Source organism: Ambystoma mexicanum, chromosome 10 (assembly GCF_040938575.1).
Source record: "Ambystoma mexicanum isolate Mex_15411 chromosome 10, UKY_AmexF1_1, whole genome shotgun sequence".
Lineage (NCBI taxonomy): Eukaryota > Metazoa > Chordata > Amphibia > Caudata > Ambystomatidae > Ambystoma > Ambystoma mexicanum.
This window is the reverse complement of record NC_090932.1, coordinates 515,831,109-515,903,197: the sequence shown is the minus strand read 5'-3', so window position 1 is coordinate 515,903,197 and position 72,089 is coordinate 515,831,109.

Sequence of the window (72,089 nt, the reverse complement as noted above, 5' to 3'; positions counted from 1 at the left end):
GTTGTAGTTCGCTCTGATTCTAGCCATAAAGTGTTCCCCAAATCCCATACATTGTAGTGTCTTAAATAACATGGACCATTCAACTCGGTCGAATGCTTTTTCGGCATCAAGTGCCAAGAGAATTGCTGGGGTTTGCTTTACTCCTATCTTTTCCACTAGGTGGATGATCCTTCTAAGGTTGTCATGTGTTTGTCTTCCTGGGATGAAGCCTGATTGATCTAAATGAATTAACTTTGGGAGAAGCGGGGATAGCCTAGCTGCTAATATCTTCGTATATATTTTGGCATCAATATTAATCAGTGAGATTGGTCTATATGAAGCTGGGCAGGATGGGTCCTTCCCTGGTTTGTGAAAAACCAGGACCTTTGCTTCGTTCATTGTGGGGGTCACATTGTCGCTTTCTTTGAAGGAGTTTAAGAGTCTGGTTAGGACCGGGGTTAGCTGATCCGCGTATTTTTTATAAAATGGGGCAGTGAAGCCGTCCGGGCCTGGGGCCTTATTCTTTGGGAATTCATTTATTGCTTTTCTAACCTCATCTTCCCTTATGGGATCTTCTAAGGCTTGCCTGTCTGCCGTTGTGATTTGCTGGAATGTGAGGGAAGCCAGATATGTGTCTTGTGCGTCTGGTTCCGGGTGGTCCGTGTTATACAGTTTCTGGTAGTATTCTCTGAAGACTTCCCCTATGTCTTGTGTACGTGTCAGGTGTTCCCCTTTTGTGTCTGTAATGTTTTTAATTGTTATGTCTTTCTGTTTGGCGCGGAGTTGTCTCGCTAGTAGTCTATCTGCTTTATTTGCTTTTATGTAATATCTTTGTCTTAGGTAGAGGAGGCTCTTTTCCGCTCCCTTTGTGCGTAGCATCTCTAGTTGGCCCTGAGTGTGTCTGAGAGTCCTCCTATGTTCCCTTGTGGGTTGTGTCAGTATTTTCCCTTGCAGCTCCGAGATTGATCTTTCCAATTATTTTTCCCACAAATACCTCTGTTTTTCCCTCGTTATTTTCAGTGCCATTAGTTTTCCTCGGATCACTGCTTTAAACGCCTCCCAGACTGTGGAGATTGATACTTCCCCTGTGTCATTTTCGGTGAAGTATTCTTCTATCTTTCCCCTTATGGTCTCCCCCATTATCTTGTCCTGGATTATGTCTTCCGGCAATCTCCACCTCCACAAGCCTCTAGTTTTCCCCTGTAGCTTCAAGTCGAGCCACAAGGGTGCGTGATCTGAGAGTGCAATTGTCCCCTTTTCTACCTCCTGGATTTTGCCCATGAGGCTAACTGAAGCCCACAGGTAGTCAATTCGTGACATAGAGCTGTGCACATGCGAGAAGTATGTGAACCCACTTTGGTCCCCCCTGAGTTCCCTCCATACATCGCCCAGGGCCAACTGGTCCATTTGTTGCTTGAGCCGTTTTGAAGGTGCCCCATGGCTATATGTCCCTCCGGCACTTCTGTCCCTCTGTGGGTCCCAAGCTATATTCAGATCTCCTCCCAAGATCACCTCCCCCCTTGCGAAGGATTCTAGTTTGTCCAGGGTATCCCTTAAAAAGCCGTCCTGTCCCACATTGGGCGCATATACTGACGCAAGGGTGATCCTCTGTCCCTCCAGCACCGCATTGACAAAAGCATACCTTCCCTCCTTATCTGTGATGGAGTCCTCTACAATGGCGTCCCTTCCGATCTTTACTGCAATGAGGACCCCCGCCCTTTTTTCCGTGGCATTCGCCTGGGCCCATATTGTATATCCCCTTACCCTTGCCTTTAGTTTATCTTTTTTCCTGATATGCGTTTCTTGGAGGAGGAGGAGGTCCACCCCTTCCCTTTTCAGTAATTTCTCCAGTTTCACCCTTTTTGTTGGATGGTTCATCCCCCTTATGTTATAGGTCACTATGCGTATCTTTCCCATTTAATAAGGCACAAGTTCAAAGTACGTGCGATCCCTTCCTTCGGTGCTGCCCTCTGTCTGTGGTCCCGGTCCCTCCTTACCAACCCTCTGAACTCCCCCCCGCCCCCCAACTGGTAACCATAACAAAACCAAACTTGTAGCCCCCGAGTAGGGCGAGGGTTCCTACTGATGCCTGGGCGTTGCGCCCGAAGCTCCCTGCCCTCCTTCCTCTCGGGGGAGATGTGCATGTGGGATCCTAAACCCCACATTACTGTCTTATCTTACCCGATTCCAAGCCGGATGATCCATCCTGGACCGCCTGTTCCGGTTCTAGCGCGGCTGTTTTTGTTCTCTCCCGCCCCCTCACCGGAGTCAGCACGATGTCGCACGGTTGACCTCATCTCTCTCTGAGACTTATCCTCCTTTCATATTTGCTTCCTACGGCCTTCTCTTCCTGGGGCCGGCCTTTTTTACTTGATCTTTTCCCATCCTTTCGGACTTCTCCTTTGTTCTCCGCTGGCTGCTGTTTGATCCCCTTCCTCCGTATCACCCTGAAGGCCCATTATGCTGAGGCCCTCTTCCCAAGTGGTTGCTCTCCTCTGTTTCCCTTCCCATGTAAACGTCAGCCCGAAAGGGAATGTCCATTTGTATCGGATTTCTTTCGCCTGTAGGGCCTTGACTAGTGGGGCCATCGCTCTTCTCTTTTGCAGTGTAGTTAGTGCCAGATCTTGGTACAATTGAATTTCCTGACCATTCATTCTTATGTGGACCATTTCTCTGGCTTTCCTCAGGATTTGTTCTTTTTGCGGGTAGGAAGAAAGCGCCACCAGAACGTCCCTTGGCCTCTCCCCGGGTGCTCCCGATCTTTTAGGGCCGACCCTGTGGACTCTGTCGACTCCAATTGTATCCGGCTCTGCTGCACCCAGGATGTCTCTAAACACCTCCTTAATTGCCGACATCAAATCTCTGTCCAGTACTGTTTCCGCCATATTTTTGATGCAAATGTTGGATCGTCTGGAACGATTCTCCAAATCCTCACACTGTATCTCGAGGTTATGGGCGAGTCTCACCAGATGTTCCTGGGTTTCGCTAGCCTGCTGCGTTTCTTCATCAATCACTTGGAGTGTTCTTTCCAATGTGTCGGTTCTCTCCTCCAGTTTCGCCACATCGACCCGTAGGTCTTGGACCGCCTGTTTCATGTCTTTTTTCATCGTCGTGAACTCTTCCTGCACTGTGGACATGAATTTTTCCTGGAGTTCGTGGAACCATGTTTGCATATCCTCCTTAGAGGGTGAATGATGGGGGTTCGCCTGTGCCATTCCTTCAACCTGTTGGTTGTCCTGTGGCTTCCCTTTGGCTTGTTGCGCAGCGTCCGTGGACCACAGTTGAAGGATGTTTGCTTCTTGCCTCGTGGGTTGTGGGATCTGTTGGGCTACGGTGTGTTTGTTTTTTGCTCTTGACATGGTGTGGTTGTGTCCTGGAGTTCACAGGGGCCGCTGTGTTGCCCTCTTGAGTTTTGTGCTTGGCCCCCCTTGCGCTCTCGTCTCTCTGTATTTGTGTCCGTTGCCCTTCTTATTGTGCACCGTTGGGCGTCTTGTTGCCGCCTTCAAGGACGTATCCCTTGCTCCACCACCTTTGGCTCGGCCCTCCTTTCATTTGGGAGCGCTTCTTTCTGGCGGCATATGGGGGGGCGCCGGGGGTGCTCCCCTACTTGTTTAGGATTTGGGTTCCGTCTTTTCGCCGCCGCACCCCGCGACGCTCTCCCCGTCGTTGGGTGGTGCCTCAACCGCCTCTGGGTCTCCACTGCAGGGGGCCGGTACGGCGGCCCTCAATGTAGGCGGGGCTGGGGGCCGGGATGACCCCGGTCGCTGCTGTAGGCGAGCCGGTCCCCCCTGGGGGTTCGCGTGTCTCTTGGCTCCCTTGGGGGGGGTCGCTCCACCTCTCCGTCGCCGGGGCCTACGCCTCGGCCGCAGTTCTCGCTCCCGCTCCGCACCGGGGCGCCTCTGCGTCCGAGGCGGGAAACGCTCGATGGGGGAGGGGCGGTCGCCGCGGAGCGGCGTACCCTGTTTTCCCAGCGCTCCACCGCGGTGCACCCGGTGCCTCTGGTCTGCGGGTAACTCCGGGGGGGGATATCTGCTCTCTGGCGCTCCGGATTGGCTTCGATATGTGCTATTTTTCGGCGGCCCGGGACGAGCGCGGCTTAGTCGCGACCCGTCTCCACGGCGGCCATCTTGGAATCACCCAAGTCATTTTTAATCGCAATAATAATATTATGTAAAGTTGAACTTACATAATTTCGGGAAATTCCATTGTCACGTTCTGAAAATGAACAACCGTTCTGAACAATGGTAAACTAACTTTTGGAATGTCCACTCTCAATATACTAACTGTTATCTTTTTTTGTGGCTATTTGACTTGTGTCCTTCGAACAGTTGCTGACTTGCACTCAAGGCCAAATAACAAAAGCTGCTTGTTTTCAGTGATTGAAGACAGTGACGGGTAGGTTTCGATTTTGTAAAAGAAAGCAGTAAAATAGTACAAGACGATGATGTGTGTGAGTAGTTCAGAAAAACAAGGACAGTTACAAACATCCATGTAAAATATGTTACGCGACGGGAATGTCTGAACATTCCTGAAAGGTATGTGTTGCGGCTACGCCTGTGGATATATCATCCCTGGAAGAAAAATCAATAGAAACCCCGACTCGCCCTCCTCCGGCACTGTTTAATGCCACAAAGTGCAGAAGGTGTTGGTCAGTGTGACTGTATTTATTCCACTGTTCAACCATGGCAGCATCCCACAAGAATTCCTGGTGCATTCCGTAGTGGTGTAGTAGTAGGCTTAGCATATTATTGTACTTTTCACAATGTAACTTGAGAGAGACCTGACCTCCGCTACTTGGATAAATGAGCCCACCTGACTCACTAAAATCTACAGATGGCTGAGCAACAAACTGTCATGCACGCACTCACACAGGCCCACTCAAGTACTCTTTCCAGCTCTCTTGATAAAAACAAATACCTTCACCCAGGTCCTGTTCCCTCAGTTCACAAGAAGCAGAGGGACAAACGGAGGATTCCTTGCTGGAAAACACATAGCCTGTATAGAAGGTGGCAATTCCCATGGCGTACATACTCGTGCTAAACAAAAGCATTGCCTTGGTAACGCGACAGGGGAAACAATCCCTAACCTCATCGCTGCGATCACATGACACGACGCTTCCATCATCATCATGCCCACAACCATGTTCAATGGCACTGGATTTGCACGCATCAAAGGAAGGCACCCGTCACGCTGCGCACGCTGCGGGCTCACTTGACACAGAAACCCTCACTTCTGTATAAATCAGATGTGAGTCCGCCGAACCGTGCTTCTCAGCTGTGTTTCTACGGTGTTTGGCCTCTCGCACTCCTATGGTTCTACTGGCAATTACGACTACAGGATTACGATTTCTGGACTCCTTTCTGCTGCATCTTTTGTACCACGTATCTTTGCCCATACCTGGATGATTAGAACTCAGACTTAATTACGGACTGATTTGGATTTCCCTTGTTGACAACATTAGGTTGCTCGGATTGTGCTCACAAAACATTCATCAGGTTTCAGACCCCCATGCTGAACTTTGCTCGGACGTCACCAGGTGCTTCCAGTGAGTTTGTCCCAATAGCTTGGCTCACTGAGGGAACAGGTATCCACTAACATTCCTCCAAAATTCCTCCCAGCCCTGTCCATCTCCTGGCCCTGGTAGGTGTTTAAGTCTTTTTGTTTCACATACAGCCCCAACTCTGTTCTGTATTTACCTAACCTGCCACATTCCTTTACAGCAGCCACCCGGAGGATCTGGCGTTCCTGTTCCTATCACCTGTGGCCCCAATCGTCAAACAGCGAGCAATTTGATATTTTGCTGCTGATGGCTTGGGGACAGAGGTATTCATACTCCTCGCGATCCAGGATTCTTGACAGACTGAGAAGCCTACATATCTCTCGGGGAATGGATCCCTCCTCAGGGGACCCGGTGGCTGCACTAGTCGAAGCCATAACTGTCTTATGATCCGACATGGCTTCCGCCACAGCAGCAATCCACCAGCGTCTTGACGCTATACAAAGTGAATGCCATGCATTGCCCGCAGACCCTGAATTCGGGGATGCTGCACCATCACCTAGCGCTCCCCAGGTTGCCCCCAATGTCACGACACAAGTCATTGTGCCCACTCCGTTTCCCTTGGCTGCACCTGAAAAATACCAGGGGGACCCCAGGAAGTTTTGCACCTTCCTTAATCAGTGCAAACTGCACTTCCTGTGTAAACCGCAGGCTTTGCCTGATTCAACCACCAAGGCGGCCTTCATGCTGTCCCATTTGGGGGGAATTGCTGCCACCTGGCCTAATCCCTTATTAGAGAGCGATAGCCCTGCCCTATACGACTTTGGTTTATTGGTTACAGAAATGACAAAGGTGTTCGATATTCGACATAAAGCCCAATCCCGGGATCTAGAATTGTTGAACCTCTCTCAGGGCAAGTCCTCCCTCATAGAGTACATCACCTGCTACAACCAACTGGCTGTGGAAACAGCCTGGCCTGAAAACAAAAAGGTGGTTGTTTTCTATAAATGTCTAAGCGACGCCATGAAAGACGCCTTAGCAGTGGTGCCATCACTGCCAGCCCAATACCACAAATTGGTCGATTTAGTCCTACAGGTGGACGCAAGATGAGCCGAGAGGAGATCAGAGGCAGGATTTTATTCTAGCCGTTCTGGCCAAGTAGAAACCCAGGGTGAGCCCATGCAGATAGGGGGAGTCCAGAGCCCCATCACTCACACATAAAGGGAACGTAGAAGGGCGGCTAATGCCTGTTTCTATTGTGGCCTTAATGGTCATTATGTTAAGGAGTGTCCCCGTCATCCTAAGCTCAAGAGCCTGTGTTTTTAGAAGGCTCTATAGTCACTGGGGGCACGGACGGGCCATGAATCGACCCCCTCTCTGACCGCACCTGCTACTAGGGGAATGAAACCCATAACAGTACAGGCCTTGTTGTTTTTCTCTCACGACACAAAGAACATGGTCCATTTAGTCATAGATTCTGGTGCTACCAGGAACTACACAGACATTTCATTAGCCACCACTTTGAATCTACCCTTGCAATCCAAGACTCGACCCGAACCATTACAGGCTGTGGACGGCACATCCCTCGTTTCGGGGCCCATTAAACAACAAACCGTTCCTCTAACCCTGGTAATACAGAATACCCATAAGGAAACAATTACTTTTGACCTGATCACGACACCACAGTTTGGTCTGATCCTCGGGATCCCGTGGCTGCGCCTTCATAATCCCGTTGTTGATTGGGCCTCTGGTTGTTTACACTTTGAATCGACATTGTGTCACTACCTGTCTTGCCCATTCTGACATTCATGAGTCCCCTTCCCAATTGTTGGGCGCTGTCGCCCAACTATCATTAAACAAATCCCTTCCGATGGATCTCGATTCACCACCACATGTAGTGGGTACCATAGTATCTGGCATACCGTCAGAATACCAGGAGTTTCACAATGTTTTTGATAAGAGTTGTGCAGAACATCTCCCACCACATAGACCATATGATTGTCCCATAGACCTCATACCAGGCACCAGCGTACCTTTGGGAAGAATATATTATTTGTCTCCAGCAGAAGACCAAACACTCAAAGACTACATACAAACAGCCTTGAGTTTGGGTCATATCCGGCATTCTACATCACCAGCCACTAGCCCCATTTTCTTTGTACCAAAAAAAGAAGGGGATCTACGCCCCTGCATCGACTATAGACGCCTGAATGCCATAACTATCACAAACCTTTTTCCCATTCCCCTTATCCGCCCTTTGTTAGACCGGTTGACACACGCCTCTGTTTGCACCAAATTAGATCTGAGGGGCACGTATAACGTAGTCAGGGTCCGTAGCGGTGATGAATGGAAAACAGCATTCTGCATGTGGTACGGCTTATATGAGTACTTAGTCATGCCATTCAGCCTGTGCAATGCACTGGCAACATTCCAACGATTCATGAATGACATTTTTAATGATGTACTGGACACATTTATGATTGTCTACCTCGACGATAAATTAATCTTTTCGCTGACTATACAAGAACATGTGGGTCATGTGCGGGAGGTGCTTTCTAGATTACGTACTAACACACTTTTCGCTAAACCTGAAAAGTGTTTGTTTCACGTGAACCATGTAGATTTCTTGGGGTTTCAAATAACACCTGGAGGCCTGTCCATGAACGCGTCTAAAGTCCGGTCTGTGTTGGACTGGCCTAATCCTACGTCCATAAAACACTCCAGTCGTTCCTCGGTTTTTCCAACTTTTATAGACGCTTCATTTCTGGGTTTTCTTCCATCACGACTCCTCTCACGGCTCTCACCAGTCCTCCAGTGCCGTTTCTATGGACAACACTACATGAGGAAGCTTTTTACAAATAGAAAGCCGCCTTCACTGCTGTGCCGGTTTTGCAAACCCCAAATCCAGAACTTCCATTCATAGTGGAGGCAGATGCCTCCTCTTATGCCATGGGCGCCGTCCTGTCCCAAGCCTGTCCTACCACTGGTCTCCTACACCCCATGGCCTTTCATTCGTGCAAGTTCACAACAACCGAACTACACTACACTGTCACCAAAAAAGAATTGCTGGTAATAAAGGAAGCATTCCGAGTATGGAGACACTACCTCCTAGGGGCAAAACATCAGACCATAGTATATTCCGATCATAGAAACCTGCAGGATTTAGCTTCATTGAAGTGCACTAACAGCAGACAGGTTCAATGGCACCTTTTATTTCCGCTTATGATTTTTGTATCAAGCACAGGCCTGGGAGTACACATGGAAAGGCAGACGCCCTGTCCCGATCTCCTGGGGGCAATTCACTTCCACTATACCCTGAAACGGTATTAGAAAAGAAACTAGTATGTTTGTGCACCCCTTCCCCTGATCTCTTGGACTCTGTTTCACATTGGGCCTCTCTACATCCGGAGCAGATGTCAGACTGGGATTTGGTCCTGTGGGACGACTTGCCCTATTTCCCAGACAGGTTGTTTTTTGCCAACTCCGGATACCCGAAACATAGCTCTGGAATGGTCTCATGATGCCCCAATTAACGGTCACCCGGGCCAAAGACGCACATTAAAATTGCTCCAGCGTTGGCGTTGGTGGTCCACAATGAGGAGAGATGTCAATGCCTATGTTAACACCTGCTCCATTTGTGCGCAATGCAAAAATTGGAAGGGACGTCCACTCGGGTTGCTGCAGCCCTTACCCGTGCCACCTAGACCATGGCACAGTTCGATAAGTTCAATAAGATGCACCAAGATCTGAAACCTTGAAACATCACAGAGAGCATTTGAGGTAAGAAAATAACAAAGTAAGTCAAGAGAATAGTGCCCTGGTTCAGGAAGTGCGTCAATTAAGGATGGACGTGAATAAAACGTGAATAAAAGTGAGTCATGTTCTCAGGAACTGACTGACAGTAGGTTACAGAATGCACATTTAATGGAACGTGTGAGGCAAGCAGAGATTGACCGAGAGAAGGCAACACAGGCCATAATTGCGCACAGGGAGGAGATTAGTCTCCTGAAAAAGAAACACTCTGAATATGTGCAGACGATGCAAGCCTCACAGAAGGAAAATGAGTCCCATCGTGAAGAGAACAAGGGACTAACAGACTGATTAATGGTACAAAAATAAAGCGATAGAAGCCACTCAAGCACTGGTGCCAGAATTGAAAGCTCAGGTCTCTGAATACCACCAGGAGATAGGGACTGAGAAAAACAAATGTCAAATGAGAAAATATGCCAAATATAAACAGGCTTTGAGGCACCCCAACCAGTTAGGATATGGAAAAGCACTCTCTGATTATGGTGTGATAATCTCATTACCAGGGACTTCAAGCCAACTCACCACCTCATATGTACAGAGTGCAGCTGACTTCATGCATACCAATTCTCATGAACAGGAAAACTTTAGGTAGCTGGACTCAACCAAGCCTAGTCCAACTGATCTAGAAGGCCAGTCCTTATCTGACATCGATGAGGATTCAGGGTCACCAAGTAGAAGGGAAGGTGGCCAGACCTGTGGTCTCTGGGAATTTAAAAATACCCTGGCATGTACTTCGGACCAGGAGGCCTCCTATGATGAAAAGATCAGGGAGTTGGGCTGTCAGAAAATGAAGTTACAAAGGGACCACCTGGTCTGCTTTACAGAAAGAGAAGAACGAGAGTTTAGGCCTCAAAAGAGCATTTAAAAACCTCCACACATTCAGGGAGATGGGGGAATTCCCCACCATCCATGGGAGGTGGGTTGAGGAGGATGAGCACTCTCCAGTGCGAAAAGGGGAGTGCAAGGGAAATGACCCTGAGAGACACAACACCACAGGGGAGAAGAGTCCATACCCGGTCATTCTGGGAGGTATTCCCGGTCTCATAGAGGCAGGGAGAGCATAGAGGACAGGGAATGGACCACCAAAAGTAGCAGCTCTGAGTCAGAGGATGAGTAGACTCAGGTGTGGCAGAAAAGGAAGTCTGTCAAACAGAAGAAAGGTCTGGTGAAAGACCCAATTTGGCAGATAAAGGCGAGAAAAAGCTTCATGACTCCCTACAATAAGAATACAAAATACTTAGTATGGGAGCATCTAGAGCTTTATGACCAAATTATGACATCATTTGGTATTAGAAATGATGGGAATTTTATGGAATTTGCTAAGTGGACATTCTCCACTGAATACTCCAGCTTCTTTGCAGGGGTTGAGGACCAAGATCACCAAAAATGGTCCACCTATAAGGCAGCCATTCTGAAACACTTCTCGATTCATAGGAACCCGCAGGAGGCCTGCAAGACGGCATACATCTTGCTGTGTGGTGAAGACCAGGTGCCTACAGTGTTTGTGCAGGAGTTGAAACAAGCATTTGCACAGACTTCTAAGTGGATGAACATCAATAGTCGGGAGTTCATTAAGACATGTTTTCTCGCTATTCCAACATACATAATCAACCAATTAGTAAGGGATTTACGTGATGTCAGGACCCTGGATTGGGTGATCGAACAAGCCACCAGAACCTATGAGGTCTAAAAACCCTCTGAAAGTAAGAACAATAAAAAAAACATCAAACACACCTGCCGCTGCAAAGGTAGCGCAAGTGAAAAATATTCCACCATTGGACTTGGAGACGGGGGTCTAAAAATACTCCTCCCACCAAGCAGCAGAACTGGGGACAGAGGAGACCATTGGATCCAACCCAATTAGGTGGTAGCCAGGCAAGATACCAGACCAGCACTCCATCACACGCTGCCACTTACATCAGTCCGAGATACAAGGGTAACAGACCCATCCTGGGGTATGTCTACACTAGCCCGGTATAAAAAGGGGGGCCTGACCAGGTAGGTACCACCCAAGGAAACTTCTCTCAAAACTTCTCTTCAAACTTCCCTCTGTAGGGAAGAAATACCCCACGCCCAACCTAAGCTTCTTTCCCAAATACCCTTCAAACCCTAATTTCCAGAATAATCATCCTCTCTCTCCCCGCTTTCAGGACAATAGATTCCCGAATCTGGGAGACGGGAGACCTAGGTTGGAAGGTTATCAGGGAAACTCTCAATACCTGAGCTACTCTGGGAGAAGGGACAGCTACCCTTTCCATGAGCAGCAAAGGTATGAATCCAGACCTCCCTACCAACCAGAAAAGAATTCACAACTCGGGCGACAAGTCCAACAATTAACCCATGACCTGGGTTGCATGTTGAGGGCTCAGCAGAACCCTCAACTGGAAACTGCTCTGAAGAATAACTCAATACCCAGGTCTGGTGCCCATGGGGGCAATGACAGGAAGAAAACTCTGACAACCAACAGGTTCCAGAGGAGGGGAACCAGGTGGATGGGAGATGCAAAGCCCTAGAGGAAGCTTCCTTTCCCACCAGAACAAAACCCTTGGAAACCTCTGGGCCTGAACATAAATCTTCTACCCCAACAAAGCTGAAACTGAAAGAACAGAGAGTAAGTAGGAGAAATCGAAAGCCAAAGACAACCCACTTTGTGGAGGAAGTCTGCATCATCCCTTCAAAGGAGTAGAAACCCTGGAGGATTCAGTGAAGAAAATCTTCACTTTCAGAGATGGAAGAATCCCTCCCAAGATCCAGATAAAGGGTGTAGAGCTGTTTCTCCCCATTCAGATAAATGAGGGGGAGGAGCCTGTTATTGACCAAGTATGCCTGAATAACAGAAGAAGCTTCATCAGAAGCTTCATTAGCGAAGCGTTATTCAAGAAACTCCCAAAAGATCAGACCATTCCCACATTTAAATTGATTGATAAGTGGGAAATGGGCCTGGAAACTCCACATTCCAAACATCTCTTGCCTAGCAGGTGTATGCAAAAAATGTCCATTGGCGACAAAAGCATAGAACATCATTGTTGCGTTGAAAGAGATGTCCCCTCTGCCTTTTACTTAGGTAGTGACATTCTCAATCAATTCACGATTAATTTGGGCCTTATGAATAACAAAAGCCTGGTCCCGACTGGGGGGTAACTCCATGGGCTTTGACAACACTAAGAAAGCATTCCGGTCAGCTCAGTTGATTCCTTATGCGGTTGAAGTTCAAGTGAGAGAAGAGGTTACCATCCCAGGACAGGTGCAATAATGTACAATTTCCCTAAAAATTAAGCAAGGACAGAACCTCAAAAACAAGGAGGCCCATATAAACTTGAATTATCTCCAACAACAAGGTTTGTATTTACATTCGACACCCCTAGTTGACCTAGAACACGTCACCATTTTAATATTGGTGGATAACAGCGACCCTCGAAGTATCACTTAGGTGCAGACACCTTTATTGGAATGGCGGTTGATGTCCAACATTATTCTATTGATTTAGGTAATGAGATCATTTGACCAATTCTAGATGACTGCTTCCATACAGATGACAGTATCCCTCCAGAAAACATTTTCACCAGGCAAGGGGGAAATTTTTTGGTGCACTCTTTCTGCCCTTATGGTGTAGAAGAGGTGACCTGTGACATCAGGAAGGATGAGGTGTATTCCGAGTCAACAGTGACTACCTCCCATCCTTGGAACCTCACGTCCAGGCCAAAACCATAACAAGACATCTCTGCACCCAACTGGAGGTTCTTGCCAAAACTGCCAAGCCTGAGGTCTTTCCAGGCTTTAAGCAGATGGTCGAAGAAGTGATCAATGTCGCTGATGCCTGTGAGACCGAGGAGCAAAAACAGAAGCTGAAACAGGTGTTTCTGGATTTTCAGGATATCTTTGCAGTGGATTCATATGACTCTGGACCCACAGAGATACATTCAACTTCCATACCCACATACCCTGTGATAGCTCCAGTATTTGTAAAGCAATACCGGTTACCTCGCGTGCCCATGAAGTCACTCACATAGATTATTAAAAATTTAGAATCCCGTGGGATAATTCATCCAATCCAAAGTACCTTTAACAACCCGGTACTGGGATACTTAAACCCAATGGCCAATGGAGACTTTGCGCAGACCTAAGGGAGTTAAATAAACAGGTCCACATGTCCAGATGGACCCTTTCCTTAAATCGATCAGATAACGGCCCAGATACAAGGGTCGGAGGTGTATACTGCCATTGACCTGACCAACGGTTACTGGACAGTACCCATGAGTAGGGAAGACCAGTACAAACATGCCTTTACCTTTGGGGGACAGCAATACATGTGGATTCGAATCCCCCCTTGGATACATAAACTCCGGCAATTAATTTAACATCGTCCTACATAAGGCAATGCCCGATTTGGGCGAAAGGGAAAACCTGCCTATGTAGATGAAGTCTTAATCAAGAGCTCAACTATGGAAGAACATATAGCAGAAATACGCTATGTTTTGACCCAGCTGCAGAAAGTTGGAGCAAAACTCTCCTTTCAGTAGGCACAGTGGTGTAAGACCTGCGTGAGCTTCTTAGGGCAGGAAATCACCCCTGAGGGTCTTAGTCCCCAGGCGAAAAAGCTGGAAGCATTATTGAAATTGAAAGACCCTACTACTCTGCGAGAATTAAGAAGCATCCTTGGACCCACTAATTATAGTAGAAAGTTCATTGAAGACTATGCAGAGGTCACTCGACCCTTGGTCCATTTATTAAAGGCCGGGGTCGAGTGGGAGTGGGGTCTGGAATAATCTGAGTCAGTGAAACAACTAAAGAGAAGCCCTTACCAAGCCCCTTGTTTTGCTTCCCTTTAAAGAACAAGGAGTTCTTCTTGGAGACTGGGTTCTCAGATACTTGCTTAAGAGTGGTATTATATCAAAAGCATGACAAGGTCAACAAAGTAATCTCACACGCGAGCAAGACTTTGTCCTCTGTGGAGGAAAAGTTCAACGATTGCAAAAAGGCACTCCTGGCAATGGTGTGGGTGTTGAAGAATTACCGCCCATCCATCCATGGGGAGCACATCATCGTGGAGACTCCAACCCTTGCAATGCTTAAAAAATGACCGAATCCGAACAGGGAACACAAGTAATTACCCGAAGTACTTCCCGGATTCTGTCCATTCAAGGCTGTCCTGTGGAGGTCAGATGTGGCAAAAACAAAAAGTGCCCTCTAGCGCAAGGTTTGGCTGACTTTCATGACTGTGCTCAAGAAAACAGTCTTGAGGACGAAAGTCTAAGGACTAGCGACAATATGGATGGCATACTTTACTAACCTGCACAAAGTGTATGAGTTAGACACATGTCAGGGGATACCCACAGTTTATGTGGATGGGTGCTTCTACCATGTTGACAATCATGGGGAAATGCCTTTAGTGAATGATGCCCTGGAGCCCTTTGCTGGTTACAGATAGGTCCCTGAAGCAGTCAGGTCACAGATTTGATGGCGGTACATCAAGCCATCCTCGCTACAGCACACCACCAACTCAAACAACTGGTCATAACTACTGACTCTGATTATGTTAGGAATGCGTTTGTAGAACACCTGATTAACTGGCAAAATCGAGACTTGCTGTGTTCAAACAATAAACCGCTAAAGCATGGGAAATTAATTCAATCAATTGATGATCTGGTAACCTCTAATGAGATGACCATCTATTGGCAAAAGATCAGCAGTCACTCCAAAATAGAGCGACCAGACAAAACTGGAAATGACTTGGCTAACCAGTTGGCCAAAACCAGAGCCATTCACAGGGATCTCATAGAAACCGAATCCCTGTTGGGGGAGATCCAGGTCGCTGCTGTCACCAGGTTCCAAACCCATGCCAATAATTAACTTTCAATTGCCCAGTGGAGTAAAGAAACCCCAGCTGCAGATTTCATCACTGCACAAACAGAGGACCTCATTATTGGGATATTGGGAAATGATATCAACATATTGAAAAGACCCCGTGAATTTTCCACAAACAGAATCTGATTATATTGGGAAGGAGGATCTCTGGGTGTTGATGAAGTTTTCCAAAATGTTCAGAATCCAAGATGGTTTGTTGGTACGGAGATCCAGATCTGGATGTGACCAATGGGTGGTACCTTCCTCATTCCGAAGCCTGATGTTAAGTCCCGCCCATGAGGCAGACATGGCCCGTCATAAGGGTTTTCATACAACATTAGAAATCTTGCGTGAGGTCGCATATTGGCCACACATGGTCCAGGTTCTCGACATCCACTTAAAGGGGTGTCTTATGTGCGCTCAGTTTCAGCTGAGTTCTCGCACTCACAGAGCTCCCCTACAGAAAAGGGGAATGATACTGCCATGGTCAGATTTGCAAGTCGATTTCATTGGGCCAGTGATTCGCTCCTCTCAAGGAAACAAGTACATGTTGACCGTGACATGTTTGTTAACCAAGTGGGTAGAATTTCTTCCGGACCCGAATGGCAACGCAGAGACATCTGCCACACTAATGATCAACCATATCTTCTCCCATTTTGGCCTTCTCCAAAGGATTGAGTTGGACCGAGGAAGTCATTTTACTAGTGAGTTGATGACCAAGATGTGGGAGATAGTAGGGGTAAAGAGAAAACTCTACATTGCTTACCACCTAGCCCCAAGCAGGGGAGTTAAGAGGTACAGTAAAACAATTGTGGGCATCTTGAAGTTCATGGCAGACTCTGGACTAAGTTGGGACATCAGATTACCGCTTGTCCTAATGGCCAATAGGTCCACGCTGTCTTCTGCAACCAAAATGTCTCTATTTGAGCTCATGACTGGATATAAAATGGTGCTACCTCAGCATATGCTCTACAGAACTCAAGAGCAGCCCCTGATCAACGCGTCCACTACCCATGAGTACATTGAGAATTTACGGAAATACCTTCAGCATGCCTTTGCATATGCTCAGCGAAATTTAGAAACGTCGACAGAAGGAATTAAAGCATACTACGACTTGAAAACTACCAAGGAGTACGAAGTTGGAGACAGGGTCTACCTGTACAATTTCCAAAGCAACCAGACAAAGGAGTAGATTTTCCACCCCTCTTGGCATGGTGCCTTTGAAATTGGCCATAAAATCTCACCTGTCGCCTATAAGATCAACATCCCGAAAGGAGAACATATGGAAGAGAAATGGGTCTATATCAATCAGGTGAAGCGCTGACACCCCAGACAGACTTCATGACTGATTAAAGAGCCCAGTGAGGGTATAGCCCAGGAACCATCTGAGGAATTAAAGGAAAGGAAGGAACAGAGGTAGATTTGTTATTAATCTTATGCACACAGATAGGCCACAGTTAACATAGGAAATCAGTGTTTACTTTTACAAAAAATGAAATAGGCCTTTCTCTTTGCATGCTGTGATTTTATGGGAGCCCTACCTTCGGCTGGAGAGACCTGTCTGGTGGATAGAGGCTTGGGGTGTGTGAGCTGCCTGCCTGAAAGAGGGTCCTAGGATTTGGCTGGCCTCCTGAGCTAAGAACAGAGATCTCCCATGTGAGTAGATATATCCTATATCCCAAAGCTATCAATTGTGTGGCGAGCTACCTGCCTTAATACCTTTCCCTTAGTGGGTGAAGGGGTGGGGGGTAAAACTGGGTAGACCCTCTCCATATTGAACTAAAAAGTGAACTCAATGAATCATCTATAGAAAAACACCCTATCCAGTTACCTTGAATCGTGTTGAAATCAGTCTGTTTAACCCTTACCTTTGCATGGGTGGGTGCTCTCCATTACTGGGAGGTAGGCAGGAAGGAGAAAGCATAGTGGAGCGGGGGCGGAGGGGGTGGTTTTAGAACCCGAGAGAAATGTGACTTCTGTTTTTTTTTTTTAAGAGTACAACATGAAAATGGGTCCATATCCATCAGGTGTAGCGCTGTCACCCCAGACAGACTTTACAACTGATTGAAGAGCCCACTGAGGGTAGAGCCCAGGAACCATCTGAGGAATTAAAGGAAAGGAAGGAGCAGAGGTAGATTCGTTATTAATGTTATGCACACAGATAGGCCACAGTTAACATAGGAAATCAGTGTTCACTTTTTTACAAAAAACGAAATAGGCCTTTCTCTTTGCATGCTGTGATTTTAAGGGAGCCCTACCTGTGGTTGGAGTTGGAGAGACCTGGCTGATGGATAGAGGCTTGGGGTGTGAACTGCCTGCCTGAAAGAGGGTCCTAGGATCTGGCGGGCCTTCTGAACTAAGAACAGAGATCTCCCATGTAAGTAGATATATCCCAAAGCTATCAATTGTGTGGGGAGCTACCTGCCTTAATACCTTTCCCTTAGTGGGTGAAGGGGTGGGGGTGGGGTAAAACTGGGTAGACCCTGTCCATATTGAACTAAAAAGTGAACTCAATGAATCATCTATAGAAGAACACCCTATGCAGTTACCTTGAATCGTGTTGAAATCAGTCTGTTTAACCCTTACCTTTGCATGGGTGGGTGCTCTCCATTACTGGGAGGTGGTGAAAGCATGTATACCTTTAGCACAATTAACTAAAAATATAATTTAATAAATTCCCATAGGGTCATTTATCACAGGGTGATGTTTTTGTCAAAATTCGAAATTGACAAAGGATTATCCCAGTGCATTGTAAATGACTCTAGTCTGTAATGTAATTGGTTAACCTTACTTTTCAATTGAATGTACTAGTGTCCCCAAAACGAAAATCCCAACACCTTGCATTCCCTTTGAAAACAAATTGTGCAAAACAAATGTTCCTATTGTGTGAGTGGTGCAAAAGGAAATTCCCCATTTATTCCCTTGTATCCCAAATCAGAATTCCAAAACATTGCATTTGGCTTAAATAAAAAGCCAAAACGATGTTTCCATTGTGTTCCCACTCACTGTACCCTGTCTTCAAATCAGAGGGGTCATATCTAATTGATGCCTGGAAGGTGGGGGTTGCTGGGAGAAATGAGTATTGTGCCAAACCAAGCAATCACTGTGTGTTTTGTATTTTTCCTATTGGTTAATTTGCAAGAAATCTCATGTAAATTGTGACAGCAAACTTCAAAATTGTACCTCTCTTATAGCAACTGAAAGTCCTTTAAATCTAGGTTAGTCAATTGGTGCAATAAATTTGAATTTGTGTTACTGTGTAGTACCACAGCGTTGATGGTTGATGTTTTGGTGATTGCCTATTATTCTTTGCAAAAACCTAAATAAAAATATATTACTACTATACACTGGCCTGTTTCCTAGCTCATTGGTGGTACAAAGGGTATTTGTTGGGGTGATGCAAGACAAGTTGGAGGCCGCACCAAAGTTGAATGTGTATAAGTGCTATGAGTGCGCGCCACCGTGCTTGGGGGTTGGGAAAGGAAGTCCCTGAGTTGAGAGTGACCGCCTAATAAATCCTGACAAAAGAGACATCTGATTGACAATGAGAGCGAAGCTAAAGTTGTCTATGTTGCTGCTCTGAACCCAAAGGAAAAATGCACCCTGTAGGTAGGTGAAGGAAGCCCCATCTTTAATTTTAGGTTGTGTTTTGGCCACCGCATCTGTGTTGTCCCACATGGACCAGTAATGCAGGAGGTGTCGAGTGAAAGCATTGGAAGCATGCAGGACAATATATAAGATACACAAATATATGAAGGCCTCATTGCCATTTGGGTGGTATGGAAAAAATTATAATGTGGCAGTTCCTCAATTACTGCCACTTTGCCTCTCATTTCTTGCACCACCAAATTCCTATTTTGGGTGGTAGATTAAAGGAAATACCTCAAGCATCTTCTGGGGGTATTTACTATACCTCCAAAAAAAAGGACAATTGGCCACCAGTGGTGTTACCCTCTAAGGTGCAGCCTCCTATGGACTCCAGGAATGCAGATTAACACTGCCATTCCCCCACTCTCAATCAGATGGCTTTGCTGTGATTGCGAGTGGTGGAAACTGTGAACAGGTTTGGCAGTATCTGTCAAACTTGTAATGTGGCGACAAGCGCTCTCACCCATCACCCCACAGTACCTCGAAAAGGAAAACAAAACTGGCAGAGAGGGCGCAGCATCTCTCTTTGGTACTGCTCGACGTCACAGCAGTTGAGTATTACTTTCTTAATCCTCTGCTATGACGTTACCGCAGGAGAACACATCTTTCGGGAATGGAAATAGTTGCTATGGAAGCCATAAACTACCTTCTGTTAAACCATGATTGACTGGGGCTTTTTTGAGTAATATAATGCGAACTGAATCGCTACTTAATAGGTCCCTTTTCACTTCTGCATACATAATCTCACAAAGCACGACCTATTCAGCATTTAGGAAGGCTTTTTCACATATTTTGGGTCTACATTATGACGTTTGTCTCACTTTTCTAGAAGTAGGAATAGGAAAATCTCGAAGGTATGGAAAAACACAAATACTGCAGAGGAAATACAACTATATGATATAATGTCTATTTATTTATTTGTTGGCCATATAATCAAATAATGACTTTGTACAATCAACATCATAAGATATTTATAATATAAATAGCATCCATAAACTTCATCAAAGCAACATACGATGGAAACACAGCCAATTCATACATCAAGTTCATAGGATATAAATATGTGCGCAATCAATGAGCCTACCAGCCCAGCAGCGGCCCTTTAGATAACAGGTGCATAGCCAGCCACAGAGCTGTGGATCTGTCCTTGGGGGCTGTATCGTCTTCATTAATACAGAGGGGTTGATATCGATTAACTTCACCGCAGATAGTAAAGATGAAAACTCCCTCTCCTGCATCTCTTAAATCAAGGGCGTGCGTGATGTAGACACTTAGAGCAAACTTCAGACAGAACTTGACAGCATCTACGTGGCATCATCTGCCCTGCTGCAATTTAAATATTAGAAAAAGCCACAGCACTAATAAACACCTCAATATAATTCTAAAATGAAAGCAACACTTATCAATACAGTGGTTGCGTAGTATATGCTAAGCTTTCAGACAATGTTATCACTTCTGTCGTTCACGTTTTCAGCACTTCTCACTGGACAGCACCTTGTGGTTATGCTCTGTGTGTTCGTGTCCAATATGATATGATAGGTTATTTATAACGCGTATACCTAGAGGTTTCCAAGCTGACCTGGAGATCGAACCCGTGTTACTCTGTGTAGTCTTGCTTTCAAGGCGAGCACGTTGCCGCTGAGCTATCCTCCTGATAATTACAGTACCTAAATGAGCTTTACAAAGATGTTTGGGTATGTCCCTCTTTTTTGTTATAGGGGGGTCTGGCTCATGAGGAACCAATAAACTCTTACAGAAGTACAATTGAGCACAGGCTACCCCGCCCTTCCACACTATACTGTCCCCTTTTCTTGTCCCCACTCCTCTACTCTCCTCAGACTAAAGTCTGGTCAGCTCTGGCAGGGACACAATGTTCATGCTTCCTGGACAAGCCAGGTCTTCCAATACCACTACAGTGGTGATATGGCGCAGTATTAAAGATGCATAACAACATAACATACCACACCTGTGCCCGGCATAGGCTAGCTTGGGAAGGCACCCGGCCCACTTGAACACCTCAATGGAGGTCCCCAGAGCGAGGCAGGCGACCTTGTCACAGTGAGTGTTTTTTTCTTGATTTAACATTTCTGGCATATTTTATGAGTATCCTGACTGCTAAGACATCTGTGAAATGACCCCCGTACAATCTCCATAACTCTGCAGTTTCTCCTGCATGATGACTGAGCTAGTTTAGTACGATTACACATGGGCAAACACTGGTCATGTTGGAACCCTCAGGGAGCTGGTAATGGGGCACTGATACACCCTTCACTACCAGAATTCTCAGTAAAGGATCTGTGGGTTAACGCTAGCAATGGGGAATGTATTTTTTAAAATAGTCTTTTAGACCACAGAAATAAACAGGTGAATGCTTCCTTCTTGGCATTGCAGTCACAGTAGTGGGTAGGCTAGAGTGATATATTGATAATAAGGTTTTCTCCCAGATCAAATGTTCCCCTGTGACTGGTCAGAGGTTTACTTCCTTCATTTATTTCGGAGAACATCAGACATAATTCTGCCTGTGGACACCATTTCTTCAAGTTCAAAGGGGCACACAAAAGTTACATCTCTGTATTATTGGGTGCCTCCCTAAAAAGTTAGATCCAGCTCAGCCAACATGTTTGTCTTAATAGTTAAGTAGGCTGACTAGTCTCAATCACCTGCCCTCTCTGAGCTTGAACTCTCCCCTGCTTCCTTCAAATCTGCAACTTCCCTGATCCTTTTGAAAAATCCCACTGCTGACCCAAGTGCCCTACGGTACCATAACACAGTTTCACTCCTTCCCCATTATTCAAAAGTCCTTCAACAGGGGGTCTTCAACTGAATCACTATGTACCAAGAGGGCAATGGCTTTGGAGATCCACTTCAATCTGGCTTCCATGGTAAACACGCCACGCAAATGCAGTAATGCATTATCTCTTCTATACACATCTGTCTGATCTGTGTTGACCACATTTGACACCGTGAGCCACTCCTCCTCACTCTCCAGGACCTTGGGTTTTCGCAATTCTGCTCTCACCTGGATTGCCTCCTACCAGGAAATGTGCTCCTTTAAAAACTCCTGGAACTTGCAAACTTCTAACTCCACCCCTCTCCCTGCCGGCTGTCCACAAGGATCAGTCCTTGGACCTCTACATGTCTCCCTCTATACCTCTGCCCTAGGAACACCTACATTGTGCTTTGGCTTTCACTATCACCACATTGCTGATGACACTCAAATCTCTTTCTCCTTTCCTTCCTTTACCATAGCCATATCAGAACAGATTTCCAACTGCCTCACAGCAATCAACCAGTGGATGTCTCTCCGCTGCCTCATGTTGAACTCTTAAAAAAAAAAAACAGAAGTCACATTTCTCTCGGGTTCTAAAACCACCCCCTCCCCCCCGCTCCACTATGCTTTCTCCTTCCTGCCTGGCCGTTTTGCTACATCACCCAAGTCACACTATCCTGGGGTTCGATTTTATAGCGACCTCCAACAGCAGTAATTCACCACTACCACTTCTGCTGAAGGTGTTAACTTTCTCAATATTTGGAAAATGTATCCATTCCTTAATCACCACTCTGTGAAAACTCTAATCTATACCCTCGTACTCAGTAAACCTCCAGTATTGCGTGTGCCCATTCCCAGACCTACCTCTCTTCTTCTCCTTCCTCTCTCTGGACAAAGTCGTCAACGTCTCTAACCACACTATCGATCTAGCCGGAGCCTCCCCCCACTTGTACCTACGGACACCGTGCTGGTTGGCTCTCCTTGCATGACTGTTTGTTTTCAAGCTCCTTCTACTAGTCCACAAAGCTGTTAATGTTCATGCTCCTCAGAACCTGTCTGACTGTGGATCTCTTCAAAGCTTGGCTTAAACCTCACTTACTGGCCAAAGAAGCACTTCTCCCTCCTTTCGCCATCATCCACCCAATCTTACCCCTCCACTTACTCAAGTGCCACGCATTAATTTAATTTTGTATATTTGTAGAGTACTCCTATTTAGTTTGAAACACTTGCACCCCTAGGTTAATGTTACCTTTTTAAGTCACCTGTTTTTATATTATTTTTGTTTGCCCTGTTTTGTCCTTGCTTTATGGTCTATTTTGTTCACACCTCATACATTTGCTAACCACTTGTCCTCTTTTCATTGTGCTGTTGTACAGGCACCGTTCCTTGGAATGCTTCCGCTATATGTAAATATGTTCCTGTAAGTCATTTCTGTTAGAAATTGACATCCCTGCTCTTCAAAGAAATACAAATGGCTCATTTGCAACAGCCTGGGACTCTAAAGTTCCTATGGTCTTCAAGAAACAGCCATACTTTACTTGGGGAGAAACATGTGACCTATGCTTTTAGTCTGATGTGTCCAAGATCCTTTAGTGGCTGAACTAGTGTCTAAACTGTATGTATGCATTTTCCCTTTTCAGGGTTTCAAGTGTATACTTGTCTCTTGGCTGCATACACAACGGGCCTCATTCTGAGTTGGCCAGTACATGGTAAAAGTGCTGTTAATGTACAACAGCACTTTTACCAGACCGGCCAAGTACGGATGTGCATGACAGCAGTTTGCAAAAATCACTGTCACCGGTATCAACGTCTCCCTAATTTATAGCACAGTTTTATCAGGCGTCCGGCACATCCCAAGCTAGTCCTTGCCTGTATTACTGACAAATATTTGCAGGTAATATAGGCAAACGCTAGGCGGTGAAACCTCAACCTGAAAACAGGAAGTAAATGCCTGTAAATGCATGCAGGTGTGGGAAATGAGACCACAGGTGCATCCAATGCATCCAGGTGTACCCAATTCAACATGGAGGAGTAGAAAAAGGTCACACTTTCCACAGACACACTTCTCAACACCACCATGCTGCCACTGATTGCAGTCACCTGCTCCAGGCCAACATAGAGCTGCAGGGGCTGGAGGATCAACAGAGTGATGAAGAAGCAGTGGAGAAGAGGAGGAGACGCTATGCAAGACGTGTGCCCATATCCCATGTAAGAGCCACACCATGCACCATCACTGACATGCAAATCCTCACCCTGTACCGGGAGAGCATTGCATATGTCCTCAGCCTGATCCAGGAAGACATTGGGAGCAGGATTGATATCAGGACAGCCATACCACTGTTGGTACAGCTGATGTCTGTCCTGCAAATTCCTTGCCATGGGCATGTTCCAACACACTTTGAGCCAGTTGCATGGCATTTCACAGCCTGCATTCTCAAAACTCCTGTGGCATGTGGTGCAGCACTTTGCACTCCCCACCACCCTGGCACAGGTGAATGCCACCAAAGCAAGATTCTATGCCATTGATGGAATGGCCAATGTGTTGGCAGCCCTGGATTGCATGCATGTTGAGCTAGTGGCACCTCAGGCCTCAGAGGAAGTCTACAGGAACTGGAAGCAGTTCCATTCACTCAATTATCAGGTCACCTGTGATGCCAACCTCACGATCACCCACTACTGTGCCCAGTGCCCTGGTTCAACCCATGGTCCTATGGAACAACGTGCTGCCTGCTTACATGGAGGGGCACAGAGGCATACATAGCTGGGCATTGGGTGAGTACATGTCCCATCACATCGACGCTGATGTTTGAGCGGCATGTGGGTGGGGGGGGTTCACCCACACCAAATTGCATGCCCTGACAAGGCCACATAGACCCAAGGCCTGCAGAACACTGACACCCTGATAAACTGCAAACGATGGAAATAGCATTGCCAATTGACATGGTATGCGACCAGTGCACCATGTAAATGATGCACACAGACGACACACATGTGTAAAGCAGACCCCCATTATGCCCCATGCATGGGAGCAAAGCACAGGCCCAAACCACACAACATGGCATGGCGAGCTGACCTGTCAAGCACCGGCCATGGAAACTATGACAGTCAGATGCGTGCAAGATGTACCATGATAGATCAACCCCCCCTCCTAGTAGTTGACTCCACATGCAAAGGCTGTAATGTGAATCAGCGTAGTCGGATGAAACATGTGACATACATGCACAGGCTGACTATTAATAAACTGCAGTAACAATGTGCTCATCTACAGTCCACCTTGATTTACACCTATGCTTCTCCCCTTTGCCAGAGACTCCGGATACCCGCAGCTTCCATGGCTGATGACACCTCTGAGGAAACCGCAGACGCCACAGGAGGTGGCATACAACCGGCCCACATCAGGACCAGGGTGTCAATGGAGCGTACCTTTGGCCTGTGGAAGGCCCGCTTCCGATATCTACACCAGGCTGGGGGGCACTAATTTACACTGTCTTGCCGGACAAGGTGGGCAAGTCAGTGCTGGCATATGCCATGTTGCACACCATTTGCATCTGGCGCAACATACCCCTGTCCCCGGATGTGGACATGCCATGAGGAGGATGACGCATTGCCTGCAGGGGAAACACATGTACACACTAGGCGTGTAGAGGCCAGGCTTGGGTGACTGCCTCGCCAGGAACTCATCGACAACTTCTTTTGATGTGTACACGCAATATCATTACCCTTACACCTTTGTAAAGCGACTTCATACAATACACACATTCACTCAATGATGAATGTCCACTCGTTGCTGCAAGTCAAATTTGTATCTAACTATGTGCAACATAAAAACAACATCCCCACAACAGCACACCCTCCCCAAACAACCACCCTCAGTACACCCTCCCCAAACAATCACCCTCAGCACCCACTCCCCAAACATCCTAACTCAATTACACACAAGCAGTGTTCATGAGTCATTTCCATGGTCTCTTGGACTTGGGGGCCTGCTCTTACACCCTGGTGGTGAGGTAGAGCAGTGGACTGCGCCTTGGGGTACCTTCGAGTGAGACCTCAGTGGGTGTTGCGGGGGTGGACGGCTCAGACCCCTGGGCATGTATTTATTGCAGAGTCAACTGAATTGCCTGGTTCAGTGACTCTGCTGAGGAAAAGGTAGAATCGGTGTGTTCACGCACCTTTGGTCCAGTGTCACCATGGCGGCAGTGGCATGGCCCAGTGAGCGTTCCATACTCCAGGTGCATCCCTGCTGGCAGTCATGCATTGCTCGCATTTCATTAATTTGTTGGCCGCAAATGCGTGGATATCCACCTGCAGCCTCTCTATGTTGTCCAGCTTTGCCCGTATTGCCTGCAAGTTGGACTCAGGCAGTGGAGGTGGACTGTGTGCACTTGAGGACGGTGTTGGGTTGAAGCCAGGTGTTGTGTCACCCTCAAACTTCTCCTCCTCATCCTCCCCCTCCTCTTGCCCTTCTGTGGAAGGTACATGGGCCCGGACAAAAGATGACATGGGCCGAAGTGCATGTGATAGGAATGCTGGTCTGCTGGTGCAAGGGGGGGTGGCATGTCAGCAGACATGGGTGCTGTGTCCCCCTTATGGCTCGTTAGGATCTCCACAGCGGCTAGAGTTGGAGTGCTGCTGCAGGTGTCGGTGCTGGTGGCTGTGCTGCTGCTGTTTGATGTTTTTCTGTAACACATCAGCTCCAGACAATTTTTTGTTTTGCATATTTGTCATATTTGTCATATTAGTTTCAACTAAAAAGTTTTCTCTGTTTTATATATTTGTTATTTCTCCTTGGATGTTATCATTTTTTGTGTATCATTGGTATAATAAAACATAGGTTTGAATGTGTTCTAGATGTGTTTATTTTGTTGCACTTGTGCCAATAAGCACATACTGCACTATTATAGTATGACAGGTATCATATCTTTACTAAATCATGTGATTTCCTCACTATAGCAACCAGTCTAGTAAATGCTGGCTGTCTATACATTATATGTTTAACTTTGCTTACACAGGAACACTTATTTGTTTGTTTTCAATCTTTTGCTCCATTTAGTTCCCGGGTTTTTTTGGAGTTTCTCTTTGTTACCACTGTGCTGCTGCAGGTGTCAGGGCTGGTGGCAGTGCTGGTGTAGGTACCAGTGCGGGTATCAGTGATGCTGCAGGTGTCAGTGCTGGTGGTAACTGCTGCAGGTGTCACTGCTGGTGGCAGTGCTGGGTCTGCAGCCCTGCCCTGCTGCTTGCTCCTGCTGGTGGGTGGTTTGGCCTGTGCAGGGGTGGGGGCAGTTGCAGTGGCTGCGTTCGAGGGTCCAGCCTCTTTGCTGTCCATGAAAAGTTTACCTGTTGGTAATGATATGTTGTTAGTCATTTTGCAGACGTGTGTGGGCTTGCATTTCACTCATGTCACAATGTGTGTGCCCCAGAGTTGATCATTTCAGGTGGGACACAAGGATGCTATTGCTCTGATGGGTGCCCATTCATTTGTGATGGTGGTGGTGCCTGCTGAGTGTGTAGACTGTGCATGCATGTGCATTGCTATGTTCAACCACATCCCTTGACGTGTGTGTGCGGTCACTGCCCATTTGCAATGCGTGCCATATTTTTAACAGTTTGCCAGGCCCATTTTTGGCAGCTATGCTGGTGAATGCATGCAGTTGGGCGGGAAGGGGACATGCACATCTACATGTAGCTGTTATTGCTGTCACCTTGGGTCCCTGCTCCGACCTCAACACTTCCTATGCCCTCCGTATGCAGGGTACTAATGGTTGAGGCATCGTGGGTACTGGAGAGCCAAGGAGACACCTGCAAGAGGAAGAAGCGAGCCGCTGGGAGAATTGCAGTCCGGGGAGACCCGCGAAGCAGCAGGAGACACCGGTGGGCACAAAAAGGGGATATGGACACCAGGGTGATTTGTGGTGTACACTGCACACCATTGAAGGAAAATTACACAAACTGGGTGACCACACACATGGGAGCTAGGGCTTCAAGTCAACTGTTGAATGAACCAAGTGAAAGTGGGTCGAGGACCCAATGATTGAGTGAAGAAAATATAAAAGCATGGAACTGTTGTACATTCAGAAAGTTATGCAGGAGAATACACCAGGAAAACTTATTGCGGGTCTGGCACACACATCCAAATACAAGTGAGCAAGTTGAGAAAGTCCTGGCAGAAGAGTACACCAGGCAAACTGATTGCGAGTCTGGGACCCGTACCCAATTGTGTTAAGACAAGTGTTTGGAAGCAAATGAGGAGAGTGTACCAGACTGACAGAGGGGAGGTTCTGGGACTCGCTCTCACATGCTTAACAAGACGCTGCATATAAACTGAGGAGATCAAGAGGAGGGAGTCATCCTCTTGAGTGGGCTAAATCCTGGGGAAGGGAGTCATTCCCCCTGGAGTTGGATCTTGAACATTGTAACTAGGGTGAAGGGAGGCATTCTCAGAGTGATTGAAAATTGTGTACTATGAACGTTGCAACCATGGGTAGGGAGACATTCCCTCTGATATTGTTGGAAACCTCTGAGGAGTCAAGAGAAGAAAAATAACTTCTTGGTATTGTGAATTGTGAAAGTGAGGAAGAGATCGAGGGAAGGACCATACCCATTGAAAGTGTGAACTGTAAGGAGCCTGAGCAAATCAGGGGAAGGGAATCATCTCCTGAGACTTGTGGAACTTGTTAATTTCTTATTGCACCTTTTTGAACTTTATATTGGAACTTTGAAAAAGAGTTGCAAACGTCAGTTGAAAGACTATTTCCCCTTTCACTTCATCTTGAGTTTAGCTTGCAAGGGTCAGGTTAAGATTTGGACACAGGACGGAGAACTTTACTTTGAACATTCTGACACAGACATCCTTTAGTTTTGTTGAGGCAGGGAAACCCCTCCTCGCGTTAGGGTGAAATAAGACTTTCTCCAACCCTATTTTTACTTTGATAAAAGTCTTTACCAACCACCACAATGCCCTTTTCACCGTGTCTTACTCCTGGTTTCTTATTTATGGTGTCAGATGTGGGATGCGGCTCAGTTGATACAAACTGGGGAACCCTTACATTTGAGAAACTTAGTGAGTGAGCATCAAACCTATCTGTAGCCACTAAAGTATCCATTGTCTTTGATTTATCCAGTAGCCGTGAAGAGGTATTACCCGGAGATTGGTTATTCATTTCTACCGATCTAGTCCCAATCCCCCTCCCCAGGAACCTATATAAGGATAGCTTCTAAATCTGGACTGGCTTAACAGTATGGCCTAGAAGTCATGGCCGGGGTAAAAGACCTGGACTTTAGAGGTGATGTGAAAATCCTAATCCAGAATAACGGGATCCGTACCACAACAAGATGGGAGGGAAAGTGGCACAGGGGATTTAGAGAAGGCCCTATTCCCCAAACTGCAACAAGTTACCAAGACTGACAAGACTGAAATGGGAGAGAAAGGTTTTGGGGAGGCAGATGAAGCCCCTCCAGCTATACCAGGGGTCTTAAAAATAAAACCCAATGACAAGGAAACAGAGATTATTCCAGATTTAGCGTTTGCCCAAAGTAACGACCGTATGTTGCCTGAAGCCTTCCTCCATACCATCTCAGAGGAAGAGGGGAGAGAGAAGGAGGCACCCTTTCTCTTTATCAGGCAAGGTCTGCTTTACAGAGTGAATTCAGAGTTCAGAGGGCACACCTAGATCTCAAATTGTAGTTCCCAAAAGTGATAGAAGGAAGATGCTGAAAATGGCCCATTCTCATCTGACGGGTGGACATATAGGAACAGCTAAAACTCAAGGGCAGGTGATGTTATTGGCCCGGCGTCAATGCCAAAATCAAAAATGCTATCCTTACCTGTGCCTTGTGCCAGACGACTAGTGCCCATATACCGTCCCCAGCCCTCACTCCAGCCTTTACCCATTATCGATATACCTTTTTCCTGTTTTGGTATGGATGTAGTGGGACCTCTTGAACCATCTAAGCTGGGGAATTGGTACATTCTGATAATCTTTGATTATGCCACTCGAAATCCCGAGGTATTCCTTTAAGAAACAACACCTCACAGCAGATACAAAAGCATCTGATACATTTTTTCTCTAGAGTTGGGTTTCCTAAAGAGATCCTCATGGATATCAAGGGACCACCTTTTTAAGTAAATTAATGGCAGACGTGAAACAGGCCCTACAAATAAAGACGCTCCGAACCTCAATATACCATCCACAGGCTGATGGGTTAGTCGAGCATTTTAACAAAACCCTAAAGAATGATTTTATGAAACTGGTAGAAGCGTATGGGAGGAATTGGGATGTTATTTCTTTTTTTTATTGTGTATCAGTTCAACATGAACTTTTCACAAAAAGTAAATGAGAAAAAATATATATATTAGAATGATATACATACATAAAAACCGAATTCCACTCATAGTTCTACATTACATTTCTAATCAGAAAAAAACAAAAAAAAAAAAACATCTCTAAAAATCTAAATTTAAACAACACAGGATGCCGATTGAATGCATTATTTAAAAACACTTTTTGATATACAGAGAAAAGAATTGTTCCTAATTTTAAGTTCATAAGTAAAAGCTTGCCAAACTTTTACCAGGACAATAGCTCTCGATAGATTACAACCCCAAAGGCAATTCAACCAGAATGTCTCACCACATATGTTGTCTATATCATCCATGAAATTAGTACAATACCTAAAATAATATTTTAGAATGGATTTACACAAAGTCAGCACATGCCTAAGTTATTCAGTTGTCTCCAAGTCATTGGATAAATGACACCTACGTTCTTTTATAGCTAAATGCAGCCATGAGCTCTTTACATCCATGACTGATAATATATTCAACTGAATCAGCAAGAATAGGCATCTGAATGTAGGACTGGGAAACTGTTATAGATATTTTTGTGGTAACCTATATGGAAAGTATAGCTTGGAGTATGAACCCAATGAGGGCAATCTTCCAATATGGTTGTGGTTTATTGACCAATCCCATTCCAGGGCCTTCTTTTTGAATGAGCTTAGTATAACACCCAAACCATCAGCCCAATCTGGGGACCATGGATTCTACAGATGCCCCCCAATAATTCTTCCTTAAGCAACCAAAAGATTGATTGTTTATCTGCACACATGATTTTAGTGTACAGGTTACCTCTAAGAGTAAACATTGAGGTTGTACCTAGCTCCAGTCTTATAGCCTGAATTGATGTAGCCTTTGAAAGGCCTAATACACAAGGCCATATTTTTCCTTCCAATACATTTGGCATTTTTCAAATTCTGAATACAAACACTCCAGGGCGTAGATTATACTGGACACTCATTTTTGTCGATAAAGAGTAATAATACCCGATATATTATATCCTGCATCAGAGCTGACACATTTCTTTATCAAAATCATAGTAGCAATTGCCCTTGAGTGTTGTTTCTCAAACAACAATGATTCCCTATGGTTATACTCTACATCATAGCCAAGATACCTGTAGCTCTGTGCTTTATGCATTATAGCCCCCGGGGTCACAATACTCAATACTGTTATCTTTCTGAACTTTACCCACTTGCATACATTTAGATTTCTACATGTTAATAGACACATTGTTTTCCTTTGCATATACAGTGAGGGAAATTGTACTCCTACATGTACCAACGTATGTAGTGTCAGAAATGGTTCTGGATAAGTCAGATATAAGATCTTAGACATGGCCAACTTTCAGTAGAAAATTATTTACTTTCTAAAGACATTCACCAATATCCACCATAAATAAATTAAATAAAGCAGTAGCCAAGACACACCCCTGCTTTACCACTTTTCCTACCTTAATGGGAGCCGATAGATAACCCATGCTGTTTATCTTAACTCTAGCTTCATTTTGTTCATACAGGAGTTGGCAAGCATGGAGTAGGTCTACTGGCATTCTCAATTTACGTAATGTTTCCCAGCTATTAATGGTAATGAAGGTGGATGCATAGTCCACAAACAATACATATAGTGGCACCACATGTTTGTTCTTCACTTGATGAATCAAATAATTGACAATAAATGTGTTGAAGTTGCGGAATAGGCCCTTTCTAACTCCTGTGTGAAATTGACTTAATGGGCAATTATCAGCTATCCAGTTCTCAATATCCTGTAGGATACATTTGGAGAAAACCTTGCTGGGGCCATCCAGTAATAATAGAATTCTATAATTGGATTTTCTTTTTTACCGCAGTTAAATATAGGGATAAAGTGAGAAGACTTCCATGAGTCGGGGATAACACCAGACTGTCTAATCTGATTAAAGAGAGTTAAGAGTATGTACGCGCAAAGCTCAGGGTTCCCCAACATCAGCACATTACAGACCCGTTTGGTTGTGGTGCTCTTGATCTCCCTAAGTTTCTGATGATGGTAATAAAATCCCCCCTTTCAAATCTAAGGCTGTTCATCAATATTAATCAGGTATTTCGGGAGCATCGTATTTGTACCCCAACTATTCTTCCCACTCTATCGAGGCTTTCGGGTTTACCATAGATTTCCATGTTCGTTACCTCTAAAGTTAAAAATATGCCAAATTATTTTGGTATCGCCCTTTCTTATAGGTTCATGTAGGGTTCTCCAGGTGGCAGTATTAGAGGACAATGGGTCTCATTACAACCCAGGCGGTAAGTTCCCTACTTTACCACCATGGTGGAAACTCCGTTTACACCATGGTGGATGGCGGATTTACTGCCCCATTCCAAGGTGAGTGGGGCGGTAAATCCCCATTCCCCATTTACCCTTCCCCATTCCCATTTTTGCCCCATAGGGCATAATGGGAGTGGGGAAGGCGCTAATTACGGCACCGTAAATTACGGTGCCTTAATTAGCACCAAGGCGGGTTAGCGCCTTGCATTTTAACGCCTGCTAAAAGCAGGCGTTAAAATGGTAATCAGGCGTTATGGGTTAACGGCGCCAATGGCGCTGTTAAACCCTTAACGCCTGGGTTGTAATGAGGCCCAATGTATACAATCTGAGCCAAATGTGGTATCTATATTTCACTTTCCGAATTTGGGCATTCATACTATCAACATCAGTGGCATTCAAGCGTTCATACATAATGTCATGTCTCATATCTCGTGTTGTCAACTTTATGATTTTGTCATAGAGATGGGTACATTTTGTACCCATTTTTATCCCCAGGCTATATGATCTTAATAAATAACGAGACGTGATTTTACTGATCCAACTTATTTAATTGGGGTTGCAACAGTGTGTATATACCTTATCCAGCTGATCCATATGGATAGTAATGGCCTCTATGCTTTTGTCAGACCAGCCTATTATATTGTGGCCATTATTCACTTTAATCTCCCCGAGCCTGTCATGGTCGATCATCTGACCATTTTCCAAGGCTACCACGATTTTTAGAATTGCATGGTCACTAAAGCTATTGAATGCCACCAACATCAATCTTGTTCTACAGTATAAGGCACTACTCCCAAATAGACAATCCAAAATCGATTTTCTTGTACCCATACTCCGTGTGTAGCTTGCTGGGAAATCCCCCGGGAGTGTCCCATTTATCATCTGTAATTTTAGATCACTGACACATTCTACCCATAAGCATGACATTCTTATGGTAAGCTCTTGAATTTTCAATAGTGAGGGAAGAGGGATAATGCCTTTTTCAGTTATTCTACACTAGCGGTACCATCCAGCGTTGCACGGGTCTGTGACTGACATGCACATGGGGGCCTGCTATAGCCTTGTGCATGTTTTATAGTGTCATAACTTCCTATTTTTGAAAAAACACAAAATCGGCAATCTCCCGAAATCACCTACACTGAGAGCACAGGGCCAAACCCCACTCTGCCCCATTGCAGGGGAATGGGTGGCATTGGTCAAATTTCACTTCCACCAGTACAACCCAGACTGGTATGCTGACCTTGTATCCTAACTTTCTATTTTTTGAAAAGTCGCAAAATCGTCAATCTTCTGAAATTGCCAATATTGATAGCACAGGGCCAGACTCCGCCCTGTACAGGGCGATTGGGTGGGGTTAGTCAGATTTCACCATCGCCAGTACACCCCAGACTGGTATGCCCACCTCGGGCCAACATTTCTGCCCACCAACAGTTGTGGGGCTTGAGCTAACAATCACAAAATCGTCAATGTCACAAAATCGCCTATAGAGACAGCAAAGTGCCGGACCCAACCCTGTGCATGGCGAATGGGTGAGGTTGAAAAATGTTCACTATCACCAGTACACCCCAGACAGGTATGCAGACCTTGGGCCAAAATTTCAGCCCACCAGCTGTTATGGGGCTGGAGCCAACCCTGAACATACAAACACACTTTCCCAAATATATATATATATATATATACGTATATGTATATATATATATACTAGCAGTACCACCTGGGATTGCACTGGCTTGTAGCTGACATGCATGTGGGGGTCTGTTATAGCCTTGTGTATGTTTTATTGTGTCATAACTTCCTATTTTTGAAAAAGTGCAAAATTGGCAATCTCCCAAAATCGCCTGTACTGATAGCACACGGCCGGACCCCGCTTCCTCCCTGTGCAGTGCGAATGGTTGGGGTTTGTCAAATTTCACTTCCGCCAGTACTGGTACGCCGACCTTGTGTCCTAACTTCCTATTTTTGGAAAAGTCTAAAAAATCAGCAATCTCCCAAAATCACCTATACTGATAACACAGGGCAGGACCTTACTCTGTGCAGGGTGAATGGGTAGGGTTGGTCAGATTTCACTCTTGCTAGTACACCCCAGGCTAGTAAGCCGACCTTGGGCCAAAATTTCAGTGCACCAACTGTTATGGGGCTGGAGTCAACCCCGAACACTTTCACAAATATAGATGTAGACAGATTCCATGCAAGGGGCATTAAAACCTCCAATTAGTACATCATAGTCCTGATGTTGTTTTGCATATAGACCAAGTGTTTCATGAATAGTTGATTGTATACTCCCCGTTTCTTAACCCCTGGGGGATCATAGACATTTACCACAAGAATGCTGTAACTATCGCTACAAAAAAACTAATTCATCAGGACTTACAGATTGCATATCTCAGGCATGATCACTCTTGCCTCCCATATATTCAAGTAATAGAGTTAACAAGCCTCCAAATGGCCGACCACTGGTCCCTCTCCTTGCCGGATTGTTAAAGCAGGTATAGCCGTCAAACAAAACCTCCCCCATCACCCATGACTCATGGATTAATATGATGTCAGAGGATTGTAAATTTACAAACAATACATTTTTGCCAAACAAATGGGTGTGGTCTCTCGTATTTCAGGAAGAGATATTGACATGATTTTTAGGAATGCTGAGAAGGAAGGTGTAAGAATGACAATAGCCATCCCCAATAAGACTTTGCTATAGCCTCCTGTGCTGATAGACTTTCCCCTGTTTTAGCAATAGGTTTCACAGGTGACTTTGCAGCCATAACCCCAATATTCAATGATTGCTCCTTTTGTTTATCTTTAGATGATATTATTGACCTAGGTTCAGCCACTTGGTCAATTTCTTATCCCCATTTCAATGGGGTGATTGAGTTTCTGATTAAAGTTACAATTTCAGAATCTGAAAAATGAACCTTAGTTGCATAGGCACCATAGCCTTTCCATTAGTCCACATAATCAAAATCCAAACTTTATAAAACTCGAAGAGGTGCTAGATGTTTAAACAAATCTAGAATAATTATATGATTCATTGGCGCACCACCATTTTCGAACAGTCGTGAGATAGTAAATGACATTGATGGCAAACAAGATATAAAAACGTTCAAGTTCGATTTGATCACTTTTGGACACAATCATTTTGCGCAGACTCTCATTCAGATAAAGATTCAAAGTCAAACTTCCAATGATGTATCCTCCAAATTATCTGATCTAGATGAGGTGGTTTTGATATTTCTTTTCCACTTGGCACCTGCCCTGGTTAAACATTTTTGTCAGGCATCAACCCCAGGGTTAAATTCCCCATTTTGTTCTTAGTTCTTCCAGTCTTCTAGCTGCTTTATTACAGCTCTATTTTGACCAACGATCACTAAACCTGGCTGCACGATGGCCTCCTGAGGAGCAGGGATTAATGCTGTGCTCTTTTTTGGCTCACGTTCTGAGACTTCCTTATTTTCCTTCTAGACTTCCGGGAGAGGATGGAATCATAGATAGGTTCATAAGCCTCCTCCTGTTCCTCATAACTTATTCTTATCAGCGGCTATGTTTACCTTTGTATTTCCATTAACAGTCTGTGTAATCAGTTCAAGCATGGAGGTTTGTCTTTGTGCTTGCACTGATATAACGTTACACAATTTGAAAAGTATTTTTACGGCAAAGTTGAGTGCGTCATTTTGAACGTTAGTGGCTACATTTCCATTACTGGAACTGCCTTCATTTATGTCCACAGACTCATCAGTCAACAGACTTTCGCTTCCTGCATTACAGCTTAAATCATCTAAGAGTCCAGTTAGGCGTGGCGATCCAGAAAATCTTTGACTCGGATCCGTATTTAGGTGCGTTCGTATTTCTTTTTTAAACCTTTATAGCTAGCAATTGAAAGAGTACAACAGAGAGTTCATAGCGTCATACAAACATAGTCTAGACATAGCTATTCAAAGCAGTATCTCACAGTAGATTATACATAGCCTTGTATTCACTAACATCTTTTTTTTATAGCATCTGTCATACATTACTGTTCCTTCCCGACCTGGTCTGTGATTGCCTTTTTAGCTAGGTACGAGCAGTATTCCACCCAAATATCTTGAGGCCCAGAAGTGGGAGCTAGGGTGCAGATATATTGATCCTCCTTTTCTTGAGCCCAGGTCAATGCCAATAACCAATCTTTCTCTCTTGGGGGGTGGGGGAGCTTATCTTTCCATTTCAGCAGGATGGTTCTTTTGGCAATCATGCAACCCATATTTACAAATGCACTGAGCCTCATTACAAGTCTGCCAGTCCAGAATCAACGGTGCCGGTAGAACCGTACGGGCACCGTTTTCCAGACCGGCACATTCTGACCCGCAATGCCAGAAACACCATCACCGCAAAGTGACCCCCACAGTGCTACCAATCCCGTTAGCCCTGTGACCGAAAACAGCGGGATGACTCACCGGACCTCCCTGAATTACCAGCACAGCTTTATACCGGGTACATTACGAGTACCACATACACGGAAACACTGTCATATAAATGGCAGTAGCACTGTGAACACTGCGCCTGTAATACCGCACTATTTACAAGGCGTTAAACAGTGCCAGGTGAGCTGCAACAAGCCCCAGGTGTACACAATTAGGCCAGCTGCACATCATTGGCCACTGGGTACCTACAAAAGGGCCACCCCCATACCCAACACACCTCCCAACACAACAATACTGGCAGTCGCCCTAGCAGCAATTGGGATGTGGAACCTGCAAGCAGCAGTGGAGTTAGAAGCAACACTGAGGCAGAGGAGGAGGCATAGGCGCAGGAGGCAAATTAGGAACCTGGTGGCCATCCCAAACATCAATGTACAGCAGGTACCACCCTGCAGGCAGCCAGTAATAACCTGCATCAGGCCCTCACCCTGGAACCTGACCCCAAGTCAAATCCACACATTATACCTCCTTGACAGGGCCACAATAATATAAATTGTCACCCTCATCAATGAAGACATCAGCAGCATAATCAACATTCAGACTGCTATTCCACCCCAACTGAAGTTAGTCTTGGTACTGCACTTATTTGCCACTGGAACCCATCAGCACACTGTTGGGGAGCTGCACGGGCTGTTGCAACCCTGTCTTTCCAGGAAACTTTTCCAGCTACTGGATGCGCTGCTGCGCCATGTGTCAGACCACATTGCCCTACCCCGAACACCTGCACAGGTCAATACCACCAAAGTGGCCTTACATGCCCTTGCCAGCATGCCCAATTGCATTGGTGCATTAGATTGCACGCATGTGGAGTTGACTGTCAGACATGCAATTGAGGTGGTCTATCGCAATCGGAAGCAATTTCACTCACCCAACGTGCAGATGGTCTGTGATGCACAACAACTCATCACGCATTGCTGTGCAAATTTCCCGGGGTCCACACACAACTCTATGATATTGCGGAACTCCACGTGGCAAGGGTACATGGCACGTTATGCGGGACAAAGGACTTGGCTGTTGGGTGAGTAGAACAACCAATGCATGACCTCTGTGTAGTGGGGGGGCAATAGACACTTGTCACAGTGTCCCTGGCCGTTGGGTGAGTAGAACAACCAATGCATGACCTCTGTGTAGTGGGGGGGGGAATAGACACTCACCACAGTCCACCCAGCTTACCGATGCAACAGGCAAATGCCAGTATGCCATGTCACGGGAATACATACCCTGGCTAATGGAGAAACCCCCTAGCCATGGAGTGGCACAACATGCAATGCCAACATGTGGGAGCGAGTATCTGTACCAGTGAGAAAATAGTAGGTACACCCATGTGCACGATGCCTCCTCATCGTGCTGTGCGCAGTAGTCTCTGCAATCGTGTGGGCTGCGTCTGCCTGACGCAGATCTTGGCAGCACCTTACAATACATGAGGCATCTAGTACATCTGAACATACCATTGTGTAAATTGTAATGAATGAGACATGTAGTTGCCTAGCAGCATATCACAAATGGAGACTTCAGACAAAACAGTCTTTTAGGAATGTGTGACCCATGTGTGCAAAATTGAAATGTTCATGAAAGTCATTATATAAGATAGCACATTCACATCTGTGTGCTCTACTATGTTGTGTGCTGATCTTATACAGAGAGTCTGTACATGCTATCATTGCCAAAAACAAACCACAAACATATCACCTTACTGTCACTCCCATGCAGGTGATGCTGGATATGCACTCACGTCATGGCTCATGACACCCATCCGACAGCCACGGAACAGGCATGAGGAGGCCTACAACTAGGCACACATACGGACACGGGGCATGATAGAGCGGACCTTTGGAATGCTGAAGGCCAGGCTCATCTGCCTCAGCCGATCCGGAGGAGCGGTTGCTGTACAGCCCTGTGAAGGTAGGCAAAATTGTGCTGGTATGTGCGTTGCTGCACAATATGTGTATACGCAGGAACATACAGGGAAGTAAGTGGGCACCACTAGTTTAGAAATTTTTATATATCCAGGTAGATGTAGAGGTAAAAAATGTATAATAGTAGATATTTGAAAGGAACTGGCTGTGACAAGTCTGGAGACACCCGGACTTCAAAATACACCAACAGCTAAAGACCAAGTAAGAATACAAGGTCACACAACCGCTCTCAAAAAGGGCCCGGATCCGGGCATTCAATCAAGACATTCAAAAATATAGTTCTTATCAGGGTATCACAGGAGTACTTCAAGGTTGGTAAATAATAAAGATGAGGTTGTCAGTTGATTTTCATATAGTATTTTATCGGAAGAATAAATCTGTCACTAATATTTCCTTAGTGAGGGTGCATTTGCCGCAGCCCATATATATTTCAGACTAAAGCCAATGCATTTCGGAACATTTTTCCTTCATCAGGGCAAGTCTATGTAATTCAACACTGAAAAAATAATATGCCGATTATAATACACACAATACAAACAGTGATATAAATAATGAAAACATACCGATCAGTAGCAAGTCCACACATGTTCATAAAATAGAGAAAAACACAAATGTAACATAGTAAGTGGAATAATGGTAACCAAATACAAAATGAGAATCAGAACAACAACTGGTTTTACCTTGGAAGATTTGTATGGGAGCTGACAAGCGTTAAAGCTGCCCACAGTAGGGTGCAGCGGTGCGGCATGCAGCAGGCAGCCCTAATGTTAACACGTACGTGTTTCAGAGTGAAATCTGTTTGGAAACAAAGGTCGGGTTCAGAATGTCAGCGTGTCTGACAGGATCTGTGATAAAGGCATAGTGAAATGGAAATGCTAGCGAAAATCACGGCGAGAAAGTCGCGTACCTTAACGCATCTGGAACACAGAAAAGCTCCTGCGTGTAGCCGCCGTGCTTAGATTCCACTGAGCAGTGTTTAGGCGGTTGCCTGGACGACCGCTCGTGTTATAGCACACGTGACTCACGAGCGCCATTAAGTGGCCGGTGCTCGCGGATCACGCTGCATTCCAGGTGTGGGCCTGCAACATTAGACAAATTAACCAATTTAGAGGCATGCTAGGGTGAAATGCATCCTAAAAATCAAATTTAGCTAGAACCTAAAATGTGGAGATTTTCATAGAAATAGAAAAAACACTCAAGTATGATGAACATGGGTGATGGAATAAACAGACAAGTGTGGATGTATCTAAAATATTGGAAGTAAAGCAGAAAACAAAACAAAATACAAAATGCAAAATACAAGTTTTAGCGGGATGCACTATGTTGAAAATGAGTGCATAGGCAAGGCTGGTACAAATATGCGCAGTCATGAAAAGTAAAGAAAGGTCAACAGACAGAATTCATTAGGCATATCCTTGTCCAAAGTGGTGTTGCCCACAGGAGGCAGCACCTTGGGTCCCAGACCAAGGTCCGGGAGGTTGGACGAGGAGAATACAAAGATCACAAGCAATCCTAGTGATGCATGATGTCTTAAACGTTTTAAACATATTGGTCAGTATTGGTATGAGCACAACAGGAACATCAACAGCCAGCACAATAAGCGTGCAGAAATGGATTCAAATATAGCAATGGTAATTTATCTCTTCGTTCAAACCATGGGGGACCAAACTACAGAGTTTATCGATCCAGAATGTTTCTCTACGATTAAGACGTAGGCCCAAGTCCTTGTGGGGATTGTTTCTGGTTAGAACCTCCAACACCATGAATTTGATCTGTGACAAAGTATGGTTATTCGTGGCCCAATGTCGTGCCACAGCAGAGTTTGGATTGGAAGTTCGGATGCAGGATCGGTGTTCGTTCCATCGGATCTTTGCAGCTCTGGTGGATTGGCCCACGTAATATTTTCCACATGGGCATTTAATGCCGTAGATGATGTTGGTGCTGTCACAGGTACCAAATGTTTTTAGAAAAATCTTTTTGCCTGTTCGTGGGTGAAAGATAACGTTTCCTTTGATTACCGGGTTGCACTTAATGCAATGGAGGCAGGGGAATATACCCATGCGCTGTGTGGACATTTTGGTTGGAGGTAATCTTGTCTGGACAAGTTCATCCCTAAGATTCCTGCTCCTCCGGAAGGCAAATACTGGTGGTTCACTAAATAGATCCTGGACTCTTTTGTCGTTCTTAAAAATGTTCTAATGTTTCTTGATTGTGTTCTTGATTTTGTTACTTTGAATTGAAAATTTCGACACATACACCGGTGATTTCAATTCTCTAACCGGTTTCTTTGAAGCAGAGAGTAGGGTGTCCCGATCGAGGCTATTGATTCTATTAGCAGCAAGATCTGGAGGAACTGGATCTTGCTGCTAATAGAATCAATAGCCTCGATCGGGACACCCTACTCTCTGAACACAATGAGAAAACATGCCCACACGTACCCTCCCACCTGCCGAACGTGCCCACCCGCTGGCCAGGGCCCAATTAGCTATTCCCACTATGGACCACCCCCACCTCCCCAATGTGCCCACCCACCGCCCAGGCCCGCGTTGGAACCTGGACTCCTCCAGGTGTTGGTCCACCAGTGTGGACAGCGTGTCCTGCCGTTGTTCTATGCGCTGCAGACGACATGTCAACTCCTGCAGCGATGGCGTTGGGCAGCACATTGGACTGTGGAGGCCCATTGGGTTGCGTCCACCCAGTTGATCAGGGGTGGAGGGGCCCTCATTGCCTGATCCGCGCCATCAGACTCAGGCAGGTCTGGTGGTGGTGCTGCACTTTCAGGTGTACTGGTCTGGTGTCGCTGCAGGGGGATTTGGCTAAGGAGCCTGCTGGTCTGCTGTCCCTGCAGGGGGAATTGGCTGAGGAACCTGGTGGTCTGCTGTTGCTGCAGGGGGAATTGGCTGAGGGGCTGCTGGCATGCTGGCGCTGCAAAGGTGGTGGTTTCCTGAGCGTGGTGCACCTGGACCGTTGTTACACTATGGATGTTTTAGGTGCCTGCGCTGGATGTGAATTGTCTTCGATGATGGGCACGTCCAGTCCCCCTTGACGCCCCCAGTGACACCCGTCGATGTAAGATGATGTTCCTCTAGGAGATTATGAGTCATGCTGTTCGTGGTGTCAAAGGATGTGTATGGTACAATTACATGCAACACACTCCTCAAGCAGCATCAAAATGTGTTTACATTCATTGATGTGTGCTGCAGTCTTGTGTGTATGTATCGGGTTCCACTTCGGTGCACGCCATCTGGCTGGTTGGGGGGTGCAGGGCCCATGGGGGTACTGGGTGTGCTAGGGTTGATGGGGACTGCGATATGTGGCTCTTTGGGCATTGCTGGCCGGGAGGTATTGGGGGTACTGGGTGTGCTAGGGTTGATGGGAATTGTGGCTCTTTGTGCATTGCTGGGGGGGGCAGGTTTACCTTGATTCACATTCATGTCTTTGCACTTTCTGTACTCACCAGCCTCGCCAGGTGTCACTGCTCCAGCCTCTTCTCCACTGACTCCCTCAATGCCTTTGAGGTGGAGCACGCTGCTACACCATTCTTCCCACGGTAGCAGCTTCAGTGGGGAATGGGGTCCACCTCCTGTGGCACTGCATTGTTGTCTGTGGGCTGCCAGTATGTTCTGCAACCTCAATCGCAGGTCATCCCACCTCTTGTGGCAGTCTTCTACCATACAGGGTGTCACCCCTACAGCTGACACCTTCTGGGCAGCCTCAGCCCATATGGCCTTTCGCCTAAGCTGCGTGCTGCGCCTCTGGTCTGCTGTGAACAACTCCCCTGCATTATTGACTATGTGGTCGACAAGCAGGGTGAGTTCTGCCTCACTGAAGCTGGGTTTCCGCTGCCGGCTCACTGGGATCCTGGATGACATCTTCCTAGGTGGTTTTAGGCTGTCACAGCTGCTGTGGGCCTTGTGTTACCAGAGGATTGGAGTGGATTGTGTTTTATGTAATGCCTGCCACTCTCTTTCCGGTTTACGCGATAACGGTTTTTCCGGCACCAGTATTTCCGCCTCTGCTATGTCCGGTATGCATGGGGCGGATACAGATGTACCGCAGGTATTTGTGCCGGTGCATCCGTCTCTGTCAGTGTTACCGTACTGGCGGTGGCACCGGTTCCGCACTTTGCTGAAGTGCGCAGCCGCCTAGCCATAATTCAAGCTTGTTTCTGACCTCCATTTATTGACGGAACGGGTGTCACCGGCCACACTTGTAATGAGGCCCACTGTGTATTTCACTCTGAATCTCTGACCATATACCAAACAATGCTCCGAGTGGATTATGTTCTAGCAGGGAGCTCACCACTCCGGACAAAGTATCTAGAATTGTATCCCAAAAGTCTCTTAACTGGGGACAGTCCCAGAACATGTGTAAATGATCAGCAGGTGTATGTTGGTATCTGGGGCAGCCATGTATCACTGGATGGAACATCTTAGTTAGCCTGGCGGGTGTGTAATATAGTCTATTTAGTATTTTAAATTGCATGAACTTAAGCCTGAAATTTAAGGATACTTTCTTGGTGTGGGTGCACATGTGCCTCCATTGAGCGTCAGTGAGGTCCATAGCCAATTCTTCAGACCAGCACCCATGTGGCCGTGCAGTGTGGGTAGCCCTTTTATCCAGGACCATTTTATAAAGAGCAGATAGGATGTGTCTGTAATCCCCAGAGTTGGCCATGTATGCCAGTATGGGCACCTCAGGGGGTTCGCAGGGGTATTCAGGCCATCTAGTTGACACTGCACGAATCCTAAAATATTGGAGCCGCCCCCCCGACCCCTCATGACCGGGTCTCCATGTGGAGGGTGTAATACATTTCACATCGGGAAACAGGTCTGCCAATGCTCTATAACCCAATCCCTCCCACCTCATATGAACTGCTCTATCCCACGTTGGTCTAAATTCATGGAACTTCCAAAAAGAGAGCCAACAGTAATGTGGTTGCTCAGTCCCAGTGAGGAGGAATATTAACTGCCACGCTTTCAGAGTGGAGGCGACCGGGTTGTATGGGCAGTTGTCTTTATACTGTTGGTCCAGTAGTAGTGTCTTTAAGTCAGTGCGTCCTGCTGCTAGCGTTTCCAGTTTGACATGGGGTGGGGACTGCTCTATGGCGTAACAATGTGTGGTGAATTGTGCTTTGGCAGCTATCCAATATAGTTCCAAATGTGGTGCCGAGAATCCACCCTTCTCATATGGAAGGGTAATCTCCACTCTTTTCTTCCGGACTGCTCCTGAATGCCATAAGAATTGTTCGAGGAGTCCATGCATCTTGGCGAAGAAGGGTTTCTCTGGCCATATGGGGACATTGACAAATATGTATAGCATCTTGGGTAGTAACGTTATTTTAATCAGGGAGCGTTTATCGTTTAGCAGCAGCAGAGAGCAGTAGAGCTTCCAATCTATTAAGTTATTTTCCACGTGAGCCCTAATTTCATCATAATTGTCATGGAGTAAGGAGGCGGGTTTCCTGGACACCATCACCCCGAGATATTTAATGTGGTCAGGAGAACACCAGAGAGGGAAGGCACCACGGCTATCCTAAGTATTATCTGTCAGTGAGAATATCTCTGATTTAGAAAAGTTAATAGTGAAAATGGAAAATTTGCTGATTTGTTTAATGTCCTGCAGAATGGAGTCCAGATTAATAGGAGGGTATCTGACATATAACATCACATCATTAGTATATAGGGAGATGATTTCGAGGGGGCCAGTCAGGCGAACAATCCGTCTGCCGTGGGACTCTATGATCAAATACGCCATAGGCTCAATGGCGAGAGCGAAAAGTATAGGGGAAGGGGGACAGCCCTGCCAGGTGCCTCTTCCCAATTGGAACTGTTCGGATGTACAGGAGTTAACTAGCACTTCAGCCAGCGGTTGTGTGTACAATAATTTGATATACCGTATCATATTCTAACCCACCCCCCTCTTTTCCAGTGTCACTAGCAAGAATTCCCACAATACCATATCGAAGGCCTTTTGAGCATCGATAGTAACCGCCACCACCTTAGACCCAGGATCTATCCTGGCCATGATGTGGAACAGCCATCTAATATTCAGCACAGTGGAGTGGATCTTCTCTGGCTAAATCTAGCTTAATCAGGATGGATCAGGTGTGGCATTAAAGGAAAGAGGCGATTAGCTAGTACTTTGGCATAGATTTTGGAGTCACAATACATGAGGGATAGGGGCCAATAAGAACCACATTCCTTGCCAGGCTTATCTGGTTTAAAGATGACCGTGATCACAGCCTCCCAGAGTGACTCAGGTAGCAGCGAATCTCGGAGTGACTCTTCCCATACCAAGAGGAGAATGGGGGCCACTTCTGTCACATATTCCCGGTAAAACTCTGAAGTGAGGCCATCTGGGCCAGGAGCTTTCCCCTTAGGTAAATTGGCAATGACCGCCATTATTTTTTCTAGTGTGAAGGATGTCTCAAGTTTTCCCCTGGCCTGGGCATTAAGACGTGGCAGCGGGGTCTTCTGTAACAGTGAATGTGTGGCCTGCTCTCCTGTGGTGTATAATGTCCGATAAAAGTCACAGAATACCCCAACAACCTCTGTGTCTGACCACTCAGTGTTCCCCTGCTCATCCAGAATTAAGTTTTCCTGGGACCGCCCTATCTCTGACTGAACCAGTCTCGCCAGTGTTTTCCCCGGTCTGTCCCCTTCTCCGTATCTCCTGGCGGCCTGAGGGCAGGAGAAGTAATGAACTTCCCTAAGTGCTTGAGCTTCAAATATTTCCAGTTCTGTATGTATTTGTGCCAATACCTTGGGATCAGGGGACTGGGAATATTCAGTTTCAAGCCTTTTAAGGGCTGTTTCGGATTCCTCTAGATCTCTCCTTATGGTTTTAAGTACCCCGGCCTCCCTTGATATCACCATACCCCTAATGTAGACCATAAAGTCCTGCCATCGGGAGGTGGAGCCAGCTGCATTGCAGGCGAAGAAGGTCTCAATGTCGGCCTTATTTTCCACACGGAACACTATGTCCTCCAAGGTGACTGATTTGAACCTCCAGTGTGTCTGCTACCCATCTTCATTGAAATAATCACTGGGCAGTGGTCCGACAATGTGTGAGGTCTGATGTCCACATTAAGCACTTTCCCCATTAATAAGCCGGATATTAGGAACAAATAAATCCGTGAGGACATGTCATGCACCTAGGAGTAAAATGTGTATTCCCTCAACTGTGGGTGTGTTATGCATCATACATCATATAGATCCAGTGATTGTATAAGGGACTGCAATCGACGGGCAGTCCTGGGTTGGGGTCTAGGTGCTGTATTTGTCCTGTTAATAAGACAATCTAGGATCAAATTCATATCTCCGCCCCATAATCAGGGAATTCCACAGTACTCTGACGTTATCCCACCTATAAGATCGAAGAATTCAGGGGAATCAACGTTAGGGCAGTATGTTTTTTACAAGTAGAAGTTCACTGCCTTCCAGGATGCAGTGTACCACCACGTATCTCCCCTCTAGGTCAATGTGCACTTTCTTCTTCACAAACTTTAGGGATTTATTTAAGAGTATCATGACTATCCTAGACTGTGAGTAGAAGGAGGTAAAGTACCTATTTTTCCCCCATGACGGGGCTACATTCTGACATTTACCTTCTTTAGCATGCATTTCTTGCAGAAATAGAACATTTGCCCTGTGTCGTTATACATAGGACATTACCTTGCGTGCTTTAGTAAAATTTCCAAGGCCACGGATATTCCGAAATAGTATTTTCAGCTGTTGTGCCATACCGTAAATGTTAACGAATAATGTACACTGTGTTCACTTATAGTACCTTTTGCTATGTGCCATAGAACCAACACCTCTGAGTACTCAAATGCCATTTTTTAAACAGTTTTCTTCCCCCCAATTCCCCTGTACTGCGCAGCAGGCACTCAAACATTTTACAGGCCTCAGCCTGGGACCCAGGAAATGCCCCACTACCCCTCGCCCACTGCCACCCCAACCCTGCAGTGTAACCACCCCCCCTTCGAATTCCCCTCCACTCCCCCAACTACCCTTGTGCTCCAGCGTGGCCCAAGGGGGGTATATTTCCCTCAATTCAGACAAAGCAACTGCAATCGGGTGCGCTGTTGCCATACAGCATGTAGAACTGTACTTGGGATATCGCATTCATTATATATCACCCCCCCAACTCCCCTCCTTCTCCTATTATCCCCCTCCTTTATCTCTACCCTCTTTCCTACTTCCCCTCTTCTTCCCTTTCTTTCTCATCCCTCCGTCCCTCCTCCTGTTATCTCTGTATTCTTCCCCCGCTCTGACCTCCCTTTCTACTTCCCTTTCTTCTTCCTCTTATCTATTCCTCCTTTAGAACTGGTCAATTGATCTACATACTGTTTTTGATGGTTTGTTTCATGTCTTTGTAACTTTATGCTTCTTGTTTACTATGTTTTCTTGTTGTTGTATTGTAAAGCGCTTTGGCGTAAAGCGCTATATAAACCTAATAAATACAAATACAAATAAAGAGTAATGAGGTGGCTGGTTCACAACAGCTGTTGCCGCACAACATTAAACATTGGACCTGGGATGACATATCCATTATAAAAGAATAGAGAGGCTGCAGATACATGACATATACTGGTATCTACACGTGCTAGGTCTGGGATTCTTGATTAATAGATTGGATGGTACACTCCATCAGTTGGGTATATTCTCTTCAACTGGCTCACCAATAGGGTTATTTAAGGGGATCTGTGCTTCAATGAATTTCACTGCTTCACTCGGGACTGTAAAAATGTAAAGTCTGCCCTGGAATTGGAGCTTTAGTCGCACCGGGAATGGCATTGCGTATTGGGTGTTACGCTCACAGAGCAGCTTCTTCACCCCTATAAACTATCAGCACTCCTGTTGCACCAGGATGGAAAAGTCAGGAAATATATGGATGGTCTGGGAGCCCAGTATCAGTTCTTTCTTCTCTCTGGCCAGGCAAAGCAGATGGTCTCTGTCCCGATAGCTCAGTACTTTCACGATGATGGGTCTGGGGAAATTGCCTGATTTAGGCCTGGAGGCTAGAACGCAGTGGTCCCGCTCCACCACAAAGAAGGGCGAGAGTTCTAGGTGCTCCAGCAGATCTTTGAGCAGGTTTTCAACAGCCAGTTCCATGTTTCCAGTAAGTGCATCCTAAGGGTCCCCGACTATGCGGCTTTGTTCCTTCGGGAGTATGATTCAAGATCGTCACACTTATTCTTGACGTGTTTCATGTCTCTGTTGAGAGTAGTCACAGTGTCTTGAAGTGACCGCAGACTATCCTCGGTAGCCCCTATTCCGGTCTCCACCTCGGTGATTCGAGCCCCCTCATGGGTGAGTTGGGATCGCATGGATGCCACATTCGCAGTTATATCATCAAGCTTCTCATGCACAGTGGCAAATCCTTTTGCCATTGTTTCTATCATGCTTGACAAGTCCGGTGCAGCTGAGGGGCCAGGGTTCGGCATGGACTGTTCCTGCTGGGCGTGAGATGATTTCCCCTCTTCACCTCTGGGAGCAGATCTCACAAATGTATCCATGGCTTCAGATTTCTTCCCCCCACCTGATCCTTTAGTCATGGTGAGTTGCTGGGGTCTCAATCCAGAAGTCTAGCAGCCAGTATAGATGAGGTCTAGGTCAAGCTGTATGCTGGGGGAAATATTCCTGTACACCCAAAGGGGAGGAACAATCCAGCTGCGCCAGGCGTTTTAATGTGGTGACCCCGGGGACCTAGAGGTAGATAACCACCAGTTAGGTGGTCGAGTACGGTTATGACTTTTGACTGCTCTCCTTCTGGCGTAGGCGTACTCATCTAGGGGTCCATGAATCACGGGGGCCCATCGGCCTGTTGTGTGCTCCAGCCACCTGGCTGCTGAAGTTGGTGATCTTGGATTATATAGATCAACCCTGGTTCCCGTGCCCTGGTAGGGGGAGGGGCAATTTTTTCCACTTATATTGGCACAGAAGGTCGAAAGGCAATTAAATAGCTGAAAGGGCTTAGACCAGTCCTTCTAAGCAGGGGGCCCTCCCTGCCCATGGTTAATTCTGTAATTCACAGGGCCTCCGGTATGCAGAGGGAGTAAGCATAGCAAGGGCCTCCAGCAGCAGGGGACTCCACTGTGTTATTGTTGCAGCTAATGAATCTGCGGGCTCCCGAGGTTTGATCAGGGCCTTGAAGAGACCCAAGGAGCCACGTTGTTTAGCAGGGGAGGGGTGTGGGATGCCTCACCTCCATTGGCAATTATGCAGGCCTTGCCTCGATCCCCATGCCGTTGATCAGATCACCGCCCAGGGCCCAGGCACGTCACTGCAGAGAGGTGTTTCAAAACATGAGGGACACGGTGGCAATCGGCGCCATGCCGCAAGCCCCGCAGCCGGAGCCGCCGTACCAGGAACCTCCAGGTGTACAGGTTGGCCCGCTCCGCCTCTTCCAATCAGGGGCTCAGAGCACTACATCGGATGTGTCCCAGCGGGCACTGGAGGACAGACGCAGCCCGAGAGCAGTGGCTGTGGGAGCGCCGTAGGGGCTGCTCCCGGTGTACATACAGTGCAGCCCTCTGCGTAGTTCAGGCCGGGCTGTGCCTGCCGCCAGGACCGCCCAAGTGCAAGTCATTCCCCACAGTTTGTGAAACCCAAGTATCTCGGTCAGCCAGGGTCTCCTGCCACAGACCAGCCAAGCCCCAAAGCCTTATTTATCTAGCCCTCTGGTCGTTGTGCAGTTTGACCTTGGATAACGTTGCCTCCTTAGCAAAGTATCCGCACTCTACGGCGCCCCCACGTGCGTTAGTTTTGAGTTGGCATTGGTCACATGTTGTTCATAAGGGGGTTGTAAAAAGATTAATACTAGGTAACTGTAGTACTTCAGCCTGTAGGGATAGGTGAAAATTGAGCAGTGAATTGTTATTGTCTGTCTCAATGGAGGCATTCCCACTTGGCACTTGAGTACCCATGCCTGAAGTTGATGGCATTTCTTCCGTCACTTTAGTATTTTTTTACTCAAGCCTTAAACATTTCGTAATTTTTCCAGCATCACCATCAATTGGATTAGGTGGATATGTTTTTCAGATATGGCTGTTTTACTCTTGTTCGTTTCCATTTCTCTCCCTTGTTTCTTCGGAGGAATTTTGTTCTGAATACTTAGATTTGCATGCAGTCGCAAATTATAGTTCCTTTTTCCTGCCATTAATTTTGATAGCTCCATGTACACTATAGAGCATATGTCAGTTTCAATATAAAGAAGGGAACTGGGCTAGTTGGTTAGAACAGCTTTAATTACTGTCGGCTTGAAATTCCAATATCAGTAATCACTGTGCCCGTGTCTGGGACTCACTCTCACTCATGCTTGCCAAGAAGCTGCATATAAACTGTGGAGATCGAGAGGAAGGAGACATCCTCTTGAGTGTGCTAAATCCTGGAGAAAGGAGTCATTCACGCTGGAGTTGGAACTTCAATATTGTGACTAGGGGAAGGGAGGCATTCCCATAGTGATTGGAAATTGTGTACTGTGAACATTACAACGAGGGGAAGGGAGACATTCCCTCTGATATTATAGGAAAACTGAGGAGCCAAGAGAAGAGAAATATCTTCTTGGCATTGTGAATTGTAAAAGTGAGTAAGAGATCAAGGGAAGAAGCATACCCCTTGAACCTGTGAACTGTAAAGAGCCTAGAAACTAAGGGATGGAATCATCTCTTGAAATGTGTGGAACTTTGGTTGTGTATTTCTTTTTGCACCTTTTGGAGCTTTATGTTGGAACTTTGGAAAAGAGCTGCAGAAGTCCAGTTAAAAGACTATTTCCCTTTTCACATTATCTTGAGTTTTGCATGTAAGGGACAGGTTAGGAGTTGGACACAGGACGGCAAACTTTACTTTTGACATTCAGACACAGACATCCGTTAGTTTCGTTGAGGCAGGTAGACTTCTCCTAGTGTTAGGGCGAGATAGTACTTTCTCCAACCCTCTTTTTACTTTAATACAAGTATTTACCAACTACCACTATGGCGTGTGCCCGAGTCTAACTCCTGGCTCATTACAAACCCTACACCTACATTGGTGATATTAACATTGTGCATATCAGAGGTCTGCAATCTTTGGCTATTCAGATGTTTTGGACTACGATTCCCATGAAACCTGACTTTACTGGTTAGGGATGTTGCTCCTACGACATGCAAACTGAATACAAATGTGATTACCACACATAACATGTAGGCGTACAAGTGCTGTCACATGCACCTAGGACACATGCATCTATGACAGACATATTTATATGATAAGCCATTTATAACACGCATGTACACAAGTGTTTCTAGGCACGACAAGACAAGGAAGGATAGACAGAGGGAGGACAAAACAAACAATCTTACTAGGCCTTGTCTCATTCAGATCATGCAAGTGCAAGGGGGATGGGGGTGGGGAGAGTGCCGTGGCAAGACATAATAGTGCTGCCAGACACGGTAAGTGCTGCTAGGGTGGTAGGTCAAGTAAGTGCAGAGAGGCAGCAAACTTTAGGGTTGCAGATACAGTCCCTAAGTGGGTGGGAGGCCCGGAGGCAGTGCAAGGGGCTACTGGTCGTGCAGGAGCCTGGTGCCTGTGAGGTTCAGTGGGTGGCCAGGTAACGAGTTAGTGCAGTAGACAGGAACATCAGCAGAGGAGAGAGAGCGAGAAAGCAGAAGTGAAAAGGAAGGTCTTGAGTTGCCTCCGGAACCTTAGGTGGTCCTGCTCAAGTTTGAGAGAGGCAGGGAGGCCGTTCCAGAGGGAGGCCCCAGCCAAGGACACAGATCTACCCCCACTCTCTACCTGGAGAAGCGGCTGACCCTCAGAGAGTTGCAGGTGGATGAGCAGAAGACTCGAGAAGGAAGATGCTTAGGAAAAGAGAGTTGGATGTAGCGTGGTCCCGGACCCAAAAATCCTTGTGGACAATGCAAAGGGTCTTGAATTTTATCCTTTCAGCCACTAAGAGCCAGTGGAGAGATTTCAGGGCTGGAGACATGCGATCCCTGGGCTTGAGGCAAAGGACAAGTCTTGCAGTCCTGTTCTGGATTAGTTGCAAAGGGCAAAGAGTAGAGGCAGGCAGATTTAGAAAGAGGCTGTTGCATTATTCCAGCCTAGAGAGAACCAGGGCTCTGGAGACAGTGAGCTTCTGGGGGAAAGTGAGAAAAGGAAGAATACTGCTGAGGAGGTGCAGCTAATATTGTGACTTCTTAGAGATGTCTGAGATGTGAGGAGAGAAGGAGAGGGTGGAGTCGAAGATGACACCCAGGTTCTTTGCCTCACAGGAAGATGAGGGTGGAGGGCCCAGGGTAGGTGGCCAGAGTGAGAGAGGGGAAGCAGCTGGGGTCCCAATGAGAAGGATCTTGCGTTTAAGGGTGGTGAGGTTTGAATCATACCAAGAATCCCCCATAAATTGCCTCCTCTGCGGCATATACCTCCAAACTAATCACAGTCTGTAGACCATTCATAACCACTGCTAACTGCATCACAATAGCCAGAGCCCTAGTCATGTCAAAACTCGACTATTGCAATACGCTTTATCTCGGAACAATCCAACAGAACATAAATAAGATGCAAGTCATTCAAAATAATGACATCCGTTCAGCAATGACCATCCCGAGATCGCAACACATCTCGGAAACCAGACGTAATCTGAACTGGTTATCCATTAAACTAAGAATCAAACTCAATACCTTATCACTTACACATAAGTGCCTGGCCAACCAGGCACCAAAATATCTGACAAACAGCATTGCACGCAATTTACCAACCCGTTCAACCAGGTCTGCCCAGACTCATTGCCTCAAGATCCCCAGGTTCAATCTACAAAGGGCTGGAGGGATTAGCTTCCCAGTATTAGCAGCCAAAAGCTGGAACGCTCTCCCCTTAACAATAAGAGCTGAACCCTCCTTCCACCTGTTCAGGAAGCACGTAAAACTATGGCTCTAAGACAGAAAGCAGCAGCTCCCGTTAACATGCCCACCTTTGAACTCTTCCACACTGACTTGACAACAAGGATTCTCACTGACCTTCATATATCTAACTATCTGTAAATATGTAATTTATGTAAGTTAAGTCATGTTCTGACTACACCACTGTACCTCTCTATGCCATTGTACATAACTAACTGTATGTATGCTACTGTGCACATTGTAAGATAAGTGTTTGAAAATGTGTGACTTGTAAGACTAGCGCCCAGATGCCTCAGGGCTTTGTGCGCTCTACAAATAAATAAAATAAACTAAACCAAACTAAGAATTGCACTTGGATGGGGGCTTCAGACAGATCCTCATGACTGGGGCAAGGAAATCAAGAGTGATAGAGATTGAGAGATGCTGGTTGAAGAGGGCTGTGTCAGAGTGTGAGTCAGCCTCAGGTGAAGGAGTAGGAGAGAAAGTAGCGTCAAAAGACTCCAGTGACACATGCTTCATGTGCCGAATGACCGAGAAGGTGGGTGGCAGTGTTAGGGTCAGCTTTGCCTGGAGGACAGAGAGTGACAGGTGGGTGGAGAGAAGAAAGTGGTCAGTCCAGCAGAGAGGAGTGGTTGGAGGGTTGGAGAGGGATATGTCTAATGAGATAAGAACATCCAGGGTGTGCCCAGCAGAGTATGTCGGGCCAGAGGGTTGAATAGAGAGAGAGCGAGAGAGTCGCAGAGATTGCAAAAGAGCTCAGAGGAGGGGCTAGAGTCATCCAAGTGGATGTTGAGGTCTCCAAGGAGGAGAGGTTGAGAGGTAGAGGCCACGAGAGAGGAGGAGAGGTCGGCCCACTCGGAGAGGAAGAGAGCGACCTGGCCAAATGGCCTGGAAATAGTGGCCACAGTAAGAGAGAGGCCAGGAAAGATAGAGAGACTGCAGACCAGGCATTCAAAGAAGGAGTAGGCCTGCGTAGGAATGGCAGAAACAGGGATCCTCTCTGGGGAGATCAGGGTTACTCCACCTCCTGGACGGTTTGGTTCTGGGTTCTGGGAAGATCTTGTAGCCATCAGGGGGGAGAGTGTCAAAACTCGTGACAGAGCCGGCCGTGAACCATGTCTCGGTGAGACCAAGTATATCCAGATCAAGTTCTTCGAGCAGTTGGCAGATGTCAGAGGAGTGTTTGACAGCAGAGCAAGAGTTAAGGGTAGTGATGTGGAGCAGATTGCCACATTTGAAAGACTTCTGTGGAGGAGTACAGGCATGAGGTATGCACTGCAGAGTTGTTAGAGGTTCCCGAGAGTGGGCAGGGGAGGAGGAAGGTGATGACAGAGTAGTCAGAGAGGAAGAAGAGGGTGCCAGAGAGGTGGCGGAGGAAGGAGGAGGCAGAGCAGCAAGAGATGCAGAGTAGGGTAACAGGGCGCAGCAGATACAGGAAAATGGGAAGCTTAGTTACAGAAAATAGAATATAAACAAGGCATAAGCACAATAATGATGAAGGTAAGCAGGAATATATACATATATAGAGTTGAACAGTTGTGTGTCCGGTATGTCCAAGTGACAAGAGGGAGAGGCGGAACCTGGCTCAGTATGTTTAGACCACGGCTGTCTTCAGCCAAGACGTCATCTTGGAACGGAAGTTTTGGTAGGGTAGGTCCATTCTGAGAGTGGGTGGTAGGGAGTTCCACAGTTTAGCTGCTTTCACTGGGAAGCTGTTACCTCCTATGGTGGAGCGTTTGTAGATAGGGACGGAGAGGCAGTCTCTACATGCTGTCCTAGTTGGTCTCAAGGATGTCAGTCTGTGGAATCTGTTGATCAGGTAGATGGGGGCCGCGTTATTGAGGGACTTGTGGGTGAGTGAGGCAGTTTTTAGGGAGATTTTGTCTATGATAGGGGTCAAGTTGTTCTGCTGGCTGTGTGCTGTGATGTGGTCTCTTCTAGAGATGCCCAGGGCCACTCTGAGTGCATTGTTCTGGAGGGTTTGTAACTTGCTAGTAGTGGCTTTGGAGGACCCAAGATAGAGGGCATTACAGTAGTCTACGCGGGATAGTATGAGGGCTCTGGCCAGGGTAAGGCAGCTGGTGTCGGATAGAAAAGGTTTTGCTGTACGGATAAATTTACATGTGTAAGCCGTGGAGGAGGCTAGTGAGTTCACCTGTCTGTTAAAGGTGAAGTTGGAGTCCAGGTAGAAGCCCAATGTTTTGACCTTGTGTCCCACTCTGATCGTATTGCCATCAATTATGAAGGATGAGTAAGCTGTGCTTAGTTTCTTTAGGCTGGCAGTGGTACCTAGGGTGATGAGTTCAGTTTTATCATCATTCAGGCATAGACCGTGGGTAGCCATCCATGCCTGGATGATGATGTAGACCCTATTCACCAAGGCCAAATCCTTTCCATAATCTCCAGAAAGCGGAAGGAGGATCTGGGTATCATCTGCATAGTTAGTGTAGGTGATACCGAGATGATCCAGATCATCGAAAAGGGGCTTGGTAAATATGTTATACAGTGTAGGGGAGACACAGGAGCCCTGGGGTACGCCACAGGTGATGGGTATGGGGTCTGCAGCATCTGTAGGTGAAAAAACCCTCATGGTTCTGCCATCGAGGAAAGATCTGATCCATGTGATGGCCTCGGGGGAGAAGTGGGCGGCCGTGTGTAGGTGAGTGCAGAGGACCGAGTGGTCGACCAAGTCAAATGCTGCAGAAAGGTCTAGGAGGAGGAGTAGTGCTGCTTGGCCATTTTCTTTAAGCAGATCGATCTGTGTTTTAAGGTCAATGAGAGCTGTCTCAGTCCCATGTTGGGGTCGGAAGCCTGATTGTCTGGCTCCTAACAGGTGGTGTTCTTCCAAGTGCTTCTGTATTTGAACATAAGCGACCTTGTCCAGGATTTTCAAGAGGAATGGTACCGTTGTTATGGGTCTGTAATTAGTGGGGGTAGCTGGGTCAAGAGTAGGTCTTTTTAGTAGAGGTAATACCCAGGATTGTTTTAGGTTGGCTGGGATGGACCCGGTGGAGAAGGAGGCGTTGATAAGCTTTGTGATAAATGGGGAGAGGTCGCGGGCAGCGTCTTTTATGAGCTGTGGTGGACATAGGTCTCCCTGGCAGTTAGAGGGCTTCAATGACAAGATGATTTTTTCGACTTCGAGTATGGTCACTTTGCTAAAAGTGAATCGTGCATATTCATTAGTAGTCTGCTTCACGGGTAGCTTGGGCAAGGCAGGGTTGTTCAAGGATGCTTTTTTGCAGGATATTTTATTTTGTAACGTAGCGATTTTGTTGGCTAAGGCATTTTGGATGTCGGTGAACCAATTCTCATCTTTAATGCAGGTGTCCGGTGGTGCTATGGGGGTTTCTACTTCTTTTAGAATAGAGAATAGTTCCTTCATGTTTGAACTGGCTTGGGAGATGCGGGAGTCAAAGGAGATGCGTTTAGCTAGGATGATTTCTTTTTTGTACAGGACCGCTAGTTTGGTGAATTTGATTTTGTTGGCTACTGATGGGTCTCTTTTCCAGATGGTTTCACAATTTCTTTTTTGCTGTCTTAAGTTTTTGACGAATGGTGTATACCAATTGTTCAGGTGTGTTTTGGGCTTGCTTGGCCTGAGTTTGAGGGGGGCGATTAGGTCCAAGGAGGTGGACATGATTTTATTGTATTCCTCAACCAGGGTTTCAGGATCCAAGTTGTTAGGGAGTGAGTTGAGTGTAGGGAGTAGGTTGGGGATAAGTCTATCCACCGTGATACTCTTTTTGTTTCTAGTGAGTGTGGGTGGGGCCCTACTGGGCTGCATAGGAGGAGGTCTAGTGGTGGACAGCAGGAACGATACCAGGTGGTGGTCCGTCTAGGCTAGTGGTGAGATGTTAGTAATGTTAGCTAGGCAGTTGTAGTCGGCCACCCAGTCAAGTATTCTGCCCTTGTCATGGGTGGGTTTAAGGCTTCTTTAAGTAAATCCTAATTCGGTGAGGGTGTTGAGCGTAGTGATGGCAGCTTGGTCTTCGGGGTCGTTGAAACCCATGTTGAAGTCTCCAAGGGTGAGCGCCTGTGTGGCGTTTTTTAGGTTAGTGGATAGGATAGTGTTAAGATCCTCATCGAATGTGCCTAATGGGCCTGGAGAGCGATAAATCACATGGGTGTTAAGGGTTTGGGTATTGGTAATGGGAATTTTGGCTGAGAGTAGTTCGCAGGAAAGGACACTGAAGGTGGTAGCTGCTCTTATTGGAAGGCTACATTTATGAATGATGGCAACACCGCCTCCTCTAGAGTTAGGTCGGTCTTGTCTCAGGATGGTGTAATTATCAGGGACAGCTAACATGAGCATGGGGCCTGCTGCCGGATGGAGCCAGGTCTCTGTGATAGCAAGGAGGTCCAGGTCTTCATTGGTGATTAGGTCAGCAATTTCAGTTGCGTGAGCTACTAATGATCTAGCGTTGATTAGAGCTCCCTTGATTTGGGGGCTCACTAAGGGTGTAGTGGTGGAAGAGGAAGGTGGCGGAGGAGCCAGAGAGGTGTAGTTAGGAGTAGCAGGAGAAGGAAGGAAGTTGATAAGATGTGGGAAGCGTCTATCGAAAAGAAGAAGATTGGACTGAGGGCCCTGAAACAAGACTGTGCCATTCAGATAGACATTAATGATGGTCTTGGAGAAGTGGAAGGGGGCCAGGAGGCTCTCACTGTGTGCCACCATTAATGGGAGAGGAGGGAAAGGGAGAGAGAGCAGAGACCATATGTGGGGTCCATAGTCCTGGAGCAGGAACGACAAAGAGGATGTTAGTGAGGGTATGTCTGGAGGAAGCACTGGTGTAGGTATCACCGATAGGGAGGCCTGGGTTGGAGACCAGTATGTCCCTTTTAAGGTTCTTCCTACCAGACCTAGTCAGATGGATAGGATAGTAGATAGAATAGCAGTTATAGAAGAAAGGGGAGACTGAGAACACCATGGAGGGGTGCAAGTCTCAGAGCAAGAGAAGGCAGCCCAAGCAGCCTAAGCAGGAGGAGTTGGGAGGGAGGTCACGCACTAGGGGCACATTAGGAGTGCTACTGTCTTGGTTTTTGTGGTGTGTGCAGCACCATCCATGCTGGTCTCCCTCTTCCATCATGGTTGCCCTCTTCCTCGGTACCAGAGTGCCTCAAAGGTTTACCATGGGAGAGAATTCACACTGCCCCTGATTGGCTGGCTAGCTGGATTTCTTGCCCTATCCGATCCCAGCAGGCATGAGTGCTGGCCCCCACACTAATGCCCACAAAAAGGCCCTTGTCTGAGTCTGTACAGGCCTGGATGGACCGGTTGCCCTCCCCCTCCGCCTTCACTCCCACAGCACACCATGATGAAGTCTCCTGGTCTTTGGAGGCAGACTGTGACCCCAAGATCTTGGCCCACCGGAAGTCCATACACCCCTGTAGATTTACTTGTGAGTTGGCAGCTTGCCTAATTTTGATTTATCGTGACTTTACATCTGCAGCCACTTTCTTTTTTGTGTGTCTAGTGTACCTCTGCTAAAAATCGAATTCAGGTGACTTTACATCTGCAGCTACTTTCGTTTTTGTGTGTCTAGTGTGCCTCTTCCTGCCACCCCTCTCCCCCTGCTTCTCCTACTACATGTCTCATGCACTTATCACTATCAAAAATACTGTCAGGCACGTACGTTTGCCTCATTGCTCTGTTCGTCTTACCCTAACCTGCCCCCTCCCCTCTCTCTTTTCTTTAAGTATAGCTCTTCTTGCATTATTGAAACAACCTTCAGGCACGTACAATAATAATGTCATATGTTGTAAACCGTTTGTATTCCTCCTTGCTCTATGTTCTACCTCTAAATTCATGGCACTTGTCCATTATAAATGTTCCAATGCCTATTAAGAATGTCAGTTTTACTTAACTACTCACCCTCCCTGCTTTGGAGCGCTTTGAAACACTTGTTAAGTGTATAGGCACTATATAAGTGACCAACAAATAAACAAATACAAATTAAAAAGGGGAAAGGCACAAGAGGAGGACGGGTACAGTGAGCACAGAGAACCAAAACCACAATGCTTGCAGTTAGGGCAGGGGGTCTAAAGTGGAGGAGACAGTGCAATAATGTGCGATAATACAATAGAGACCAAAGCGGGGGGAACAGGAATGAGAGGGGAAATGTAATACAGTACAGAATACGAAGAACACTAGTAACCCTGGAGAACCTAGAGGAGTAAGAAGAGAAATGCAACAACACCACAAATATACAATACAATACAATGCAATAGTCAAAAACAGTAGAGAGTGAGAGGGAAATGCAAATACAGTACAATATAGTTAAGCCACAAGTACCCGTGGGGACCTAGAGGAGAAGAAGAGAATAAACGCAATACAACAGGTAAGCAATAAATAGTCACAGCTAGGTGGGACCTGAAGGGGGATGAAGAGAGGGAGAAGGAACCAAGAAATGTGAGGAATGCACACAAGGGGACGGGCAGAGATGGGAAGGAAACGCAAGGCCAGGAGAAAGCGGCGCTGAGTTGCGGGGAGGAATGTGAATGTGGCGACGGGAAGAGGGGTGGGGAAGGACGCGCAAGGCCAGGCGAAGCGGAGCCTGAGTTGCGGGTGGAAAGCGGACGTGGAGACGGGAAGAGAGGGGAAGGATGTGCAAGGCCGGGAGAAGCGGAGCCTGAGTTGCGGGTGGAAAGCACACGTGGAGACGGGAATAGAGGGGAAGGACGCGCAAGGCCGGGAGAAGCGGAGCCTGAGTTGCGGGTGGAAAGCACACATGGAGATGGGAGGAGAAGGAAGGACGCGTAAGGCCAGGAGAAGCAGAGCCTGAGTTGCAGGTGGAAAGCGCACGTGGAGATGGGAAGAGAGGCGAAGGACATGCAAAGCCGGGAGAAGCAGAGCCTGAGTTGTGGGTGGAAAGCACAGATGGAGACGGGAAGAGAGGAGAAGGACGCTCAAGGCCGGGGCATTGCGAGTAGTGCAGCAGTGCTATTCTCCCCCTGCGCTCTGTCTTACTTTATGGACGCACAGTGTCATCCGCGCTTTCAATCTTTACCTCTACCCCTTTGTCTCCAAACACCTGCGTCGCACAACACTGTAGCCCAGTCCTGTGAGGGCTTTTCCATAGAGGGTCCGATCCTCGGTTCTTAAAGGCTCGGGAGCATGGAAGTTGCGTTGCGTGCTTTGTGCAATCGGGCCGTATCTCTTGCATAACTATATCACACAACACTGCAGCCTTGACCTGCGAGGGCTTTGCGGCAGAGGGTCCGATCTTCGGTTCTTAAAGGCTCGGGAGTGTTGAAGTTGCGTTGTGTGCTACGTGTCTTTTGGCAACGTCTCCTGCATACCTGCGTTGCACAACACAGCTGCCTTGTCCTGCGAGGGCTTTGCCACAAAGGGTCGGATCCTCGGGTCTTAAAGGCTCGGGACCGTGGAAGTTGTGTTGGGTGCTAGGTGTTGTTGGGCAGCGTCTCCTGCATACATGTGTGGCACAACACCGTGGCCTTGTCCTGCGAGGGCTTTGCTGCAGAGGCTCCGATCCTCGGTTCTTAAAGACCCAAGAACGTGGAAGATGCGTTGCAGGCTACGTGTCATCAGGCATCGTCTCCTGCATACCTGCATCGCACAACACGGCTGCCTTGTCCTGCAAGGGCTTATGATAATTTTCCAGATCGTGTCAATTCTCCCCACCGGAGAGCCCCTTACCATGAGGCTCGGGAGGTAAGGCCGCTAACCAAAAGTCCACCTAGGAGTGGGAAAATACAGTAATACCTCATGGGGAGGATCTCCCCTCCTCGGGATAAGGACGTGAGTCCAGAACACGGTTGCTTTAACTCCCAACCCCATGGGGTAATAACACCCAAACCTTCTTTACCTATGATCCAGTCTGAAACTGTGTGTTATTGTAAAGTGTCAGACAGTCTCTCTGTAATGAGTACAGGGACAAAGAAGATCCCGGGCATGCTACAAAGAAGTAGGAAGAGTGCTCGACCAGCTGTTGTCAATCAAACTGATGTTACACCGGGGCAGTCACCACTATTTAAACCAAACAGCAAAGAAGGACTTTGTTCTGTTCTGAATCCGGAAGGAGAACCCGACGAGTGAGGACGCTGTCGAGAAGCCTGTAAGGTTGAAACTGGGCTTCGGGAGACTGCAGCGAGGTAGCTCTGCAGTGCAGCAGAGACGAGCAGCGGGACACCCGTAATGCATCTTGAGAGTCGGCTGAGAGACGGCGCACTTGAAGCAGAGACATTGAGAGGGGGTGGGGTGACCTTTTGTAAGTGGACCATGCAGCCTAAGAACTGTGCATTGACCGCTTACTCTGTCCTACTGCAGAGCCGCATTGGTGAATGTATGGATAGCACAAGAAACTGTGGTTGTGGCATGACCTGTAACGGGTGGACCGCCCAGTCCGGAGCTTGTACCGAGACTGCCAGCAGTACCTGGCCGTGCGACAAGTGGGCAGAGGAAGAGAAGCATAAGTAGAAGGTGGAAGAAAACATTTGCACACCCAGGCATAGTTAGTGAAGCATTCCCTGAGAGAAGGTAACGGGAATAAGAATAAGTCCGGGAGGGGGGCCGGGAAAGTTTGAGACTGTGAGCCGAGAAGCAGAAAAAGAAATAGAAGGAGAAGAGAAAGTTGTGAACCATGTTGTAAGGCAATTCCCTTGCCAGTTCCACAAGAGTGTGGTACTAGAGAATCAAGGAGGATTCATCGTCCTAGTAGGGGCAAGTTAACCAAAATAGAAAAAGTAGAGAACGGAAGAAACCCTTGGAGGGAACTACAAGAATTGTTAAACAAGTTGGTCAGATTGCCTGTAAGAGGCTTACAAAGAACTTGGGATCACGCTAGGAGAAGGGAGTCATACTCCTAGCCCCACCAGGAACTTTGTTTCTTTAGTGGTGAACTTAGGAACCTTTCCTTTGTTTGTGAACCTTGGAACATTTCATGAGCTTGAGAACGACATGTCCTGAGTGATTCCCACCCATGAGAAGGGAGTCATTCTCCTCGATTTTAGAAATAAATCTTTTTCTTAGATTAGGATTTTTTTTTAAATGGTAGGGATACCAGGGATACCACTAGGAGTTTCAACAAGGATGGCAAACTTTTCATTTGGACTACATGGATTTCCTGACTGCCAGGGTTTTAGTTTGTTTGAGGTAGGGAAACCAACTCTAGTTTATTTATTTATGTATGTATTTATTTATTTATACAATTTCCCAGACCCAAGGCTATCACTGTGTTGGTACAGTGTAAGCAGGATAGAGACATTTCAAAATCGTCTGGTATAGTTAGTAGTGATGTTATTCATGTCTATTGAAGAGCCACGTTTTTCTCAGTCTCCCTAAGATGGAGTAAGGTGTGTCATCTCTGATATGCGGTGCAAATTAGTTCCAGAATGTGGTGCCAGTGACAGCAAAGCTGACGCCTCCTGCTCTGGCCTTTTTTAATCTTGGGGTGTTAAGCAGGGTACTGTGCACAGAGTGGAGGGCACATACTTGGTGTTTCAGCGAGAGGCTCTTGTTCAGGTAGATGGGGGCAGTGTTTTAAATGCATTGATGGGCCAGTGTTAGAGTTTTGAACTCTATGCGAGCTTTGACGGCTAGCCAGTGGGCATCGCGCCTGGATGCAATGACGTGGTCGGACCAGGGTAGGACCAGGGCTGCTTGAAGGGCTTTGTTCTGGAGTAATTGCAGCTTCGCTAAGTTTGTGGAAGAGGTGCCCATCAAGAGTACATAGTAATAGTCTAGTTTGCTAATGATAAGAGCTCTTGGGAGTGTGAGGCAGTCGGGAGGGGATAGAAATTGTCTGCTCAGTGAGATGAGCTTGGAGGAATATGCAGTGGAGGAGGACAGGCCAGGGCGTTGATGTCTTTGTACATGGTGAGTTCTGCATCCAAGTGGACCCACGGGGTTTTAACTTGCTTGAGGACTGGGATAGTGGTACCGTCAATGTAGATAGCAGAGACGGAAGGGGAGAGCTTGCTGAGGAGAAAGGTCGAACCCACAATGAGATGTTCTGTCTTGTCATCATTCAGTAGAAAAAGAGGGGCACCTGGCTATTCATTGATCTCTCCAGGTAAGTCAAACTGTATAAAGGCAATGGATCAGGGCGACCCCGGTTGTACAGAAGGACACACAACCAATTGAATTGAAAAGTATTTATAACATAAATCTCATACTGTGTATTACATACAAGCGAAATCATTTCCACAGGTAAGTGAACCCAGCAATTCCCAACAAAGAAACATGTATAGCAACATCAAAAACATTAAGTACATTGTTTAACCATCTGGTGACTAAAAACATACATCCCCTTGCACATTAAGAGGGGTTTGAAAATAGGTGTTGAATTAAACATCAAATATTTGGTGCCTAGTAAATGTGGCGGACACTGCTGTTCATAAAACATCGACACGACTGTGTTTCGGCCTATAGCAGTTCAGATGGCTATCGATAAAAACGACTTTCATCAGGACCAGGAATTGTGGTCCGGGTTCTTCACAACCTTTCCTGTGGTATAAATCTATAACAAAAACAAATGCAAGATACTGAGTGTGCTTGTCCAGGATAAACATATACAAAAAGCTCCATATATAGCTATGAAAGTGTCTGCAGGAGGGGAAACTTACTGTGCTTTAGAGATGTAGCACGTGATATCGAATGCTGTTGTTTTTTATTTTTTTTATTTTATTCAGATTTATAGAGCGCACGTCAGCCCGGAGGCATCGTGGCGCTTGTTACAGACAATATCTTAGTTACATAGGATACAGTAATTACATAGAATACAGAATTTACAGTGGATATGTATACATTAGCAATGCAGTATATTTACATGGATTCCTGAGAGTTTCACGGATATTTCGCAAGGAATGAGGTTTTCAGTTTCCTGCGAAAAGTGGGGAGTGCGTTTTCCGCTCTAATGTCAGCAGGGAGAGCGTTCCAGGTCTTGGCTGCAATGTAGGGGAAACTTAGACCTCCGGCTTTGGCTCTTTTGATGCGTGGGATGCAGATTAGGTTGGAGTATTGCGTCCTGGTGGGACGGGAGGAGGAGGGTTTGAGGATGGTTTCTGATAGATAGGACGGGGCGGAGAGAGAGAGGCATTTGTGAGTGAGGGTGAGGATTTTGAGAGTGATCCGTTCTTTGACCGGGAGCCATTGGGCTGAGTGCCTGGCCTGGGTGATATGCTCTCTTCTTGGGATACTAAGAGCGGCCCGGAGAGCATTGTTCTGGGTGATTTGTAGTCTGTTTATGTTTTTGGCTGATGTGCCTGCTAGGAGTGCATTGCAGTAGTCCAGTTTGGCCCCAATGGTTGCCCTTGCTATAGAGAGGCAATTTGGTTTAGAGAGGTAGGGCTTGATGGCGTTTATGAGTTTGGTGGTGTGTGCGGATGCGGATGTGATTGCGCTGACTTGTCTAGTCATGGATAGTGAGGAGTCAAGGTATACTCCCAGAGTCTTTACGGCTGTGGAAACAGGGATGATGGAGTTGTCAATGGAGAAGTTGGCGTACAGTTTGTCAAGTTTGTCTAGGGTGTTCTGTTGACCTAATATCATGATTTCCGTTTTGTCACCATTGAGGCAGAGGCCATTGACAGCCATCCAGGCCTTGATGACGGAGTAGATTGTGTGGAGTGCCTTGGCGTCTTTGTTGTATGATCCTGAAAGGGGTAGAAGTACTTGTGTGTCGTCCGCGTAGTTTGTGTATGTGATGCCGTATGAGTCAAGTTTGTCAAAGAGGGGCTTGGTGAACAAGTTGTAGAGTGTGGGTGCAGTGCAAGATCCTTGAGGGACCCCGCAGTGGATTGTCGTGGGAGTGGCGTTGGCGATGTCTGAGAAGACTTTCATGGCTCTTCCCTCGAGGAAGGAAGTGATCCAGAGGGCTGCTTCTTTGGAGAAATTGGCTGAGTGTGTGAGGTGTGAAGTGAGAGTCTTGTGATCAACCAGATCAAACGCGGCTGAGAGATCTAAAAGGAGCAAAAGAGCAGGCTTGCCTTTGTCCATGATTTGGGTGATCTGATTCTTCAGATCTACCAGGGCTGTTTCCGTGCCATGTCCTTTCCGGAAGCCTGATTGCCTAGTCCCGAGGATGGAATGGGTTTCCAGAAAGTGTTGGATTTGGCAGTGTGCAGCTTTGTCCAGTAGTTTCAGCAGAAATGGCACCGTGGTTATGGGTCTGTAGTTGTTTGGTTGTAATGGGTCGAGAGTGGTTTTTTTTAAAAGAGGCCGGACCCAGGCCTCTTTGAGGTTGGCTGGGATGATGCCTGTTTTAAAAGACGTGTTGATGAATGCCGTGAAGAGCGGCGCAAAGCAGTCTGCGCAGTCTTTGACGAGTTTTGGTGGGCAAATGTCTCCTTTACAGGGGGAGGGTTTGAGATTTTTTAGTAGGTTAATAACTTCTGATTCAGTGACGTCTCTGAAGGAGAAGACGGGTATGGTGGGCTTGGGCGAGGTGGGTGTGGTGCTGGTGGGTTTAGTTTCAGTCTGTTGGGGAAGTGCTTTGCGGTGGTCTTTGATTTTTTTTTGGAGAAGGTCAATTTTGTGTAGCATGGCAGTTTGAATGCTGGTACACCAAGCTTCGTCTTTGATTATTTCGTCCGGTGTATTAGGGGGGGAGATAAGCTCATTAAAGATGGCGAAGATCTCTTTGGAGTGTGATTTGGCATTGGAGATATGCGTGTTGAAAGCGTTGGCTTTGGCATTGGTGATAGCTATCTTGTATTGGTGGGAGATTGAATTGAATTTGTTCTTAGTATTGGTGCAGGGGTCCGATTGCCAGTTTTTTAGTGCTGCTCTTTTGTGGGATCGCATTGAGTGCAGTTCTTCAGTAAACCAGTTCTGCTAGCTGCGGCCACGCAATACCACCACTGGAGTGTGCATACTTGAACTTTGGTTGTCCTCGTTTACATCCTGTTAGAGGAACAGGAACAAAGGAATGACATCATTACATTGGCTATATCTGGTGCAAGCGCATTGCATTTCTCTTAGGAGTATATTCTAGTGAGCTAGTATTGTTTAGCGGGTTAATGATGTAGAGAAAAGCTTACCCTGTTTATGGACTGTGTCCCATTGGGAAGATCAGCTGTGAATTCAGTCTGCCAAGAGGGTCCTCAAGAGTCCCTTTTGATCTGTTCGGCAATCCTGTCAGAGAACATAACAGACTGTGAGCCAGCGTGCTGCTATTCAGGATGCGTTAGGACGGTAGGTAGAGTAGCCTTCCCCACCCGGCCCATCTATGCGACGCGGTCTGCATGTACTGTCACGGCTGCTAATGCTGACCAATTTGAATGTGGTAATGTCATTCTTACCTGGGTGCTTCTGGACAGAGAAGTCTCCCGTTCACTGTGTGTCATGTAAGTGAGCGCCATGCCCAACCTGGTTTGTAAAAAGCTGCAGTGTCTGTTGCCTATGCAACTAACCACAACAGAGAAGGGGCTCGTTCAGTGGGTAAGCAGGCGGCGCAGAGAGTAGTTGTTCCCACTACTCCAAAGGGGCGAAGCACCATGACACGTCTTCTTGATCGATGAAGAAAACGGGTTCGACGGGACAACAGAGGACAAACGGCAAAACTTCTACAGTGTCTCCGGCTGATTCACAAGTCCCTTTCTTCATTGCAGGACACTTGGCTCCTTCTGTGGTTCGGGGAGAACCCAGGTGATCAACCTGGAATGGATGCAGAGCCCCTTCTCTTATCCAAGATTCGCTTTGTGCCAAAATCGAGAACTTCCAATCAAAGATCTGCTCTAATGCAGGCATCTAAGTTGTGGACCAATCATGGCCCATGGTGTTCCCAGGCATTCAGGCACTCCAGACATCCTGGCATCGGCAGGGTGGATTGGGACCAGACAGTCCCAACCCACTTCCTGTGCACACATAAGTGACATGCAGAAGCCCGCGAAAGAGATCGGTTTTCGTAGGAGGCTGCATGCCCAGATAAAGAAATGCCAGGTCACTTGACCTGGGGAAGGCAAGGGACAAAATGGCCATGGGACAGAACAAAAGACTTTGTGGCTCGGCCATTTTCGGTGATCCTGTAAAAAGAAGTAAAACACTTATAAAAAGTAACTGCTGCCACCGGTTCATCCCAGGCACACTTGTGCAATAGCCAAAAAATCCTTTGAGGGTGTCTAGGGCCATAAACATAAAGGGCCACAGCGCACGTACCAGAAGGTACATTGTGCACTGTTAAGAAGTTACCAAGAAATGGCAACATAGTCGAAGACTAAGGAAACATAGTTTCCCATTACTGACAGTTGAAGGACATGTCAGTTTCCCATAACAAGTGAGAAAAAGCCCAGGGGAGCGCAGCTGAAGGCTGTTCTTCGCTGGCAAAAGTCAGGATAGGACAGCCAAATAAAAAGCTACAAGTTTGGGGGCTCCACAAATGGAGGGAAAATTACACATTGAAGAAATCTTTCCTAACACCAATCCTTCCTATTCTAAATCCTATATTGGTTGACAGTCGGCTATATACCCGCACAGCCTCTTCCCTATAGTGCCTAACAACATCCATAGATAAGCACGTACCAATAATGCCTAGTTGGGGGTGGAGGAAATCAAACATGTAGTGCCTGATGGATGATGTGGGCGCAGAGAGGGTCATACCTCGCATTCTGACGGGGTGTACAACTGAAAGCTATTCAATAGGCAAAGGGCAAAACTACTGGTTCTGCCAATGCTGGTTTATTAAAATGTCTAAGTAAAATATACTGCAAATCGACACCCAGCACGTTTTGAATAACTGCATCTGCTTCTCCTGTCCCTCCACGGCCCTTGGAAAGGTCGTTAAGCGGTGGCGCACTTGGCTGACCCCTGTGTGCCAACGTGCTCTCTAAATCAATGTTTGCTATTTGCTCATTGCCCAATATAAACTCTTTACAGCAAACAAGAGAAGCCTCCTGCCCATCTGCCCATCCGTGTCTGCTTGCTCATGTGGCAAGCTTCAGTTAACTAGCTGTATGCCACTCGTAGTCAGCCCCGCGGGCATGTGCTTGTGCTGTAGCTGTCAGGGTACCTCAGTGCAAGGCCGGGCCCATGATTAAAAGAAACGCGTATCACGCCACGGCTAATGACGTGCTCTCGAATAGTCAAAACAAGCAAAAACCCAACAGCATGGCCGTGTTCTAGTCAAGTGCAAAAGTAGGCGTTAAAACCAGGCGGTAAGGGGTTACGCATGGTTTAGCAGTCCTCTGTGCGCTTCGGGAGATGTTCATACTTTTTACAGGCACGTTGGGGGGCATGGAGAGGATTACGATTTCCGCCTCCCTTCCCACTACTTACGGTTCGTTTTCTGTCATCATGTCATGTTCATGTTGGTGGAAAACCATTACATTCCAAAGACATGGGATTGTTTTTAGCACCTGTTAAAAAGTAGGCGCATTATAGAGCAACACATTGTAAATACCTTATTGCTGCAGGCATTTACACTTATTTGGGCTGCGAAGCGCAAAAAATGCATGTCAACCTGTTTTTGTCAGGTTACTTGCATTTTGTAGAACAAACGAAGAACATTGCCTGGTGGGGACCAAAGTGTGTGAATGTGCACACGTTGGCGGTTCCCTCCATCCAATTTGCACTTGCAAGAAATGGCCTCTGAAGGAGTTAAACTCGTAAAGTTAGATGAAATCCAATCAGACAAACACGACCATAGGCATATTAAAATAGCCTGAACACAACAATGGACACTGGAAACTGAATCAACTCACGCAGCACTTAGAGATTGGTTAATAGTTTGCACGTTTTTCGGATATAACTGGACTGGGTAATCCTGCTGCAAGAGCCCAGGAGGAGGTGTAGCCCACACCACGTAGAACAACTAGTCAGGGGAGCACCTGGATATCTTGCGCTCGTTATCCTAGTTAATATTTACAGAGATTTCAGTAAATGAACAGTGAGTCAAATTTAATTGAAAGATAAGTGAATAAGCTGACACATGTTTCAACCCTCACAGGTCTTTCTCAAGGCAAGGAGTGTATCAAGGTTCTGAGTATGATCTGGGTGTATCGCTCACTGCGAATTAATAGATCCTCGAAGGAGGTTTCAAAAATATGCACGGTACAGTTCATGCTGGTTTATAAGTGGCTGGCCCAGCCGGCTGGAGTCACCAGCAAGGCGTGTATTAAGAAGCACCCGGTAGGGCTTGTAGGCAATATTCATCTAGAGTACGGGGATCTGAGGATCAGTGCTCCTCCCACCTCTCGGCTCCATTGGGTACAACGCCAGCATGAACTGCGCCGTGCGTATTTTCGAAACCTCTATCCAGGATCTATTAATTCGCAGTGAGCGATACACCCAGATCATACTAGGAACCTTGTTATACTCCTTGCCTTGAGAAAGACCTGTGAGGGTTGAAACACGTCTGGGCTGCTTCACTTATCATTCAATTACATTTGACTCACTGTTTATTTACTGAAATCTCTCTGACTATTAACTAGGATAACCAGCGCAAGATATCCAGGTGCTACCCTGACTAAATATTAAAAACAGGCCTCAGTTCCTGGGAGCTATTAAAACATGAACAAAGAACTGAACACACCAGGGAAGAAGTGACTTGACTCTGCAAACATCAGCATGTCACAGGCACACATCGCCCTTTGATATCGAACTCCTAGGCAAGGAGTCGTGAGCCAGCATGTGCCAAACTTTGTTAAACAGTAATGGCCTATTTACAATTAGGCGGATTTTCATCCAATACTGTTTGTTTGTTTGTTTATTCATTTGTTAAGCGCACCGGACTCGTAAGTAAAAGGGCGCAATGACAAGGAAATGCAAGGCTTACATGATTACACAGGTTACAGACAGGATATATACAATATGAACAATAGGACTGTGGCTAGTTTGCATGAATGCGGGAAATATACAATATGAACAATAGGGCTGTGGCAGTATAGTATGATTACAGGATATATACAATATGAACAATAGGGCTGGATCAAAGGTGCGTGCACTAGGATAAAAACTTATATGAGTACACATGCATGGGCAGCAGTATTTACATAAAGAGAGAGTATAGCAAGGTATACTGTTTCTTGATTGCAGGATAGTGTCCTCAGGGAAGGGTGAAGGGTAACTAAGGATTGGTGGCAGTGATATGCTTTATTAAGTTTTTCCTGAAGAGTGGATATGGTTGGTCAGCTCTTAACTCCTGGGGCAGTGAGTTCCAGCTTCTGGCTGCCTTAACAGTGAAGCTGTTGCCCCCGATGGTAGTCAGTTTGTATTTGGGGATATTTAGGCAGTTAGTGTTCCCCATTCTAGTGGGTCTGAGAGAAGTTCTTCTCTGAAGTTTGTCTATGAGGTAACTGGGGGCCGCGTTGTTCAAAGCTTTGTGTGTCAGAGAGAGTGTTTTTAGAAGTATTTTATTGGATGTGGAGAGCCATTTGTGTTGATGTCTCAAGGCAGAGATGTGGGTTTTCTTATTTATGCCAAGGGCTGCTCTTAAGGCATTATTCTGTAGCGTTTGGAGTTTATTAGTGGTGGATTTGTTAGCCCCAATGTAAAGGGCATTGCAATAGTCGATTCTAGAGAGTATAAGAGCTCTAGCCAGGATCAGACAGCTATAGTCAGAGAGGAATGGTTTACCAGCTCTAGGAAGTTTGCATGTGTAAGCCGTAGACGAGGTAAGGGATTTGACCTGTTTGTCAAAGGATAGTGTGGAGTCCAAGTAGAATCCCAGGGTTTTTACTTCCTTGGAGACTTTAATGGTGTTGCCGTCAATATTGAAGGAAGAGTAATCTTGACCTAGTTTTTTAATATTGGCCTGCGAACCCAATATTATTAGTTCAGTCTTATCATCGTTCAAGCATAGGCCGTGTGTGGCCATCCATGCTTGGATGATAAGGTAAATTTTGTTCACTAGGCCCGTGTCTGCACTGTAATCCCCAGAAAGTGGTAGGAGAATACTGCATGCAGTAATTACCATTCCCGTATACAGTATTTTCGAAAATCTGCCTAATTAGGAGAATTCTGCCAGGTTGGCGGTAATCGATGTGGATTACGTAAAATACTGTGTTGAATTCAATTGCCCCCTCAATTAGAGGACACTGCTTTGTATAAAAAAAAGCGAATGCAACAAAGGGCCATTCTTGACACGTTTGTGCATTGCACCGCAAAGGTGCCGAGATGGGGGCAACCTTTAGATGTCTCCACGCAAGATCCGGCATGAAGAGAAGATGAGCTTAAAATTGGAAAGGCTTGTTGTGGTATTTGACACGCATAACCAGGTGATATTAACCAACTGTATTATTCCTACAAATACTGCACGCGGTAATGAGAGAACCCTCATCAGGCGGAACAGTAAAATAAGCGGTATTTGGAACTACCACCCGTTTCACCGTTTTGCCTAACTTTAAATGAGGCCCCAATGCAGTCATTAATGCTAAAACTTGCTGCATTTTAACCACGATTTGTTTTTAACATCGACTAAATTACAAGTCAAGAGGCATTTCTCGCATGCAGCAGTCCTGGGAATACCGCATGCAGTAAAAATGGCATGATGACGAGCTCGAGTCCTGCATTGGAAATTCTCCACCCTAAAGGTGAAGGTAAGAATTGCAACCCCTACGAACAACATATGCCCTTTCCTTAATGGGGGGCTTTCATGAAAGGCAGAGGGCTTCTCTTAGGTCTTAGGTGGACCCATGGGTGGAGTGCATTACTCAGTTTCTCAAATAGGATGCCAGTATTAGCCCTGTAAAGTTCAACATACTCAGCATTTACATGTGAGCGACATGGGAGAGCATGTGTTTATTTGGCATTATAGTGATCATTGCATCTTGTAGTCACATGCCCTGTGTGTAGGCGCCTTGTTTTCAGCTCTGTGAGAATGGGGCTTATCGTTCATATGTGCTCCCCTAGTGTCGCGTTGGCTTCACGGCACTGCATCCTTGTGGATAGCCATCCACTCTATCTGATGTTATTCTATTACACATCTGGTGATAGGCGATCTCAATATGAAGCAGTGTGATCTCCCCTGGGTAGTGAGGTGCGTCGGCCTCTAAAGAGGCTCCATCAATACGTTGCAACTGAAACAAAAAGGGGAGCTGCCACACCCATGTAATGGCCATCGAGACAAGTCACGTGTGTCATCCACCCCAGACATCCCCCAAAGTCTCCTGTTCCTATTCATCCAGTATGGAGACATGTGCACGTTCACAGCAAGTGTTCACACACTGATGACACGCACACAGGGACACATTGCCAGCTTATTGCGGGCACGATTCCATCAATCATTCCAGGGTTTGTCATCACAATCCCTGTTTGTTACTTGTTTTCTAGTGACCTAAACTGTTACAAAATAGAATCCCGCACAGAGCAGCAATATGCCTTAGACGACAAGCAGAGGTTGCTCTAGAAAAGACAGATGGAATGCTCCCCCGCCCCCAGTGACACCCATCGCTCATTGAAAGTCATCTACGTTGATGACTTTCAAAAGACAGCAAAAGACATCTCCCGCGCAAATCTCGTGCATTCCTCGAAAGTGTGCACCTTTTAATCCACGCGTATACACACAAAACACGTGCACCTGCCAATGCACTCTGAGATCACACTCCATGAACCAATACAGAAATAAGCGTCATTAGACACCGCGGGATCACGTGTTCCCCTTCTCTCGACCAATGGCCCTTTGAATCAGGAATCCTGCTACTCTCTGTGGGAAATGTGCCAGCGAAGTGAGATGTCTAAAAGATGTTACTTATATC